Source organism: Chiloscyllium plagiosum, unplaced genomic scaffold, assembly GCF_037043375.1.
Source record: "Chiloscyllium plagiosum isolate Xiang-an unplaced genomic scaffold, Cpla_swu_hap1 HiC_scaffold_11, whole genome shotgun sequence".
Classification (NCBI taxonomy): domain Eukaryota; kingdom Metazoa; phylum Chordata; class Chondrichthyes; order Orectolobiformes; family Hemiscylliidae; genus Chiloscyllium; species Chiloscyllium plagiosum.
This window is the reverse complement of record NW_028270149.1, coordinates 77,258,362-77,330,450: the sequence shown is the minus strand read 5'-3', so window position 1 is coordinate 77,330,450 and position 72,089 is coordinate 77,258,362.

The window sequence follows — 72,089 nt, the reverse complement described above, 5'->3', positions numbered from 1 at the left end:
ATGACCAAAAATTGATAAAATAATAAAAAAGGAGAAATTCAATTTTGAGAGTAAACTTGCAAGTAGTATTAAAACAGACAGCAAAAGATTCTTTAAGTATATAAAATGGAGGAGAGAGTGAACACAGCCCCTTTGAGATCACGGCTGAAGAAATAATAATGGGGAGCAAAGAATTGGCAGAAGAATTGAATAAACATTTTGTTTCTATCTTCACTGTTGAAGACGTTAATAGCATTCCAAAAGACTAAATAATCAAGTGACTAAAGGGTGCAGAGGAAATAAGGCCAATAACTATCATGAGAAAAACTTCTTGGACAACTAATGGGACTAAAGACTGAAAAGCTCCTGGTTAGGGAAAAGGTTCTCAGCTCTTCATTTCAAATGTTTCTGCACTTGGCTATCTTTCTTTATTTAATTGGACTTAGCAACCTTTATGACCCTTTCCTGGATGTTTATTGAATCTTACCCGCTCATTTGTCTCTCTTTCCAATTAGCTGGCTCTGAAAGAGTTAATGTTTGATTGAGCTCAACAACATGTGCCCATTGTGATGAGGTCATGAGGACTTGGTGAGAAAGTAAAAGAGAATCTCCTGGGTGACAGACCTATGCTTAGGCTGTCTCATCAGTACCTGGAGTAATGTTGAGCCTTGCTTGCTATTTGGTCAGGGATGGAGATGTTTATTTCCTATCCCCTGTTGCCTGGAGGGCAGTTAAGAGTCGACCATGTTGTTCTGGAGTCATAGATAGGCCAGACTAGGTAAGAATTGCAAATTTTCTTCCTTAAATGAAGGACATTAGTGAGCCTGTTGGGCTTTTACAGCAACCAGTAATGTTTACGTGAACACGGTTAGGCTGGTTTTTAATTCCAGTTTTTTTTTATTCAATTCAGATTTTGCCCACTGCATTGATGGATTTTGAACACATTGAATTCTAGATTTTAGTCTGGATTACTTGCCTAATAGCATTGCCATGACCACTGCTTCCTCTCCTATTCTTATAATGTTGTAAACTTTTATTTAATCTTTAAAACTTTTGACATGAGACCAGAAAGTGGCTATCCTTTCACAAACTAGATGACCTAAGTCCCTAAGGAACCCACACACCTAGATTGCAGCATGCACAACAAAAAACAATTGAAATAAAACAAGTTACATGATGAGAGTGAACAAAAAAACAAGCTCATCCTGGATACATTTCAACATTTCAGCCACGACCTCACGTTGTCACAGTGGGGTCACTTGCCGCATTTTTAGGTTATTGACACCCCTTATGTGAAAGTAAGAACTGCAGATGCTGGAGATTAGAGTCAAGAATGTGGTGCTGGATAAGCACAGCAGGTCAGACAGCATCCGAGGAGCAGGAAAATCGACATTTCGGGCAAAAACCCTTCTTCAGGAATGAGACAGGGACCCTCAGGAACAGGGAGATAAATGGGAGGGGAGTGGGGTCAGGGAGAAGGTAGCTGAGAGTGCAATAGGTGGACAGAGGTGGGGTAATGGTGATAGGTCGAAGAGGAGGGTGGAACGGATAGGCAGAAAGGAAGATGGACAGGTAGGACAGGTCACGAGGATGGTGCTGAGCTTGAAGGTTGAAACTGGGGTAAGATGGGGGGCAGGTGAAGTGAGGAAACTGGTAAAATCCACATTGATGTCATGGGGTTGGAGGGTCCTGAGGTGGAAAATGAGACGTTTTTCCTCCAGGTGTTGGGTGGTGAGGGAGTGGTGGTGGAGGAAGCCCAGGACCTGCATGTTCTCAGCAGAGTGGGAGGGGGAGTTGAAATGTTTGGCCACGGGGTGGTGGAGTTGATTGGTGCAGGTGTCCCGGAGATGTTCCCTAAAGCACTCTGCAAGTAGGTGTCCTGTCTCCCCAGTGTAGAGTAGACTGCATAGGGAGTAACGGGTACAGTAAATTGTCACCTCTTGTCTAGAGAGAGTACCATAAACCAACCCCAGCTGTTGGTTAAAACAATTTCTGAATTGTCCATTTTAAACACCATATTTTGGTGACCTTTGAAGAATCAAAGTTATGAGTCAGTTGACTCAAGCCAGTGACTCCCAGTGTAAAGGATAGAATCTGGAAGATGTGGGAAAAATGTTGTAATGCTGTCAACCTGGGAGAAGGATCATTGTGTCATTTTTGTCTTTAGGTGTTGAAAACTATAAAATTGAAAATAAAACATGAAGCCTCCACATGTGACACTAATGAGAGCACAGCCATATCTTTGTGAGAATGTTACATTTTCTTTCAAGTCCTAGTCAGACATGATAGATAAGTGAATTATGACTTCTTTTATGTTTGCTTCTTGGCAATTTTCATTCATCATGTTAAAAATGTCTGGAAGAGAACTATTGATGTGTCTGTTAGTGTCAAAAAACTGTCAAAATTTAACATATCAGTTCTTAAATTTTTAATAAGCTAATATGTGTTTTGTGTTATTAAATTCTGCAAACTTCACATCAATAACAACCAAAACGTCTGTGTTCCAGTAAATTGTTCATCCTGCTGACATAGTAAAAAAAATCTAATGATTACTGTTACTGTTAAACTTTAACTTTTAATAAACTTATAAACTCTTCAGGCACTTGTACTTTAAAAGGGAGCAGAACTTGTCCTGGGGGCCAATATCTGTATGGTATAAAGCCTGAGCAAAGATTGGAAACCACAAATATTCTAAGTGGAAATAGATTAAATGGTACGTGACATTGAGACCTTAAAGTAATCACTTCCTGAGCTACAAAGGTGCCAAGATTAGAGAGAAAAACCAAAGATGAAAATATAGGGGAAGATGCATTGACTACAGGTAAAATGGAGAAAAGTTCTGTTCAGTTGTACATTGATGCAAAAATGCACAATAAACACTGTTCTGTTTAACTTCTGGGAAGGAGTCCTTCTTTAAAATCAAGGGGAATCTTCGGATAAAGGGGAATAGGTTAACCATAAAATGAGAATGCTAAACTGTCCCTTAGTTCGTAAATGTTGTGCAGAGTCTCTTTCTCTGCAGCCATGCACACAGGGAATCTATGATGGGCGAGTTGATGAGCAGTCAGCAGCGTGGAGAACTGATCAGCAATTTCACTACAATGACTCATGGAGCATTGGGAGACTTGTGTAAAATGCCTTCAGATTGGCTCTTCTGTGCAACAAATCGTGGCACATCATCAATCCCTTTTTTTTATTCCTGACTGAAAACGAAACGCAGCCATGCACCTCGTTGGCAGAAAGCCATACACACAAAGGCCACAGAGGCAGCTAAGGATTTGCACCATGAATTTTAATTCATCTTCCACCTATTCACATCCTGAGTTTAGCATTGACAGCAATGAAAACGGTACTTTAGGACTGGTGGCACCTGTGTCTAAATTGCAGGAATGAACTGATGATTTGTGTCTGTCTTTTGCCAAGATATCATGGTTTATTTTGTTAAAAGCAAAAATATTCCACCTTTCCATTTGATATCATTCGAGTTGTGTCCCACCGACTGGTTGTTGGGAGTAACCGTTGATGTTGACACAATCCAGAGGTCACCAGGTCAAGCTGTAAAGCTTTCCTGAATCACTGATCCATCAACATGACTTGTGATTGCTGAATTTCAATCCTTGACCACAATGCGGGGAATGAGCATGTTCGGACGCCTGAATCACAGTGGGGGTGGGTGGTTTGTGACGGAAAAGTGAACATTGACTGAGAAAGAAAGAGTCCGCATTTATATACAGCTTTGGGACATTACATAGCACTTTTCAGCCAACTGTCCATAGTATAGCCATTTTTCTGTGGTCAGAATTTGCGAATATTGCACACTGCAAATATGAATGTAAGATATCAATGGATCAGCTCCATTTTAGGCATTAATTGAGGATTAAACATTGTCTCAGGCATCAAATAGAAACACCCCACTTTTCTTTGTATGGTCTCGTGTCATCTTTTATATGTATCTGAGACAGCAGGTGGATCTCATTCTCCAGTCTCTGCTAGTTGATGAAACCTTCAATAGCATAGTACTCCCTCAGTACTGAACTAGGGCAGCAGTCTTATTTACAGGTTCAAATCTCTGGAGCTGAACTTCAGAGATGAGAGCACTGTTGACTGAGTCATACAATCATTGAATCAAGCAGCATGGAAATAGACCCTTCGATAGTCCATGCCAAACATAGGAACAGCAGCTCAGTTATTAGCACTGCTGCTTCACAGCGCCGGGGACCCGGGTCTGATTCCAGCCTCAGGCGACTGTCTGTGTGGCGTTTGCACATTCTCCCTGTGTCTGCGTGGGTTTCCTCTAGGTGCTCCAGTTTCCTCCCACAATCCAAAGCTGTGCAGGTTAAGTGAATTGGCCTTGCTAAATTGCCCATTGTATTCAGGGATATGTAGGCCAGGTGCATTAGTCAGAGGTAAATGTAGAATAAGAGGGGAGGGGAATAGTCTGGGTGGGTTGCTGTTCGGAGGGGTCAGTGTAGACTGATGGGGCCAAAAAGCCTGTTTCCACACTGTAGGGATTCTATAATTCTATGAATCCCAAATTAAACTTGTCTCGTCAGCCCAAATGAGTTCCTGGCTTATATCCCTCCAAACCTTTCCTAATCATCCCCTTATCCAAATGTCTCACTGCCAAAAGTGCAGCCTTTTGTTGGTCAGCCAGTCGAGAGGAATATTGACCTGTACTGAGAGATCAGTTATTTCATTGTATTGTGCTGCTTCCTTGTATTTAAAGAGAACTGTGAGTGGCGAGGTCAAAAAATTTGAATCTGGAGGGAAAAAAGTTATTAAATTAGTGCTTGGAAATAGCCACTGCATGAATGAAGTGAAAAATAAAGTGCAAAGAAAAATTACTAAGAGCAGATTTCATCATCAGCCTTTCCCTCAACTGCCCCATTGTGGGACCTCTGCCCCCTTTCAGAAATGAATCTCCGATCTTTCGGAACATCTAGCGAACTTAATTGGTCAGCAACCCCCAGAAGTGGCATCAGCACCACCAGTTCAGTAGAGGCTGCTGCTGGTACAGTAGGCAGGTCAACCATAGAAGGGCCCATTGATCATGTCATTAGTGGATGAATAATAAAATGCAACATTAAACAGCAGGGCAACAAATTTCAACAATATCATGAAGTGTCAGCCCACTAGCAACAGTGTCAGTATTTCGTATGTTTGTACCTTTACTTAAACATCATACATTGAGGTTAATTGAATCACTGAGGACAGAGAAAGACCATTTTGAAATGTTTTGTCCAATTAGTCCTACTGACCTGCTCTTCTCACGTAGCTCTGCAGATTGTTTCCTTTTCAAGTGTACATCCAATTCCCTTTTGAAATTTATTACTGTCAAAGTTTCCATGAGGCTTTCAGATGGTGAGTCTCAAATCCTAGGAACTCGCTGCATGAAGAGATTGCCCCACCTCTTGCTCTGTTGCCAATTATTTTAAATCTGTGCCCTCCTGCTAGTGGAAACAGTTTGTCCCAATGCATTCTTGAAATAATCTTTTATTTTGTATGCACGCTTTAAAATCAGTTCTTGTTGTTTAGGCAGTTGGAGTGACTCTAGCCCAGTTCTTGGCAGGCTGCAATTGGGGTGGGGAGTCTGTTGGTTAAGTTGGAGGTTTATTGTTGCCCATAGAAATGGGCAGAGATGATTTTAATTTGAGTGGTACTTTCTCCAGAATTTGAACAGTGCTATCTGGTTAAACCTTTTGTGTAACAGTGGTGCCCAGCTCAGGCATAAAAGCAAACAAGCACTCTGTGGGTTGGAGGATAAAAACATGAACTGATTTTCTCTCTCTCTCTCTCTCTGCTTCTAATGCTACACACTCAGGCATGGAAAACAGGACATACCTCTATGGACTGATGGTTTTCCTTATTAAAAACAAAGCAGTGGTCTCTCCCAGTAGGAGGTCAAGCCTAGAATGTGTGCGGTGCAGTCTGCAATTTCCTCTCTAGGACTTTTTCCAAGGTATTTTAGAGGACAGGTGGTGAGCATTCATTCTGAGCAGAGATTAAACGATAGACAAACTGCTTACTGCAGAGCACTCAGATATATTTTAGGTGAAAATTAAAATGCATACCAGAGATGGTTTGATGAATCTCATGTCCATCGAATGGTGCTAAGATCCAATATTATTCATCTGATTATTTATTGGCACCACATGAGTTGAGAAGTATTTTGCATTTTTGCAATGAGGCAATAAATATTTCTAAATCTTTGGTTTTCAGAGTTTTTTTCTAACATTGGGTAAAATCAAAGTGATTGTTGTTGTTGATGATTTAAGGCAATTTTTCATTTTAAAAAGTAGTTGCGGTATCCAATACTTCAAAATACACATTGCAAATATTTCAGAAAATAGGAATGTTATGCTTTAAATATTTTAGCTATTGATTAATTTGAATGAAGCAACTTTCGTAAACGGTAGGATGCATTTGAAAATGAGCTGTGAAAAGGGCTAATTTAGTTGTTATTTTGTTCAACGTCACCCTTCACTTTTATTTCCATTGGAGTTAATGGCAAGTGATGTAAAATGGGATGGTGACCCACTATCATATCATTATCCCTAAAAGCTAAGGTGCCCTGAAGTACAGCAGTCCTATTATCTTTTTGTCCTCTCTGTTTTGCCATATGAAGGAAAAGTAATTCTGAAAAATAACAGTTTACCTCATAATTGCAATAGTTCTACATAAAGGCTGGTTAAGCTAGAAGATAACATTCTGAAGGTCAATGCAGGCTTTTGCAGTGAGGCTACATTCTGGTAATTTATGTATCTCCAAAATATAAAAAGCAATGTGCTGGCAATTTCATTAACCTGACTTGTGCTTTCTAAACCCCGAAAACTGTATCTTTCTTAAGTGAAAGAAAGGGTCTGTGTTGATAAATCTGAACCACGCTATTTTATCGTCTGCTTAATTTTCATCTGACTTTTTGTAAATATGTGAAGAATTTCTTGTTGTTATTGTAAGGTCTGCAGCCGGGCAGACCAAACAGTATTGTGGATAATATATACATGTCTTCCACATTTTGTCATGCATAGTGATTTTTCTTGGGGCAGAATAGCGAAATGTAGAACAGGTTGGGTTTGGTCAGGAGTGCATGAAACAGGCTTCTGTGGATGCACAGACTGTATAGAAACACAGACTCTGTGGCCTTTTTTGCATATGAGTCCTGGATCTGTGCTTTTTGATATTAAACTACATCTTAATGTGTGTAAACATAATTCAGGAACCAGAAGAGCAGCCCAGAGCTTTTTGCAGAGCCTAATATTTTAAAAAATTCATTTGGGATGTGCGTATTTTTGGTTATATCAGCATTTATTGCCCAACCCTAATAATCCAGAGAGCAGTTAAGAGTCAACCACATTACTGTGGCTGTGGAGTACTATGTTGGCCAGACCAGGTAAGGTTGGCAGTTTACTCCCCTTAAGATCATTAGCAAAGTAAGTGGATTTTTCTGATAATCGACAATGGTTTCATCATCATCATTAAACTCTGAATTCCAAATTTTCTATAAACAAATTCAAATTTGACTGAAACCTCATTCCCTAGAAGATTTTCTGGGTCTCTGGATTGATGTTCTAGCAATTATACCACTAGGTCATTGCTTCCCAATGGTGGCTCATAGAAGTTGAGCCAGGCAGTGCCAATCTATTTAAGTACTTCATAGGCTCTTCAAAAAAAACCCTGGATAGAAGTGTGCACCTGTATTAGATAAAGCAGAATGAAAAATGTCCTTTACTCTCACCTGAGTAATACAAATAAGCAAGGTGCATAGTTCCATCCTAAGGCTTAATAAGGTTTATGCTGATTATTGGACATGACTGGTATTGCTCCCAATATGCTCTCTTTAATCAGGATTAATCTTTTGGTTTGATGGCAAGAGAAGATGTTATCTGGGACATTGGCTGTAAGGTATGATTTGCTTATGGTTAACTATGGCTGGTTATCACTTCATTATTCTGTGGGCTTTTTTTTCCAATTATGGCACAAATTCCCAGATATCAGTGAAAAAAGACCTTGCAGGTTTGACTGGGCAGGCTGCGCCACTGGTGTTTCTATTCTGTTCAGATGCTGTAAGGTTAATCTGGTTTTATTCATATTGAACCATTCTGTAGTGATTTGATAAATACCATTACTCTTGCAGCAAGTTCCAACCCAATATTTTCAGGATTTTGAAGCAACTATTTTCTTGTTCCAAGATGCAAAGGGAATTCAATTCCTCAATAGTTCATGTCTCTAAATGACACGTTCAGATTAAATTAACAATAAAATAATATGATGGATCCTACACGTGTTAAAAAGTAATTATATCTTTGCTAAATTGCTGTGACTTGAGTCCGCAATCTTTTGCACATCATATCCTCCATTAGTGATGGACAGTGGAGTATTTGAGTTAGCATCAATGTCCTATGACCCTTTCCATTACAAGGATAAATATTGCTGTCACTGTAAATGTATTTTCAATGTATAAAGAGTTGGAGGGCTTTCAGTATCTGACATGTAAAACATTTCTTCAGCTTCACCCATTTGAGTATTGTTTTTTTTTTCTTAAAATAACTGCATTGAGTAGATTGTTAAAAGTTTTGCTTGTGGTGAACTACTGCGAGAGTGAATCTGAAAATCACAGCTGGTGAACTGTAAGCCTTACCTTTATAAGGCCAAAACCTACCCTTACAGATACTGGACATACAATATACTGCATCAAATCTACTGTTACTGATTTTAGCAAAGGAACATTTGACATATTTGTATGATACTTCCTTGGCCACCATTGTAATCATAGAGTCATGGATGGTGCTACACTGATGGAAGCCATTCAGCCCCTTATATCTGTGCTTGATCTCTGCCAAAGCAAATTAATTTGTGTTCCCATGCTCTATCTCATAAAGTGGAATAAATTTATTTTCATTCAAACATTTAATCAATTCCCTTTTGAAAGTTTCTGTTGAATTTAGTGCCAGACAATGGATTTAAGATCACAATAGCTCACCAGGTAAAAAGTTAATTTTTAATACTAATTCAGTGGTCCGGTTCTTTGATCTATCGCTCGATGCCTTCTTCAGCTGCCATCTTGAATTGCTGCAGTCCATTTGTTGTAGGAACAGCCATGGCACTATTTAGGAGGAATTCCAGGATTTTGACCCAGTGACACTGAAGGAACAAATGGGATGGTGAATGGCTTACAGGTGGTGTTACTCCTCGCATCACCCTGATCATTTTGCCTAACATCTTTTAATCTACATTCTCTGGTCATCACCATTTCTGTGCATGAAAATAATTTCTCTTTGTTTGCTCCATCAAAATCGGCCCTCAGTCTCCTCTTTGCTCTGAAGAAGGTCAGAAGTGACGTGATACCAGGAGCAGTGCTCCGAAAGTTTGTGATTTCAAATAAACATGTTGGACTATAACCTGGTGTCGTGAAACTTCTGACCTTGTCCACCCCAGTTCAACAACGGCATCTTGACATCACGGCTACCTGAGGAGAAGAACATCAAATTCTGCAGTCTCTCCATGTGGTTAAAGTCCCTTGCCTTCAGTAAATGGCTGCATTCAATCTAATGCGTTTTGTGGCAATACTAAGGTTTGAGGAGGTGTATTTTGTCCTGTTTATTTTTTTGATGAGAGGTTTTAAGGCTGAGGTGTTGAGTTGTCTATTGAAATCCCTTAAAGTAAACAGTTTGTGAGGCTTTGGGTTTTTTTTAAAGTTGGAACAATAGAAGCAGCCTGAATGGGTGGAGCAAGCTTCCACAGAACCCGGATTTTTAGTTTTGGTTTCTCAGTAGAAGTTGTAACCAGATCTTGAAGCTGGGTTTGGAAGCTGCAGTATATCAGTCCCTGTTACTCTCTCTCTGAGTTTTCTCTTGATATTTTTTTCCTCCTAGACTGAAAAATTGCCTGTGAGACAACCTATTCTTCTGAACTTACCTTTTACCAAGAGTGTGTTTATAGAATGTTAGCACATTGGAACAGATACTTTTTAGTCATTTAACAATCTATTGTTCTGTTAAGTTTTCCAATAAGAGTTAATTATACCAATGTCTTCTTTCTATTGTTATATTTTAACTGTAGTATATAAATAAAGTGTGTTTGTTTCAAATCTGGTAATTTAACAAATCAAATTGCATCTGGAACCTAACACCTTCCATTTATCTTTAAAATAAGAAAATGTTAGCATCTAGGCTACCTCCTGAATATATTTTGAGAGGGTTTGGTCTGGTCGAGAACAAACTGAAACATTACCTCCCTTCTCTTGCATTCAATTCCTCACAACAAAACATCACATTCTATTAGCTAGCACGCCACAGTGCAAGCTCGAAGAACAACATCTTACTTTGCGCTTGGGGAGCCTGCAGCCTCTAGGACTCAACATCGAGTTCAATAACTCGACAGCCTGATTCCATCCTTCCATGTTTTCTTACCCATTCCACACCTAGTCCTGTTATGACATGAATTGCTTTTAGCACAGTCACCCATTCCGACATACTCTGAGACCCACTATTGCATCACGCACTCACCTATTTTCTCCTGCTCTTAACTATTATTATCACATATTCTGCTTTACTTCTGTCGATAATCTCCTTGTTTACCCACTTGTTCCATATCTCTCCCTGTATGAGCTCCATCTCCACCTATTCGCTCATCTCTCCCCTTGCCCAATACGTCCCTCCACCAACTTTGACTGTCAGCATAAATGTCAGCTGTTATTTGCTAACAGGTGAAAAGTCACTAGACACGAAATGTTAACTCTGCTCTCACCCAATAGATGCTGCCAGACCTGCTGAGTTTCTCCAGCAATTTTTAAACAAGTCTATTAGCTGTACTTGCACACTTCAGTGTTTCATGTAATATGGCTCCCAGATCTCTTTACATCTCCGAGATCTGGAACCTCATTGTTTCGGTAATGTGCTTCTTTTCTATTCTTTCTGCCAAAATAAGTCATTTTCATACTTTCCCACATTGTACTCTGTCTGCCAGATCATTATCCTCTTCCTCCTTTTGAGTGACGTAAGATTGCAGCTGGACATGGCAATCTCAATGGGACTACGATCAGGAGAAGGAGCAGGCAAGTCCAAAGAGATGGAGAAAGGGCCGATGGTCAAAGGCTGGAGGAAGGGAGGGGATTGAAGGTGTAAAGAGGGGATAGAAAACAGAAATAGAAGCTCATTAAAAGTAATGGGTGGGAAGTTATACAGAAAAGAGGTGAATAGTGGGTAAAAGAGAGAAAGCTAAGAGTTTATGGCACCACCTTGCTCCAAATTGTGTCCTAAATGAGGATTTAGGAGAATGTCCAGTGTAAAGGGTAGGAGCTCCATATCAATTTGCATGTGTTTTAGGCAGAGCCAGCCAAGACAAGGGGCAGGATATTCCGGGGACTGCCAATCTCTCTCAGATTGCCACTTTACACTTTTTCTTTTAATAAAAGGAAAGAGTTCTGCATTTCTGAGAGAATGCTCCATCCAGGGCTCTTTCTGACAGTCCATCTGAAAGAGGAGCAAGCAAACCTCAGTCCCTTTTCCACAGCACTCATCTGCTGTATTCTGAAAGTTAAAGATCCAAGCAGTCACTTTGTCATCTGCTGTCACTTAAAGTTTGGGTGCTGGGAGGGTCAGGTACCAAATGGGTAGGAGAAGCTGTAAGGTACCAGACAGTAGGATGCCAGGTGGGTAGCGGGAAAGGTGCAAGGTGGGTAGGATGCCTGGCTGACAGTGAAGTAGAAAACTGGCTACGTGAGGCACCAGCTATGTAGGGAGTAGGGAATATGGTGCCAGATGGGTTCAGTGCTAGGCAAATATGGTAGTTGCACCAGTTGGGTAGAAGGTGGGGAGTAAGGTATAGGATGCCAAGTGAGAATGTAGGTATGATGACAAGTAGGTGGGCAACAGGATGCAAGTTCTCAAGACGGCTAGGTTAGTGATCGAGTGTTTTGGGTCAGGAAGTGTGGATGTCAGGTCTGGGGCAGAATGAGGAATGGGATGGGGGAGATGTAGTTCAAGTCTGGAAATAGCATTGGAGAATGTGGGGGAAATGGGTTTCAGAGCGAGAGAGGGGTGTAGCATGTTCAGCAAATGGGGAAGAGGGGTTGGGTGTGAACCAGGGAATTGGCTGAGTTGTGGGGTATGTCAGATTCAGAGGTAGGTGAAGAGCAGACAGGTGCAATGTGGGAGAATGGAGTCAGGTGCGGAACAGCGGAGGGGGTCCGGCTGGGTCAGACAGAGATTGGATGCAGACTGGGGAAGGGAGAATCGTGTCCCAGGGTTTGGGGGAGTGGGTCAGGCCCACAAGACACAAGATCCAGAAAGGGGCAAAGCTGGTTGATTTCTGGGGATTGAAAGAGCATCAGGACAGGCAGATAGACTTGTGATTAGGTATGGAGCAGGGTGAGGGAGAATTGTATTCTGGGAGTGTTGGACCAGGGTCGGGAAATGTAAGTATTCTTAGAGAGGTGTAGTTTGAGCTGTATGTGGTAATTATGGAGTCAGGAGAATAGTTAGTAAGGATTTAGACTATGTATTTGATATCACCGATTTCCTAAGTAACTATTTTACTCAATTTCAATGAAAAGCTCCGAATTCTCTGATTTAAGTGGAAACTTTCGGAAGTATCCTGCTATAGTGGAATTGTCCAATGAAAAGTAAAGCTTGCTGCAGATTCTACTCCAATGGGAGTCTCCATGTGTAAGTGCCAATAATCTGGGCCAAGTTATTGAATCTAAAGTTGACAAGACCTATTGCACAGCCTCTAACAGCATGGATGTTAAACCATCCCTGCACATTAAGAATAATTAAAGTCTAAGATCTACAAACAAATACCTTCTGCTTCCAACCATTCATCGTTTCACAAGAAGCACAACTAAGATTCAAGGTGGAGGATTGAGGAAGGCAGGACAATTAATGTGCAAGCAATCACAAGACCGTGCGTAACTTGAGGATGAAACCATGATGCAGCCTAATTCTCCCAATATGTAATGATGGGCAGAGATTCATATTGCTTTGCATACTCACCGTGAAGTCAGAGAGCACAAACACCTTGCATGGATCAACATCAGGAAATGGAAGAACTAGTCAAGGGGCTTGTAGTTGCACTCCGCTGTGTACAGGCGGCTGTCGGGTGGGCTGTGAGTCAGGAGCAGCTGACAAAGCCCCAAAATTGCCATTGTGAATGCACAGCCTACCATTCCCTTCCTGTTCTTTCTTGATGAATCAGTAACTCCATGCCAGCTGTTGAAACCATCGGGCACAGCAATTGGCTTGAGATTGAGAAGATTAAGATGATGAAGACAAGGAAGAAAAGAAGAGCCCCAACAGCAGTTGAATCCTGGGAGGTTCAGGAGATTTGCAACTGTGGATGAGAAAACTGATAAAGAGGATTAAGAGGAGAGCCAGGTTCTTCAGTGACATTGAACAGTCTATAGGGAAAGGTGCACAGAAGATGCTGCAACTATTTCCGTTTGAGTGAAGGACAATGCAGGAGATGTCTGCGCATGACTAGGGAAGGTGTCACCTACGTCTGCGACCTATTGAGGGTATATCTGTCATTATTGAGCATGAGATGAAGAGTTGACGATCATAGCAGTTTTAAACTTCCTCACCACTTGTGGACTGCTAAGTGGGAGATTCCACACAAGTGTTCTTATGAGTTCACTAATAGCCTTTACAGAAAAGTAATTCAATATGTCCAGTTCACCAGAGAGTCAGGCTGTCTAAGCTGTGCAATTTGCAGTAAATGCTGAGTTTTCCCAGTTATAGGGTTCATCGACCACACGGATATGGCACTCGGAATTCCCTGGCAGGAATGCGGTTTCACTCTCTCAGCGTCCAGTTCATTTGCAACCACAGGCAACAATTCCTGCACTCACTATCCAAGGAGCTGTCACAATGCCTACATTCTGTACAACTCCTGGTTTCCCACATCCCACCTCCCGCATCATCTCAAGAATTAGCTGGTGGGTGACATGTGTATCCCCAGAAGATATGGCTAGTGACCCCAATGTAAGGCTATCCGCTGGATACTGATCAGCGCTATAACTTTGCCTATATATTCAATAATGTCACAATTTAATAGACAATTCAGTTCTAACCAACTGCTTCTGTTACTGAGATGCCTTCGGGGCTACACTCCAATGTCCCTGCCGAGCAGGGTCTCCAGAACAGCCATTGAGCTCAGTTGAGCAGGATGACGTGAACAATGACAGGGTGAGAACTTGGAGGGGGAGGGGTGTGGGAGTGGAGTGGAAGGTGGGTGGGAGCAGCACCATTTCCACAGATAAAGGAGGAGGGGATTCTAATAGAGATGCTGAGGGAGCCAAGATTGACAATGAGGAACCTGGAGCTTTGGTAACACAAGGAGACAAGCCTGAGAGAACTTGATAGCTGCTTGATTTCATCACTAATAGCCACAAGAGCATTTATGGACGTGCAGCAGTAAGAGCCAATTGTGAGGCATAAGTCTTACTGCCCTCAAGGGAATGCTTGTTTTATTGCAGTCGCACTTGCTGTTTCTCTGCTTGTCATACATTGGAGATTTCTTTGTTCCCTTTACACCAATACGCTCCTGTTCATTCTGATAGCTGGAGCATCAGTGTGGAGTCCTGTGGGTGTATATAGGGACTGCACTTGTAACACACAGGCCTTTGTCTGCAAGGGACATTTCTCAGGCTGATTGGTTCTTGCAACACAGCCATCCAGCTTACATTCCCACTTTTCAGAGGGCTAGTTCCTTCCGGATGAGAACTGTGCATCAAGGTATTCTAAATGTAATACAAAACTGTCAGAGGATACCTCGATTGCAGGAGAACCAAAAGAGTTTGCAAATTTATGGTGCACTTATTTACATGGAAAAGCTTTGCAAAATGTTTATTCCTGTGCACCAAAGTTCATTTAAATTCTTTTAGCTCTTGTTTCCTATTGGGTTCTCCCTTGGCAGCTGTGGTTGAGCCTGCTGTCTGCTTTGTGGCCTTACCACTGATGGCTTTGGTGGCTATTCTGTCGTGGTCATGATCCTAGGGGAGCCAGGGCTGATGGGGATCTCCTGCACAGATGCAGGTGTGAGTTCCTCTGCCTGAGATAACATTTGGGCATTTGGGTTCCCAGCAGAGTGCATTGCTGGGTACCTCTGGTGTGGGGATTTCCTGGGTGCCTGTCTGTCACATCTCCTCCCTGTCAGTACGCAATGGGACACCGCTCATTCCTTAAATGGAAGGGGCACTTGGAGGAAGCTCCCTTGACCCTCTCTCACGGTGCCAGTGAATGAAAGCCTCCGTGGCGGGAGCGGGAGCAATGGAGTGCTAGGGTCCAAGTGCAAATCTGGCAGACACTGATGTCTTCTGCTGGACATGGCTGTACATTATGGCTATCGCCTTATGCACAAATGCAGCCGAGTGTTTACATGAAGCCATGACATCAGACAGAACATGGGCAGGCTCCTCTGCCCTTTGCTCCAGTCTGTGAAAGGTCACCATCATCTCCTGCCAGACACTCCCTGCCTTGCCACTCCATTTACATCAGAGGTGCATCATGTGAACTGAGCTCAGGGCAGTGGCCCTATTCTCCAGCAGTCCTCTGAGTGTCAGGGACCTCAGTGGTTTCTCCCACATCTTGCTATGGGCCAATGCTGTGCTCACCAGAATGTGCTCCCAAATCTACTCTAGCTATACTCACCTTCCCTGAGGCGGGGTCATCTCTATGCTGGTGGAGGGTGGAGAGAAATATCTTAATGGCACTGTGTCTGAGGGTCCTGGCTGCATCTCCTGATTGATGTGCTGGGTAGGGTATAGAGAGAGAGAGAGAGAGAGATCTGTAGATCTATGGACATATCGCCTTCACTTTCAGCACAGGCCTGCTCTCATGCTCTTTTGCAGCACTTTAAGCTCATTGCCATTCAATTTTACCAAGCCCTTTAATATGTTTAAAACAGAATTTAATTTTGCAATGTGTTTTTTTTGCCATGAATGAAAAATAATCCCATTTCGGTCCTCCACCAACCTGAAATTAGGTTTCTGCTTGTTTCCGTGGCAACGTAAAAGCTGAAAAATATCTAGAAAATCCAACAATTTGCATACAGATGTTTGAAGTTAAGGAACAGTACACAGTTTTGGAATGGCCTGGACTCATCAAGTTTTCTCACATAGTGAAAATTCTGGCTCAAATAAGTCAAAATGTATCCTTCCTCAACTAGTAACTCTAGTAAAGATTCGAATCTGAGGAAGATCTTCATTGTTACTTTTCAAATTTGTATTTCAGTAGCAAATCTCATTTTGCAAACTGTTGTTATTCTCATTAATTAAAACATTTCAATGAGTGAAAAATCTGTTGAAATGTTTAGGGATTGAAGTAAATTAATACACCAGCTTTACTTTGGACTGAAACATTGCAAAAGGAACAGCACAATTATGAAAGGATTAATCCCAGGTTTGTTTCTGAGTTCAGATGCCCCTTTGCAACAAACAACGCATCATTATCATAACATTTCATGGGTGCACTTTAGAAAAAAGGAGAAAGTGAGGACTGCAGATGCTGGAGATCAGAGCTGAAAATGTGTTGCTGGAAAAGCGCAGCAGGTCAGGCAGCATCCAAGGAGCAGGAGGGGAAATGAGGAAACTGGAGAAATCTGAGTTCAACATGACGGCTGGAGGAAGAGCGCCTCATCTTCCACCTAGGAACCCTCCAACCACAAGGGATGAACTCAGATTTCTCCAGTTTCCTCATTTCCCCTCCCCCCACCTTGTCTCAGTCCCAACCCTCGAACTCAGCACCACCTTCCTAACCTGCAATCTTCTTCCTGACCTCTCTGCCCCCACCCCCACTCCGGCCTATCATCCTCACCTTAAGCTCCTTCCATCTATTACATTTCTAACGCCCCTCCCCCAAGTCCCTCCTCCCTACCTTTTATCTTAGCCTGCTTGGCACACCTTCCTCATTCCTGAAGAAGGGCTCATGCCCGAAACATCAATTCTCCTGCTCCTTGGATGCTGCCTGACCTGCTGCGCTTTTCCAGCAACACATTTTCAGCTCTGCATTTTAGAAAGACCTGCACACTTCAAAACAGAAGTGTTACCAGATCACTGGCGTGAGGGTGGGGGAAGGGATGAAGAGTGGCATTTCTTTGCAAATTCATCCTTGAAAGTAATTTCAAATTTGATAAGAGAAATGATAATCAAGTGTGTGATTTTGCTTATTTCTGTTCTATTCATGTTGTCAGTTATAATTTGTTTACAAGGTGGTCAATGAGCATGAATTAATCAAGCCCCTTTAACTCCCTTTCTTATTTGCCTGATTCAAGTCAAAATAAATCAGCAGCCAAATTTTGTTGAAAAGGGTGAAAGGTTATTTTACTATAAGTTATTACTGTTGATTTCTTAAGAATAAAGAGATAAAGTTATGAATTTAAACATTACAGATACCAAATGTAAAGCAAGTACAGATAAAACAAAAAAAGACTTGGAAGAAGAAGGTTTCTGTGGTAGATTTCTGGGGTGTCTTGCATGCTATTGAAGTAGGACAGCATGGTGGCACAGTGGTTAGCACTGCTGCCTCACAGCGCCAGAGACCCGAGTTCAATTCCCGCCTCGGCGACTGACTGTGTGGGGTTTGCACATTCTCCCCGTGTCTGCGTGGGTTTCCTCCGGGTGCTCCAGTTTCCTCCCACAGTCCAAATATGTGCAGGTCAGGTGAATTGGCCATGCTAAATTGCCCGTAGTGTTAGGTAAGGGGTAGATGTGTAGGGGTATGGGTGGGGTTGCGCTTCGGCAGGGCAGTGTGGACTTGTTGGGCCGAAGGGCCTGTTTCCACACTGTAAGTAATCTAATCTAGGGGTTAACACAGATCCAGCCTCTAAGATGATTTCTGTAGATCAATAGTTGGTGTTTGGACAGAGGACTTTGGCAGGGAGAGAAGATCCCTTGTGCTTCACTAGTTTTGTGGATTTGGCATTTTCATACTGCCTGACTTTCCTTAAATAGCACATTATTTGGCTACTGTATACCTTCCTCTTTGTTTATCTTCAGCCAAAACTGTCTCTAATGTATTTTTATCAAAAGTCTTCATCTTGGAGTTCTGTTCAGTAGTTCATTTGTCATTAAAGAGTTCGAAAGTCAAAATGACGGTCAGTTTTGAGGAAACAAAGGAGGCTGCAAAACAAAGAAGTCAATTTTGTTGAGGCACTTCTCACCTGCACCTCTCTCCAAAACCTGCTTTTTCAAGCTGCCCTTGTCTGATGGCACACTACTGGTGTTTCATGTGCCTTTACAAGTCTGGGCATATCTCTTTATAATTCATTACAAAGTTGGAGTTGAATAGTCAGGGGATTTGTAGTAGCTGAAAATGTGTTGCTGGAAAAGCGCAGCAGGTCAGGCAGCATCCAAGGAGCAGGAGAATCGACGTTTCGGGCATGAGCCCTTCTTCAGGAATCATTCCTGAAGAAGGGCTCATGCCCGAAACGTCGATTCTCCTGCTCCTTGGATGCTGCCTGACCTGCTGCGCTTTTCCAGCAACACATTTTCAGCTCTGATCTCCAGCATCTGCAGTCCTCACTTTCTCCTCAGGGATTTGTAGTAGCCATGTTTTGTTTGGTTTTGTGTGTCTGGTAGGAATCAGATTTTGTTTTACAAAAATCTGTATCTTGTGTGTTTTCTACAGCTTTAGCTTCCTTATTTAAGAAAAGCTGTAAAGGCAGTGGAAACAGTTCTCTTTTACTGGACTCATAACTGGAATGGGTGGGCTGTGTTATAAGGAAATTTTTGATAGGCTAAGCTCATAGCTGCTGGTGTTTAGGAGAACTAAGATGAAATAATTGACACCTATAAGATACAGAGGGTGGAGGTACTTGACAAGGTGGATATGGGAAAAGATAGAACTCTGAGTCACCTGTTTTACAATAAAGGATCACACAATAATACAGAGATAAAGATGATTTGGAGGTGCCGGTTTTGGATTCGGGTGTATAAAGTTAAATACCAGGTTACAGTCCAACAAGTTCACAACTACCTGATGAAAGAGCAGCGCTCTAAAAGCTAGTGCTACTAAACAAACCTGTTGGACTATAAACTGAGATAAAGATGATTTTTTTTTTCCCTACTGAGTGTTTGTGAGTCATAGAAACGCTCTTCCTCAAAAGGTGATGGAAACAGTCTTTAAATATCATTTAAGGCAGAGTTCCATAGATTTTTGCAAAGCAAGTGTGACGACACTATGGCTTTAAGAGGTGTTTTTCCTCCTGTGTTTTTTTTAAGTGAAGAAAGGTTGAGACAGAGACGTTGAGCGGTCTTCTCAAAGCCAATAGAGGGAACAGCTTGAGAGGTCTCAGGTGTTTTTTTTTTTAAATTTGCAACAATAGAAGCAACCTGCTCCCACAGAACTAGGATTTTTAGTTTTAGCTTTCTGAACATGCTAGGTCTTGAAGCTGGATGTGAAAGCTTTTATTCCTCTCTCTGTTAGGCCATGTTCAATTTATTTTGAGGTGATTTGGTCTGACCTCTATCACAAGGAAGATGCAAGGTTATTAGAGATATGTGGTAACATGGATTTGTAGACTGCAATCAAATCAGTCATGATTTATTAAATGATAGAATAGGCCTGAAGGGATGAATGGCCTACTCCTGCTTCAAACTAGTATATATGTTTGTCTAATGTCCTAACTCCTTTGATGGTAATTAGAATACAAAGATATGGCTGAGTATTTTTGAAATACAGCAATTGATATTATGCTGGAAATTAGGCAGTCAATTTTCACACAGCAAGTCCCACAAACATCAATGTAATGAATTCTGGACAGCCTGTGTTTCATGATATTTGAGAGATAAATATTGACCCAGCCACCAGAGACAATGCTCCCATCCTTCTTTATGATAGATCTATTAGATAATTTACATCAACCTGAGACCTCAAATAAAGTCTTACGTTGATATCTTTTCAGAAAGACAGCACATTTGACAGTGCAGCACTCCCTCAGCACAGCACTGAAGTGTCTGTCTGGATCTTATATTCAAACAGTAGGCATTGAAACTACAACATTATGATTCATAGACAATAGTGGCACCAATTGAGCCTGAGCTGACATTTCACTCAACAGTGAACAACAGCATGAAAAGGCCAACTAAGAATCTTCAGGAATGTAATTTCTCTGATCCTTTTGCTGCAAGATAAAGTGAGGGGCATGGATAGGGTAAATAGGCAAAGTCTTTTCCCTGGGGTCGGGGAGTCCAGAACTAGAGGGTATAGGTTTGGGGTGAGAGAGGAAAGATATAAAAAGAGACCTAAGGGGCAACTTTTTCACACAGAGAGTTGTACGTGAATGGAATGAGCTACCAGATGATGTGGTGGAGGCTGGTACAATTGCAACATTTAAGAGGCATTTGGATGGGTATATGAATAGGAAGGGTTTGGAGGAATATGGACCGGATGCTGGCAGCTGGGACTAGATTGAATTGGGATATCTGGTCGGCACGGGCGCGTTGGACCGAAGGGTCTGTTTCCATGCTGTACATCTCTATGACTCTATGGATCTAATAATCAGATTCAGTACAGTTAAGAAAAGCTCAGCTACATTCCAGCACTTGCATTGTACTGGTCAGTCCCTGTTATGCTATTCAATCTCTTCTCTAAGTGGAAACATAACAACCCAAATAATTTCCCTATTAATTTTCACTCTGTCTTCAAACTGAAAATGATTAAAACAAATGCAGATGCTCTGCAGGAATCACAGCTTGGTGATATTCTTTAATAACTGGCGATATAGGTCTGTAGAGAGAAAAAATGCAGTTTGTAGTTAAGACTCATTAGACAGTATGAAACATTCTGCGAGAGACTCGTATTTAATTACAGGCTGTACGTTTGGCTGGAAGATACAGATCCTGCACAGACTCCCAATCTTCCTCCCCCAAGGCTACGCACATCAGTTACTGGAAGAACCTTCATTAATCCTGCACACTTTACTGTGCAATGTGATTTGGCACCAAGTAATTAATAGGCTTGTGCATCTCCATATTCACTGATACTGTTAACTAGGTGTAAAACAGGGTCCCTTTGTTACACAGCAGGAGAAGTCACTGGACTGCTACATCACTGAGTATCGCATAGAGCCTGTTTGTGTTGAGTTTCTGGGCCTGTGCCATCATTTAATACAATTTACTATAACACCTTGTGAAAATTCAATCTTTAACTCATTGCACAAACATAAAAAGGGACTAAATAGTAAAGGTATGTAAATGAATTCTGTGAATACTGAGGTAGCTATCATGTAAACACAAGGAGTGTACCGGAGTAGATTAACAAGAGCGTTAAGTATTGAACATATAAGGTTTGTACATTTTAATTATATCTGTGTATTTTTAATACTTTGAAATCATAGTTCAAGCGATTCACATTTGTGTTAAATAAAAATTGGAAGAACTGTGGACGCTGTAAATCAGAAACAAAAACAGAAGTTGCTGGAAAAACTCAGCAGGTCTGTTAGCATCTGTGGAGAGAAATCAGAGTTAATGTTTCAGGTCTAGTGACCGTTCCTCAGAACAGCTCTCTTTCCAACAGCATTACAAAACACTGGCTCAGTATTGCACCACTCCCCAGTTCCACTTCATCCTCCACCTCATTCGACATGCCAATAAGAAACCTTTTCTTCTCCTTTCAGGTATCTAGGTACAGTTCTGAGGAAGGGTCACTGGACCCAAAATGTTAACTCTGAAAGCTCTCCATTGATGCTGCCAGACTTGCTGAGCTTTTTCAGCTTTCTCTGTTTTTGTTTCTCATTTATAATAAAGCTTGCCACATCTCTTAGAAACATCTCAAACTGTAATTCATTGATACTTTGCAATATTTATTAAAGCTGCTGAAAGTGTCAAGGTTGCTTGCAGATTAATGGGAGTAACAGCGTGCAGGAAAATCTTTTTTTTTCTTTCTGTCCTGTTTACTTTGCTTTTCGAAGCCAATGAGGTAACCATCCAGGGCAAGTAGCAACATAAATTATCTTGGATAACATAATGTTTCAAAATTGTTCCAACTAATGGGCTGCCCCTTTCATTGCAACCTCCAGCAGGAGGTAAGATGTAGGGAAGACTATTAAACTGCTTATTACTGCCATTGCTGCCACTGGACTGGCAAACACAATGGTATGACTTGCATAATGCAACACCATAAAATGTCATCTGTTTTGTTGCATGACGAGGGATAATCTCACAACAGTCTGCTGGCTCTGTCCAGTGATCCCACAGTCTGAGTGCAGTCAACTGACAAGAGTTAAGTAATAAGACATGACTGGAACTGAGCTTGGGAAGAATTGATTTGGAGATGCCGGTGTTAGACTGGGGTGTACAAAGTTAAAAATCACACAACACCAGGTTATAATCCAACAGGTTTAATTGGAAGCACTAGCTTTCGGAGCACCGCTCCTTCATCAGGTGGTTGATCAGGGAAGAATTGTGATTACTGAACCACTTTAATTTCCCACGGTGTTAATAGAGTATTTTACAGTATATGCTGACTTCCCATTCGTAACTTTTTTTCAGAAATTATTTCTTGTAGCCTGTTGAGTGTGCTGACATGATGCACCAAAATGGTACCGGGACGAGGGTCTCCATTTGCAGAAGCTGTAATTGTTATCCTCAGGAACAGAAAAGATTTAGATAAAACTTCTGACCTGTATCAAAACTTGATGTACACAGAAAACATCAAAAAAAACATTGAAACTAAGTGGAATCCGTGGGGTGGGGTGAACAACTATTTGCAGAGAAATGATGGAATTTGGAGCGAGACTTTAGGCAGTAAATTCTAGTGTCAGACATTAGAGGTGGGAATTTCTAGCCAAATACTAGATCATTTCTACATCTTATTAAAAAGAATGACGGCAAAAAAAGATGCTATTTCCTTTTTAACAACTATTGTACATCTGCATTTGATTTCTTCCCCTGCTTGTCCATTTTTAATTTATTTTCTGGCAAGTACTGAAGGGAACTATATTAGAGAAGAAAGGCAAATAGCTGTGCTGTCTGCCTGAAGGGCATCAGTGTGCTGGATTGGAAGGTGAGAAAATATGTAAGTCATCACATAATATTAGAAATAATCCTTGGCTCCGTGGATTATAGTTTGAACCTTTTTATTTGTTTTTGTGGCACTTTCAAGTCTTTGTTTTCATTATGTCGTGAATGGTGTCTGGTATCAAAAACCTCATTTACATGCTCAATAACCTCTGTGCAGCCTACAGTGAAATTATGACTGCCTAAAAGCCCTGAAGCAAATGGTTTTGGAGTGAATTGGCTGCAACATTAACACTGGCTTGAAAGTAATCTTTTGTGATTTGAAAGTGGAGGTCGCTGTCATAGCAGGTGGTCCTTCTCCTAAAGAAATTGTAATGCTTCTAACAGTGTGTTGCATAAAGCCACAGAGTTCTGTTCAAAGGAACTCCAGAAGTAAGTGTCAATTTTGCACATGGACAGGTTTTTAACCTTCAGTCATCTAACTCGATTTTCCCACTTTCAGTTTCATTGGCTTGAGCAGCTTGAAATAAATGACAGGATTTGAGGGCAGGAATTAATGGGAGTGCAGTTAGCTGAATGGATGCTTCATGTATTTGTGTCACATCGTTCTGTGATTTCAAAATCTTGAATGTAATCAAGTTAGTTTTAGTCCAAGGGAACGTCACACTATGCGTGTTAATTCTGTTGAGCAATCGTCCACTTGCATTTGCAACAATTTTGTTCTTTGAAAGGAGAGCTTTTCCTGACCTTAGTCCGTTATGTCCTTTGACATCCTGTGTTGATCATTGGGATAATGTCACTTGTTTCCCTGCACTTTGGGAATTTGCATTCTCAGCAAAGAATGGGCTGTCTACCGTTGAAAAACAGTTTAAAGAAAAGAAAGAGGTTGTATGTAGAATCACAGAGTCCCTACAATGTGGAAGCTGGCCATTCGGCCCATCGAAGCCACACTGACTCTCCGAAGATAAACCAACCCAGACCCATACCACCACCGTCCCCTCTCCGCTACCCTACAACCCGGCATTTCCCATGTCTAACCCACCTAGGCTGTACATCCTGGGCACTATGGGCAATTTAGCATGGCCAATCCACCTAACCTGCACATCATTGGACTGTTGGAGGAAACTGGAGCACCCAGAGGAAACCCAAGCAGAGACGGGGAGAATATCCAAACTCCACACAGACAGTTGCTTGAGAGTGAAATTGAACCTGTGTCCATGATGCTGTGAGGCACCGTACCCGTCAATAGAGAGAATGGCATTTCATACCTCTAGAGTAGATAGGACCGGTACCCCAGATCCTAGGTAAGAACACTACATCTGCACCACAAAATCAATTCGAGAGATTACATTTATATAGTGCCTTTTATGATTTTGCAACAGTGAAGTGCTGTTTTGAATTATCAGTACTGCTATAATGTAAGAAATACAGCAGCTACTTGATGCTCACCATAAAAGGCAATGTGATGATGACTGGAGTTTTTGTTTGCTTGATGTCATTTGTGGATAAATATTGGTCGACCATGAATGACAACCCTTCTATTCCTTCTTTGAATGGGATCTTTTATGTCCACATATGAGGGAAGATAATCCTTAGGTTTGAAAGCACATCTGAAAGACAGCATTCTGACAAGGTAGCACTCCATCAGAATGCCAGGCTTGACTATGGAGAGCATTTTAACTCGATGACATGTTGGAAGTTTAGGGAGAGGCCATGGTCCAGTGAACTAACTGTGATTCAGTGCATCTGTCAGTAACCTTTTAACCCTCCCATGACATTTTCAATTGAATTCTGGGACACTTGACCAGTCATGTTGAGCAAAGGTGATGACAGCTCAAACGAGTTGATTTCAAGTCCAGTGATAGAAGGGGCTTTGCAGAGTTGACAGAGGCAGGAGAGCCATTAAAAGGATTGCTCCAATGAAGATAGAGCATTTGAATTGTGCAACTTACTTTGCATGATGCTTTTGAGGAAGTGCTGCTGGAGACTGTAAGGCCCTGAAAAGTGATACACTTCTTGACTTCTGGGAGAAAGTAGCCTGGCAGCAAACAGCAAAAAGATAAAAAGTGGAAATAGTTTAGGAGATGACAGGAAGATTGTGGTGCCATGTTTGTAGATTCATTGCTGCAAGTGGTTTCCCAGGGTGGGGAAGATGTACCCATCCCTTTCTATCTATGTTCTTCCTGACCTTGCCATTGTACATCAACACTAGCTTCCTGTCTCATTCCAATGCATTATCATGCCTCTACTTCTCAGTCACCATCAATGAACAATCTCCAGCAATTTATCCAAAATGGGCTGTTACTCTTATTCATTAATTTCATCCTTGCATGAGATGAGAACAAAACATGAGGGAGAGGGAAGGAACTGGAGGTAGTCATCAAGTCATTGCCTAAATTAAGGTACATATAACGAGCAGAATGCTGAATTAACAGTTATTATGTGCTTTGAGTCATTAATTCAGTGCAAGAAAGCTGTATTTCCCATTTTGTGAAATGTTGAGCACTGCTTTATAAATGGTGTGTTATAGTCAGGATTTTGGTGCACACAGGGCGGAGATGGAAGGAAGCAGAGATTTTTAGAATTATATTTATTTTACCCCAGTAACTGGTCACTGTTTTACTTGTGTTTCCAAGATGGGCAATTACAAATTTTCTATCCCTGCCCTAAATTAGTAACTAATTAATTAACATCAAATAGACATAATTGAACTCTCTTACTGCATTATGTGAAGCATGGGGAGCATTGTGATCCTGGACATACATATTTGCAAATAAATCCTTGTAGCTCAATACGCTTGGTTTCAGAGCTGTTCTATTGGATCAGGAGTTGCAACCACTGTGGGCCATTGCAGAGCAGGAGAGTAAGCTGACACACAGGTGCATATAGTCACAAGGTAAACACAATGGCTAATTTTTATTCCAATCATTCTCTGTTTTTCAGAACATTCAGTAACAAATGTGTTATATTTCATTTGTATGTACTGCACATAAGTACATCACTGAATGGTAAGGCTTCAGAAAGTTTCACTCTAAGTTGTTACATTTAATTTTGCTGATACATATATTTGAAAGGGTATTCCAAACGCTGCATGAGGGACGAAGTCATTCAAAGAAAGCCAATAGTTCCAGATAGCTTTGCTTTATTGTAATTAACAGAGGGATTTTCAGAAGCCAGTAAAGTATTCTTAATTATCAAGGCAAGTAATGACATGCTAATATTCAAATCTGAAGACCTAAATTCAATTTAGTCATTGAGGTGGTGAGTAAAGGTCATGGTAATAAATCTGTTTGAACGACAAAATAACATTAAGTGAAGATGAGGAAGTTCCCTCAAACTAAGATTTTGTTTTTTGAATTATATATGTATGCTGTATCAGTTCAGTGGTTTGAACACAGTCTAGGCTGTCAGTTAAGTGCAATACTGCTATTTGTACAAAAAAAAAGCTCAGTGTGCTTGCTATCTTTAGAAACATTACAGTACATAGGAAAAGGTGTGGATCACTTAACACTAAATCTGTTATAACAATCAAAGAGACCATGGTTCATCAGTGACCTAAGTCGATACATCAGCTTTGTTCCATATCCCTTGAAATCTAAATTAGCAATTGACCTAACAGCAATTGTCATTTGTGAAGTGGATTTCAGATTCCTACATCTTTTGGGTGTAGACATTTATTGCAACTTCACTGTTGAAGGGTTTAGCTCTTAATTTTCAGACTGTGTCCTCCAGTTTTAGATTGTCCAACCAACAAAAGTGGTTTCTCTGTATCCACTTTCTCTGCTCCTTTTTTTATCCTGCAATATTTGATCCAAAGGTTCCTAATCTTCTAAATTTCTAGACCCTGTGTTTTAAATATTTGGAATCCATGTATCATTCTAATAATCTGCACTGCAGTCACCCAGCTCAATATATCCTTCCTAGGATGTGGCACTTGGTGCTCAGAAATAAATGAACTACTCCAGGTGTAATCTAATCAGTTTTGTATGGCTGAGGCATGACTTCTACCTCCTAGTCTTCCAATTTTAGTCCCTTAAATATAAAAGCCAGTATTCCATGAATCTTTTTGATTATTTTGCATATCTGTTCATGTCACTTTAATACTCTATTGCAATGTCCAAGTCTAGAAAGATGATTAAATTTCTCCCTTTTGGCTCCTGAGGTTGATGTAACAGAATTTGAATTTTGTAGAGAAGTGTATTTTCAATTAATTATTTACTTGAACGTTTGTAAAACTGAAGAAACAGATCTCTTGTTCATCAAAATTAGCAGTTAATTTTATTGTAATCTCACTGAGAAAAGTATCAACATTAAAAAGGTCCCAGTCCCCATGTCATTTGCAGAGGCTCTTGTATGAAAGCAAACAGAGCAAGGTATGGGATAACAGGAATTGAGAAAACACAGCTTTTAAGTGAAAGAGCTTTATGTTTTGATGTTGATCTTTAAGTTCTGGTAGGGGTTGAAAAGCTGGCTGTATTCTTGTGACAGTCTTTTGAAATTGCAAACACTCTTTTTACCCAGAGTAGTTGCCATGGAACTTTAAGTTCCAACTGTTTTTAAATTGCCGAACTTTGAGGTATTCCGCCATGAAACACAAAGCCCTAGTTTGAGAATTGCAAAGCGAGGGAGGTGATGTTGTGTTCTCCCAGGAGCTCTCCTTGGTGTTCCTGGCAGTTCCTTCTTTCTGTAGCAAAGCCACAAGTTTATAATCGTGGTTTCCTACAAGTGAAGGATTTCAGTGAGTGATTCATGGCTGTTGGCTACAAAGTGGACAGTCCATTTTAAACAAAGTGTTTCAGTGATCCCAATGTCAGAGTTCCCCAGTTCTCCTTTTGTGGGAGGTTTCAATATTACAATTTGCATAACAAGCTTTGGAGCATGTGCTTTGTTCTTGTTGTGCCTGTAGTCAACACATCTCATCCCAGAGATGATCTCTCCATGAGTTATTCAGTCCAGGTGATGAATTTCAATGCTTAGCTAATTATCATTAAATAACATTTCTGGTGTGTTTTGGGAAGTTGCAAGTGGAAGCCAATGTCATGTCACTTTGACATTCATTTGTAAATTCCCTTGAGCTTGGCTACTTTTAGGTCAGGTGATTACAGCAGCCATTTTCAAGTGCCTCAGCCATTGCTTTCTCTCACACCAAAATCCCAGGCTGGTAAATTAGTTGATGAGATTTAAAGATTAATGGTCCATATTTAGCATCATCATAATAGTACTTGGACATGTAAGTCTCTTTGGATCTCCACTTCTTCTAACTCTTGACCATTTAGAAAGTATTTTGTTCTCTCATTAATAGGTCAAAAAGTTTGTATGCCTCAGACTTCACCAATTTGAAATTCATTTCACACAGTTTTGACTCACCTAATCTTTAAGTATCCCTTTGTAACTTAGGTTGAGACCCACAGTGCTTAGAACACCACATGTCATTGTGACATCAGCAAATTTGGACATGTGCCTCCTTTTTCCATCATCTAAGTTCTTAATATATGCTATGAATAGTCAAGACTTCAACTGAGTTTCCTGTGGGATGCCACTCACATATTGCCAATTCAGATACTAACCATTATTCTAACAGTTCGAGTCCTACCATTTAACTAGTTACTGGTTAGCTCAGATATCTAGTTTGCAATGCAGTGTGATACCAATAGTATGGGTTCAATTCCCGCACTCGCTGAGGTTACCATAAAAGATTCTCCTTCTCAACCTCTCCCTTCACCTGAAGTGTAGTGACTCTCAGGTTAACCACTCACCAGTCGTCTCTCACTCTCTCTAATGAGAAAACAGCCCTATGGTCTGGTAGGACCATGCTGACTTTACCTTTACCTAATGATGGTCGGTAGAATCTTTAGCCATTGACACCTGTATACATGTTACCATATCCCCCAACCTTTTCTTAGAATGTCATGCAAGTTACAGCCCTTATCATCTAACTTAGTAGGAACGTAGGAATAACAGTAGGCCATTCAGCCCATTAAGCTGGCTCCATCATTAGTAAGATCATGACTGATCAAATTCTTCAATGCGTTTTACCCCCATTTTACACTATTGACAATTGAAAAAAAATCCATCAACCTCTACTTAAATATACTTAAAAGACTGCGATTCCATAGCACTCTGGATTAGAGAATTTCAAAGGTTCACAACCTTCTGTGTAAAATCATTTTTCCTCGTCTCGATCTTAAGTGATATCCTCCTCATTTTTAAATTGTGCCCTCTGTTTCTCGACTGGGGAAAGGTCCTACATATGTCTACCCTTTCCATCCCAGTGAGTATTTTATTGGTTTCAGTGAGATCATAAAATCATAGATCTCTCATTCTTTGAAACTCCAGAGAATACAGGCCATGTTTGCCCGATCTCTCTTCATAGCACTTCTGCCACCTCAGAAAAAGTTTAGTAAACCTTTGTTGCACTCCCTCTATGGCAATAATATCTCTCCTGAGAAAAGGAGGCCAAAACTGCAAACAGTACGCCAGGCGTGGTCTAACCAAGTTCCTATGCAATGAAAGACTTCTAACGCTAATATCCCTTGCCTTTCTAAAAGCTTTCTGCACTTGCATATCAGCCTTCTGTGACTTATTGTCAAGGGTACCCAGATCCCTTAGCACATCTACACTTTCTAAACTCTATCATTTAAATGATACTTTGCACATCTGTTCTTCCTATCAAATTGTTAATGATATGAAAATGGTAACAATCCTCACAGGAGTCTGGCTCCAAACATAAAACTGTCAACTCCTCAAAGATAGTGAGTTATTATTTCAAAGAAAAGAAGACTTTCATTCCTATAGTAACTTTTGGGACATCTCAAGATGTTTCCTAGCCAACCAAATACACTTGACTGCGGTATCATGATTGTAACACTAAAAATAACAGCCAAACCAGGCATAGCAAGATCTGACTACCAGCAATGTTACAGTGGCAAGCTAACATCCAATAGTAATGCTGTTTGAAGAATAAAGATTAGCCAAGCCTCCAGGGATAACACAATGGAGGAGCAAATTACTGCAGATGCTGGAATCAGAAATCAAAACAAAAAATGCTGGAGATCACAATGGGTCAGGGAGCATCCACAGAGAGAGAGAGAGAGAGCAAGCTAACATTTCAAATCTAGATGACATTAGAGCTGAATTGAAATGTGGAGGGGGCTGAATTTATGCAATAGTGCGAGGAGGGAGAAAACATGTTGATAGTTCAGATTAAGTAATTGGAATGTAAGAATGGCAGAATACTGGTGTCCACTGCCATCCACTACAAAGCCACTGACTCCCATAGCTACCTTCACTACAGCTCCTCCCACCCATGTACTGCAAGGATTCCATCCCATTCTCCCAGTTCCAGCACCTATGTCATATCTGTTCAGGTAATACCACCTTCCAAAACGGTGCTGCTGTCATGGCTTCCTTCTTCCATAACCGGGGTTTCCCACCCACAGTGGTTGACAGGGCACTCAACCATATTCGACCTATTACCCGTGATTCCATCCTTGCCCTTTCCCGTCACTCACAACACTGTGATCGGGTCCCCCTTGTCCTCATTTTTCATCCCACCAGCCACCACATTGAAAGGATCATTTTCTGCCATTTCAGACAACTCCAAAAGAACACCACCTCCAAACCCATTCATCCTCTCACTCCCCTGTTTGCATTTCGCAGAGATCATTCTCTCCAGGACACACTAGTCCATTCCTTGACCATCAATAGCACTGTCCCCTTCCCATAGCACCTTCCCATGTAACCACAGAAGCCCCTTGCCTTCCTCCCTGCTCACCAGCCAAGGGCCTAAACAGTCTTTCCAGGTGAAGCAGCATTTCACCTGTACCTCCTCCAACCTTGTGTATTATATTCACTGCACCCAATATGGCCTAATCCATACTGGAGAAACTAAATGTAGACTGGGTGACGGTTTGGAGAACACCTCCAGTCCATGCACAAGCATGACCCAACCTTCCCGTAGCCGATCATTTTAACAGAGCGTCCTGCTTGCATGCCCCATTGTCTGTCCTTGGCATGCTGCATTGCTCCAGCAAATCACAGTGGAAACTGAATGAGCAACATCTCATCTTCAAACTAATCACTTTGCAAACTTTTGAACTCAATATTGAGTTCAACACCTTCAAATTGTGAACCCATTCCTTCCCTTTCTTTTAGCATTATTTGTTACATTCTCTGTCACCCTCTCTTCCCCTCCCGCCACCCCAGTGGCACTGTCTGTTCTTTCCAATTTGGCAGATAGACACACCATTGTTCTGCCATTCTCACATTGCCATCACATAATCCCAACCATCAACATCCTTTCTCCCCCAGCACTCCAACCACCTCTCCCCCCAACTATTACATAAATGCTGCCCCCTCCATATTTCACTTCAGCTCTGATGGAGAGTCATCTGGACTCAAAACATTAGCTTGCTCTGTCTCAGGATGCTGCCTGACCCTCTGGAATCTCCAGTACCTTTTTGCTTTCAAACCAGGGATAATTCTGTGTTCTTCTTCAAAACAGAGTACTATCATATTGTTCGTATTGACCAGAGCAAGGAAACATGACCTCAGTTTTATGTCTCCTCAAAATAAAGCAACATAACAAATAGTAAGGAATGTTAGCCTGAATTTGGTACTCAAGCCTTTGGGGTGGGTCTTGAATGTGTAACCAAGTAACTGAGCTCATCACTAAAACAAGAAGAGTAAAAATAGCGAGGATACAAAACTATGGTGAAAAGTTTAATCATTCTCAACCAGTGGGACTGGATGTTGTACTAGTATTCCACCCTACCTGCTATTATGGTCCGTTGACTTCAACAAAATGTAAACCTAAGTAGGGAATTAACCCAGAGTTATACCCAATCTCCTCAATAGGTAGGTTAGGTTAATATGTTCCCCCATTTATAAGTCTGAATCCATTTAGAAAGAATTCTAATAATGCCACATGATAGCTGTGATGTGTTGTAATCACTGCTGTCTGCTTGTTGTAGGTTGTTATGCACAATGCCCCCAAACTTCTTTTTTCTAACCATTAGAAATCTTGAGAATTAAGTCAAGTAAATAATATTACATTTATTGAATTGCTCTGAATACTATACAGGTTACAAGAGTAGAGCTACATCTCTCCAGTGACTGTCTCGGATCGACTGTGTGCCCCGATGTGACATCAAGACTGTGGGTGATGCTGATCACATGCTTCCAGAGATAAACCCTGTCAAACTCATATACAACATCTCCCTCCAAGTCTTCATTCCAGTGATTATATTGCTACTAACATTTCTCTCTATCATATTTTTATTTATTTGCTTCCTTGCCTCCCCTTTTTATCTCTGACTTCATAGATTTAGCTTGTTTGGAAACATCATGACTCTGAAAGAATTATTTTTGTCTCACTTGGAAGAATGATAGTCTCTGTTGTGAGGGTTTGTTCTGATTTGGATTCATTCAGAAGGTGCGTAGTTTCCTGTTCTTGGATTCCAACATCCACATTTGGCTCATCTCAATATGTAGCTGCTACATCTCTCTGATGTATCAGAAAGAGATTCTATCGGTTCCACCTTATAGTACCTTCTACTGTAAATATTGCATAAATGTTTTGTTGCTCCAAACAATTTACCCGTCTGCTTTAATCATGCATTCTTTTTGACATGGGCACAACATTGGTAAATTCTCAATATGATATATTTTAATATAAAAAGTTTGCTGCTTTCTGTAGGACTTCTTTCTGTTTTGTCTGATAATCTTTGGATTGTAACCTTGGAAATAATTGCGTAGGTAAAGAGTTGAATTATGAATTTTCTTCCCATCAGCAATTCAAAAGGTGCTAGTTTCTTTTGTAATGAAATAGATCCGCAGTTTAAGACTGCTGATCGAAAATCTTAACTTTGTTTCAAAGGGGTTCCTCAGGGTAGTGTTCCAGCCATGATCATCTTCAGCTGCTTCATCAATGACCTTCCCTTCAACATAAGGTCAAAGGTGAGGATGATTGTCGATGGCTACAATGTTCTGCACCATTTGCAATTCTTCAGAAATTGAAACCATCCATATCCAAATACAGTAGCCCTGGACAATATTCAGGCTCGGGCTGACAAGTGGCAAGTAATAATTGTGCCTTAAAAGTGGCAGGTGAGGACCATTGTTAACAAGACAAAATCCAACCATCATCCTTTGGCATTCAATGGCATTACCATTGCTATATCACTCACGATCAACATCCAGGGGGTTGCCATTAACCAGAAACTCAACTGGACTCGCCATGTAAACACTATGGCTACAAGAACAGGTCACAAGCTAGGAATCTTGCAACAAGTAACTCACCTTCTGATTCCTGTGCACTATCTTCAAGGACACAAATTAGGAGTGTGATGGAAGTCTCGCCATTTGCCTGCAGCTCCAACAACACTCAAGAAGCTCGACATCATCGAGGTCAAAGTAGCTCCTTGATTGATGCCACATTCTTAAACATTCACTCCCTCCACCATTGATGCACAATAACAACAGTGCGTGCTATCTACAAGATGCACTGTAGACATTCAACAACAATCCTTTTTAAAATCCACAACAACTACATCTGGAAAGAGAAGGGAAACAGATACATAGGAACACCATCACCTACATATTCTCCACAAAGACCCTCAACATCCTGACTTGGCAATGTATATATCACTTTTCCTTCAGTCTTGCTCAGTTGAACCCTGGAACTCTCTGCTTAATATAATTAGTTGCAGAAGTCTATTTCAATACTTTAATGACTGTTTCTGTAATCACAGTTTAGTGTTTTTTTAACTTAAATCTGTCTTGAAAAGTAGTCAATGACAATCAAACATGACTTTTGTGAAGACAAAAAGATACATTTCCAATGTTTTTCTGTGGAAGAAAGTCAATGATCTTCAGCACTCCACAAAGGTAAGTGCCATTAGATTCTTTCTACCACTTTCCACTCACTCTTTGCTCTCCTATTACTACCAATGTGAATGTATTCTTAATATGACCAGGGTTCTATTGTATTTTGGTACTTGTGCCTTCTCCTGTCTTCTGTAGCACCAGCGACATCCACACAGTCTCTGCTTTGAAAAGAGCAACCCCTCCAGCCGACACCACCTCCAAACCTTTGTGGATAAGGTCAAAGATTCTTCAGAGGAAGAGCTGGCAGTGTTTCCTTTTGTGTTATCTATCAGCTGAGATACTGACAGCTCAGTGAACATGCTAACTAGCTTGGACTTGAATGTAAACTCATCAGTGTCACGTCTCCACAGCTGTCTGAGCCAGAAATGCCTGAGCACTGCTAAACACCAGGCACCTGCTCAGCCCTGGGTAGAAGAGGACCTCATCGTGTAAACCATTAATAAACTTGATTCAAACTCACAAGCAGATGTAGGATCAATGGGTAGGTTTGTTGGAGACACTTGGGAAACTGGATCACAGGTTGGAGGAATCCATCGAAACCATTTGTCTGGAAGTGGCTCCGGGATGCATGTGTCTGGCTGTCTCTGTGGAGGAAGTTGGTGACTGCTGTTGGAGAGTTAAGTTGAGCGCATTCAATAATGATTACACATAGCTGTATTCCACTGCTGGAGCCACAACACTGAACAGCAAGATGATAGGTTCAAGTGACCTTGACCTCACTGCATGTACCCCACTCTCACAAGGAGACATGGTGGTTCCAGTAGGCACACAGCAGGAGGCAGAACCATATCTAGGCTCTCCCCCTCCTTCCCCCTCAAGAAGTCTCCTCCCACAATTTTCCTGTGGTACTCATGAATTCACAGCATCTAGTTTCTATCTGATGGATGGAGAATGTGAAACTGCATACTAATGGGGCAAGACTAGGTAATAAAAAGGGTGCTAATGAGAGTGATAGTCAATGATAATAGATCCCTCACTATACATGAGTGAGACTCTTGGTCGTGCTTTCCAACAGTTGGTTTGAAAATGCGACTTTTAGATTTCAACATCGGGGCACCTCACCTGATTTTCCCAAATTTCTTGTCACATTGCCCACGTGCTGGGATGATATTTTTGGGAGTTCTTGTGATTTTCCTTTTATCAAGTAAAAAAAAAACTGGCAGAAGTTTGTGATTTTTAAAAAAACAGTGTGCGGTGAGCATCTTTGGTGGTGACTGATGCTCCAGACCCAACACTCAGAAATCTCATCCAGTTACACATGAACCACCTCACAATGAGCTGACAGGCCTCGATATTGGTAATCGCCCGCTTTGATACTGGCTTCTGGGTCAGGAGAAGCTAATTAGAAGCCAAAGCTTCCAGGGCCCAAATTTTGCTGGCACAGGTCTATTTCTCAGGGGACCGGCAGCAAGGTGAATTTTTCATCTACCTTTCCTGTGGACTAGGGGTTGTGGATGGAGGGGAGGGCAGGGGAATTGGGGGTATGCCTCTGAATATCTCCCAGATTGGTCAAGTTCCTGCCCTCACCCTAGCAGACACACCACCCTGGCTTTCAAATTGTGAATATTTCTTACCTGCAGGAGAGACTTGTGATGGATGAGTTGATGCCCTTCAGTGGGTATTAATTGATCACTTAAGGACCTTAATTGGTGGCAGGTCTAACACTGTTTTATATGGACCTTCTCACGCAGAGTTTAATTAATCAGGTTTCAAAAAGAGGAATGTGCTTCTCTCCAGGACCACTCACCCTGTTATTTTCCCTTCTGGGTGCTTCTCTTGCCACCTCTAGGCTGGGAAATGACACACCGTTGTGGTTTGTTGTCTGTATCGATAACCACTTTCTGACCAGTGAGGCTGCCTGAGAATTTATCTGCAGCTCATGTATCTTCTGTAATATAATGTGTACCTCACCTTTTGTGTCTGACATTGCTTGAGGTGCATAATACAGTGGCCTTCAGCAATAATCTGGCTGTTCCTTAAAACGTAGTGCTTCGAAGTCTGTAGCAGAAACGTCCGCTATTCTGATCAATGGGGAAGGATGATAGTGTATACCAGCATCTGTGGAAGGAAGCATCTTTTTAAGCTCGTAAAATGATTGACCCTGATGAGGATTGCAACACTATGCTTGCACTTGACCATTGCAAGAAATCCTTGAAAATCTTGATCCAACTTTGGAATTGAAAATGCTGTAGTGGTTTCTTTTCTTTTGCAGATGTGTCATTTATACATTGACAAAATGTGCCATACTGAATGATCAATTGGTCAATTCACACTTCTCATTAACTTTCAGGCCATCTTCATGTGAATGATCCAAAACTGTTCAAGATCTTCAGCTGACCCTCCATGGATTATAAAATTGTACACATGACGAATGATTCCACTAAGTTCTTGAAGCATATGCAACATTGTTTATTGGAAAATCTCTGGTGTTGATAGTCTGTTGAATATATCTTCCAAGTGAAGTGATGAAAGTTGTTAGCAGCTTTGATTTGTCATCCAATGGAACTTGCCAAAAAGCTACTATTTACATCAAGCTTTGCTCTTGAGTAACTTTGCTCACCTTTCATCTATAAATAAGTATGATGCCTTAGCCATTCTGACAGCTGAAGAAGGGTCACCGGACTCGAAATGTTAACTCTGTTTTCTCTCTATAGAAGCAGCTAAATCTGCTGAGTTTCTCCAGCAATTTCTGTTTTCATTTTTGTTTCTGATTTCCAGCATCTGTAGTTCTTATCTTTGGTATATGTATGAATGGGAAGGTTGCCATGATGTAAACACTGGAGTCCCATAAGGGCCTCAACATTTTACAATTTATTTCAATGACTTTAGCTCGAGAAGCGAAGACTTGGTGGTTAAATTTGCAGAAGACACAGAGATAGATAGGAAAATATGTTGAGAAGATGACATGCCGTGTTTGTAGATGGATATACATAGGTGTATGAGTGGAAAAAGATCTGGCAGGTGGCATATAATGTGGGAAAATATGAAGTGGTTCACAATGGCAGGAAAAATGAAAACACAGAATATTAATTAAATGATGAATGATTGTGGAATTCTAAGATACAGAATTTGTGTTACAGCTGGCAGAGTCACAAAATGTTAGAATGCAAGTACAGCATGTAATTGAGAAATTAAATCGGATGCTATCCTTTTATGAAAGAAGTTGAGCACAAATTAAGATCATGCTTAAATCATTCAGGGATTGGTGAGATCACATTTTGAATTCAGTATACAATTTCGATGTCTTTATTTAAGGAAGGGTACAAATACTTTGGAGTCAGTGCAGAGGCGGTTTAGTAGATTGATACCTGGAATGCGCAGGTTGTTTTATAAGGAAAGATCGGACAGATTGATTTTGTTTATATTTAAATTTAGATGAATGAGGAGTGACTTAATTTACTGATATAAAGTTCTTGAGAATGTTGATTGGAAAGTTGTTTTTTCTTGTGGGTAAATCCAGAGCTAGAAGGCACCATTTTAAAACTAGGGGTCACCATTTTAGGATCAAAATGATGGCAATGTTTTCTTTCAGAGAGTCATGTGACTTTGCAACTCTTTTCTTGGGAGAGGTGAGGTCATTGCATTTGTTTAAGGCAGATGTGGGTGACATCTGATTCCATTGCCTCACAAGAATATTTCAGGGGTGGGTGGGAATGTGGAATTTGGAAAACAAATAGATCAACCACAATCTTATTGAAAGGCTCCTTTTTCATACATTGTACTGTGGACTTTGGAGAGCTTCTCTTGACATAGCCACCCTATTGATTTATGTTAAGTCAATGCAAATACGAATGGTACCATTAGGTTTGTGGCTAGAATCATGCCAGAACCCCAGTCTATTGGTTTCATGAAAGAAGAAATTACTCTTCTTCTTGTCATCACTTCCAGTTGACCTTCAACTTTCTTTATTAATGGCAATGATATTTTTCATGGCATACAAAGACATTTAGGCTCAGCATCTTTTCTCAAGGTAATACTATATCCTGTCTACTGCCTTCGTAATCCATTAAATAATTCAGGGTAGTCATTTTCAAAGTAACTCTTGATCTTCTTTTGATTAACTTCTTTGACTTTCTGAATGAGATTAAGATCAATGCAGAATCTTCAGCTCAAGGGTAAAAATTATTGGTTATGTAATTCAAAGAATTTTTCCATTTTCTGGTTTACCTGATATTTCTTGAAGCAAGCCTTTGCCTTTTAACTCAATGCCTCCTTCACTATGATATCTGAATTGTTGCAGGCAGTAATCTCAGATCTAAGATTCTCTGAAATCAAGGCTTTTTTTAATGCATTCATGGGACGAGGGCAGCTCTGGCCAGGTCAGCATGTATTGCCTAGAGGGCAGTTAAGAGTCAACCACATTGTTTTGAGTCTGGAGTCACTTGTAGGCCAGACTGGGTAAGGGTGGTAGATTCCTTCCCTAAAGGACATTAGTGAACCAGATTGGTTTTTCCAACAATCAACAATGGATTCACACTCATCATTAGATTCTTAATTCCAGATTTTACTGAGTTCAAGTTACCCCATCTGCCATGGTGGGATTCAAACCCAGGTCCCCAGAACATTACTTGGGTCTCTGGATTAAGAGTCTCACAATAACATCACTAGGCCCATGCCTTCTCTTAAGCATTACACTTCAGCATCTGACTTGAATTGATAAGATGCCTGTTGACACAAATATCTGCCAAAATGTCTATCAGAATCCACGATCTTATCGAGGACGACCTGTGGTTTACTTTCAAATCAAGATTGTTGCAACTTGTAAATAACATTGAGTGTGAAGATATTGGGCTGAATGTTCCCAGCCTCTGAACATAGTGGGCAGTGTTGGGTCAGTTGGGAAAACATGGTGTGAATAGAAAAATTAGATTCTAGATGATGAGGAAAAAGAAATGGGCAACTTTGCAACCAAGGGCTGAACCTTACATTTTTTTTTGGTTAAGTCTGTGTTGTGTATTTTTTTTACAGGGTTTGTCACTACAAGGATTTGCGAGTTCTATCACAATCTTACCAAAATCACCTCATTAATACCTATCCCATCTGTATGGCTTTCCTCACATCTGATTTTTACCCACCTTACCAGGCACTGTTCCGAGAACAACTTGTCACTCAGCAGATATCCCAGAATTTATTAGCATTCCATGCAGCCACGCCATCTTTAAATGCCCTTCATGTACCTGGACCAGTACTGTTAGTCCAGAGCTGCCCTGCCTCGTTCCGTACATGTCTCCAGACATGAGAGACAGCCAAGGTCAGTGTCTTGCTTTCTATACATGCTCCTGGAGATCCTGCTGGGTAGCGTGGAGTAATTGTGGAACTTCTTCCTGCCTGAGGACCAACAATAAAAGCTACAACATCACATCATGCTAGTCTGCTCCAAGGTTGTCACCCAGGTCAGTGCAGTTTCAGCTGTCTGGAAGAAAACCCAGTGCTATATGAAACAGTTCAATGTCCTTCTCCACTCCGAGTGTAAGTACCACCATTTTCCCTCCGAGACTTCAAACTCTTTTATCTCTCAAATTCCACCAGGCCGCACTCTGTACCATTCACACTTCCACCTGCAAATGTCTTTTCTTGCTCACTCAAACCCCAACTCCGACACCATTAACCCTGCATACCGTCTCTACTGCCCACTCAGTCACTCACTCGGGACACCTCATAACCTGCACCAACAGTAATAGCCATGCCACCCACTTCAATTGCCCTTAATACCTGCCTTTCTCTTTTTCCAGAAAGAAAACAGCCTCTGCTAAGGCAGAAAACCTCAACACGGGTGGTGTGCTGTCCAACAATTGTTTCCTGACTCTATATGAGGAGAGGATTCTAAGTCTGACTGCACAATGTGGCAGATTGACCATTTGCAAGCCCCTGGACTGGTATCAGTGGCTGCCCTTGACTTATTCTGCCAAGACCCCCTAAGGGAAGGCTGTGCCCCTTGACTTGACTGAAGCCTGCTGACACCTATGACAGCTTCTCACCTTTGTGTCTGCACTAAACAGAGCTCACACCTGATTCCTCTTAGCTTTAACTGTAGGTATTTGCCAGTGTGATTGAATAAACAACACTGTTTTCCTTGACCTTCTTACCAGTGTCCTCCATGTGTTACAGTTGTAATAAAACATTCTGTCTAAGTGGCTGGGTAATATTCATGTATTTGACATTTTCTTGGCATCACAATATTTTTCGGGTGCATCCCACATCTTGTGTTTGAACTCCTTACTATGTCATCTTGTCATTTTGTATTGGCTGTCTTGTTCTTCAGATAATAAATTGACTCTGTAGATCTCCTACAAAGAGGTTTCTTTCCTCTCTTTTGAAATCCAATTTTTCCTTTATTTTTCTGTCCTTGTCTTATTAACCAAATGGTGTTCTTGCTTGGGTTTTCTTTAATTCTAATAAGTCTGACACTGACACATCAGCAACACCCTTTGTTCAGTTTCATCATCAACTCTCCCTATTCACATTTTCCAACTAATCTGTAGAGATAATAAAAATCATCTGCTGATCGCTTGGGATTCTGGACTTATTGTTTGCATCTTGCTCTTTTTAGAATTAAATTAGCCCTCCGATCAAAACGTTTTAAAACTTCATTAAGTTTTTCTAATGCTCATTCACTACTTGTTTAACAGTTACATCATCTGCATTACTCCCAATGCCTTGTTCTGCTTCACCCTCACTGTCCACATTTTAAGTCATTCTATCTTTTCATTACTACCTCCTCCATGATAGTCCATAGATGTGCAGGTCAGGTGAATTGGCTGTGCTAAATTGCCCATAGTGTTAGGTGCATCAGTCAGAGGGAAATGGGTCTGGGTGGGTTACTCTTCGAAGGGTCGGTGTGGACTTGTTGGGCCGAAGGGCCTGTTTCCACACTGTAGGGAATCTAATCTAACCTAATCTAATCTAATCCAGTTCCGCGCCTTGATTTGGTCTCTCTGATTATATCTTCCTGACAACTACAATCCACATGCCATGTCTTTCTACACTTGCTAGCCATTCTTATTAACTAGTCTTGACTTTACATTCAGCAATAAAAATTTACTAGAAATTTACTTCTTTTTTTCTATAAATATTTGCTGTATGGGAGGCTAACCCACACTTCGAGCCTCACTATGAATCCAGTGTAGTCTATCTTCCCCTTGGAAAAAATTTCTCTGCCAGACCAGAATTTTACTTCTTAAACCTACACAAATGCAGAAAGCAACTTTTCTAATTCCTTTTTGAGAATATCCCTTTTCTGTGTTTCTGTTTCTAATGAGTGGCTCTGTATTTAATGACAGTGAAGCTACAATTTGTTTTAACCGCTTTAACTTTTAGCTTCAGTTCTGTGAACCATTATTTGGGTTTTTCAATCTACTCTGTTTTCTTCTAACCCAATCCATTGCCTGTTGGTCAGTCATCTGCTCAATACCAGACTCAAGACCATCTTGTGGACCACTGCTTCATGCCATGATGCTTATACCTGTGTCTCGGGACTCTCTGGGCTGTGTTTTGTGTCTGACACTCTCATTTCATTCTATTGCAAGTTTCCATCATGGGATTTGCTGTTCAATATATTTCAAACGCGTTGGCTTTCAGTGAAGACCCGATTACTGCCACTTTGTTGTAGCCATTGTGAACAAAGGTGAAGCCAAATGACCAGCCTCAAGGACTCAAAGCAAAGAGTCCTTTGCACCTACTTAACATGGGAAAGCAGCTTGTTGTGAATTAACGTTTTTAATCTAACAGATAGAGATCCAGCTAGTTGAGTAGATAATGCATTGCTGTAAACTGTATGCAGGCTACAAGAGTACATCTACATTACTTCATAGGATCATAGAATCCCCACAGTGTAGAAACAGGCCCTTCGGCCCAACAAGTCCACATTGACCCTCCAAAGGGTAACCCACCCGGACCCATTCCCCTACCCTATTATCCTATATTTACCCCTGACTAATGCACCGAACATACACATCCCTGATCACTCTGGGCAATTTAGCATGGCCGATTTGCCTAAATTGCATATCTTTGGATTGAGAGAGGAAACTGGAGCACCCGGAGGAAACCCACGCAGACATGGAGAGAACATGCAAACTCCACAAAGACAATTGTCTGAGGCTGGAAAAACACTTGGGTTCTTGGTGCTGTGACGCAGCAGGGCTAACCACTGAGCCACTGTGTTCGTGGTGGAGCTCAACCTGCTAATTGAGTAGACAATGCACTGATGTAAACTGCATGCAAGCTGCAAGAGTGCATCGACATTACTTCAGAGACCATATATCAGGCTGAATATGTGACTGTGTTTTACATCATCACAGTAGGAGGCCCTAATAACATACTTCCAGTTTTTAACCCTTTCAGATCTCTGTACAACAGAATCATCACCCGTTTCCCCACCCTCTACCCCAATTTTATGATTCCCCATTTATAAACCATTGCTATAATGATACATTGTAGAGCTTCATCTCACCTTTTGCAGCTCTTGCCTTCGCTAAGTACAAAAACCACCATATGAGGCCCTAAGTTCACTCCAATTCCAGTACCATCAAATCTGTAACAAGTATTCATTCCATTTATCAAGGGCATTGAACTAGATTCTGCTTGAGTTGATGAGCGTCCATGTAAGTGAATACATTATTAAGGAGGTTATATCTAATTCTCTAACATGACTTAAACAATGCTCACTTCCTGTTTCTTCATGACCTAAGAGTATACAATGAGAAAATATTCACATCTGCCACAATGAAGGATGCTTTGAATGAAGCTACAAAGGAGCAGTATTGGAAATTCATACTTAGTGTAGAAACCGATAAATACAAGATACTGCAGAAAGAGCCATCAATGTGTAACAATTGTGGATGTTTTCCTTCTAACCAATTTGTTCAAAACCTTCACTCACTGCCAGAGCTGACTTTGATGTAGCTTTTTCTTCCTGTGAGGGGAAGAAATGAAACCAAGCACAGTTCTCCACAACTCTAGACAGTCTGGCTTCAATCAATCACTGGGCTCCCAAGTGCTACTTAAAAAGACTGTAGCTTAAAAAGCTACACTACACGCAGACATCTTACTTATGCACCACAGTCAGATTCATATTTAGCTGCATGACTTAAACTTGCATGGACATTTGTTTTACCTCTTGAAAGCTTCAGCATTCTGCTCTGGCCAAAATGATATTGGTCACCTCCTCTTTGTACAATATTTATATTGTAATTGTATTTATATTTCAGTCTCTGTTTAATGCATATGCCAAGTGTAGTCATGTACATATTTGGGTGAGGCATCCAATACAGGAATATTCAATTTACGATATCTATCAAGAGAATGTCACAGATTCCTGTAATAAACCAGAAATTAATGGTTGTAACTAGGTATTATGATAACTAGCTATCTGTCAAAAACATCTTGGGGTCTGACAACTTAATCACCCAGTGGCCATATCTGAGCCAGGTGAATTTGAAATAATATGCATTCTATCCTATAACATTACAATCTTTAATTGAGAATAAGACTAGACTGCTTAAATAGATTATGGAGACAAGTTTTGGTGCAACTTTGTCCTTATCCTGCCACAAATAATGAATTAATTCGTGCTGCCTTCTGGTAGTTACACTGGATTTTATAATCCTGTGTTCATTGTATTACATAGGTTATTACATCTTTTGATAATAAAACTTACAAAAGCCAATGACAGATTTTTATTCAACATTTTAAGATGTTGTGCGAGAGATAAGGCAATTCTTGAGTGACTGTTACTGCCAAAAGATTGTGGAGATAAAACTGTGATAATTGTGCAGATCCTTCACTAAGAGATGTTATCCTTGGATCGGATATGTGCTTTCATAATTTTGAAAAGTGGTTGATCTAAATATGCACTTTGCAAATCTTTAGTTTGTTTGGTCAGTCATTCAACAAATTCAATCTCAAGAAACACCAGAAAAATCTCTTAAAGTGCAAAGTCTTTATTCAAAAATATAATCAGCCAATTTCTTTAGTAGAATTAAAAGTATAACAATGCAATTTGCATCAACATACCACATAAAAATGTCCCTTTCTTTCTGGCACAGTGACTAAAATGATGACGAGTATTAGTCATTTCTTTCTCTGCAAATGCGCACGTACTGCCTTTTTAATGAAGGCATATAATTTATTTGAAATATCGTCATTTAAAATGTAACACTTCAGTATGAACATTGAACAGAATATTGGCAATATTTACTGTGTTATATTGGACATCTTGGATCCATTATCATGCCTTGAGAGCCTCCTGTTTGTGAGGGCTGACACTGGCTCTCAAATACAGCATTGTCTCCAATGTGTCTTTGGTTGGTTAAAAAAAGGAGTGTTTGGTGGCAAAGACCTCTGACTCGGCATCAATGTTACAGTCTCCAGGGCAGCAATGTGACTATCTTTCTTGTATATGCCAGAGATATAGACAATACACAGAAGACATCTCGGATCTTTTGAGAAATATGACCAGCAACATCTCCCCAAAATCCTGCAAACTCCAGTGGCAGCTTATGGACTCCAACATCTGTGTTCTTCCATGCGCTAAAGTCCTCAGCATTGAAGCTCTGGTTATGGTCATTCAGAGCATGGTATGGTCTATGTCATCTGCATGCCTGATTCTGGGACTTCTGATCAAGCTTTCAATTCTGAGCTTCCTTGTGGAAATCCTTTAAAGCTTCCTTAAAAAAAATTGCAATAGCCCTGCTGAGTCATGGTAACTTCTAGCCAATATTTCCCAAATTGGAGAAGAAGCATCTGCAAAGGAGCCAAGCACAAACAGTGGAAGGAGTGTGTGAAAACAAACCCACATCATCTCAACAGTGCCTGTTCAATCGCCACCAGCCACACCTGCAGCCACATGTGTCAATCCACCATGAATCACTGTTCAATCACCCCAGGACCCCCAACTCCAGACAGGAAGGAAGTCATCCTCAATCCTGAGGGACTGCCCAAGAGAAAAACTTTAATTATTGTTCTCTCAACAATACAGATAATTATAAAATGCTGCAGACTTTGATTCCTTACTTTGTGTTTGTTGTACTTGCATTAGAAATTTGTATTTTTATGATGGGCTGCAGATTGGTGCAACATCCACGCCAAAGGACCTGTTCTGCGCTTTAATGTTCTTTGCACTATGTTCTAAATTATGCAAAAAGGGAGTAAAATTAGATGTTTTGCATCCCAGTATTAAAACCAAGTTTATATCTGGGGCAATAATCTGATTCTAACTATTTTTGATTTCGATCAGGTTAATCTGGGCTTGTTTTCACTTGAGTACAGAAGAGTGGGGGCAAGTTGATTAAAGTGTACAAGACCTGAATGGTCTTGACACGGTGAACATGGAAATGATAGGCAGGATGTTCCCTCACCTTGGTGTGGCAACGGCAATGACAGAAAAGTTGGAAAATGACAGCAAGAATGAAAGAAATCACAATCTCGATGTTGAAAAATAGTTCTCTGACTTTTTTTCCCTTTGGTTTGAAAAGGTGACTTCGGAAACTGGCTATTGAGTGATGATTAACTTATTTTTATGAATTTGTCAATAATAACCCAACTCACCTTATGTATACATCACTTCCAATTCTCCTCCTCTTCCCTGAAAAACTACACCGTGCAAATTCCTGACAAGCAAATCCAAGAAAGTATGTGACTGCTCCTACTTATCAATTTGTATATCTGAACCATAATCCAAATGTGTCTTGTAGTTTCCATGGTCAGCCCCTTCTTTGCCCCATCGTATCGGCAAATCGCCACATCATCGTGCCTGCCTTCAGATCAGCTCTCACACTATGTTAATTCTTCAACACAATACTTTGGAGTCCGGGGCCTTGATTTTTCAAAATTCCCTCGATTTGGGAAATGTTCTATTAGATTGGAAAGTTAAGACTGAAACTTCTTTTACCAAAAAGTTGGGGGTGGGGTGGGGTGGGTGCGGTGGAGAGACAGATAGAGAGAGAGAGAGAAACAGGAAATTATATGTCAGTCAGCTTAACATCTATCACAGAAAAATATTAAAAGCTATTATTAGAAACATTATGGTACAGCGCTTAAAAATATTTTAATGTAACAGAGACAGAGTCAACTTGAATTTGCAAAAGGCAAATCATGTTTAACCAATTTAATGGAGTACTTTAAAGAAATAACACATGCTATGGATAAAGGAGAGCCAGTGGATGTAGTGCACTTGAATTCACAGCAGGCATTTGTTAAGGTGCCATGTGAAAAGTTTTTGCTGAAAATAAAAGCTTGCAGTACTAAGATAACACATTGTCAAGAAGATTGGCTTTAGCTAACAGAAAACAGAGTAAAGGTACAAATGAGTATTTTCTGGTTGACAACATGTAATGAGTTCTGTGCTACAGGGATCAGTGTTGGGGCATGAATGTTTGGAAAATTATGGAAATGACTTTGATGAATGGACAGAAGGCATGGTTGCTAAATTTGCTGATGGCAAGAAGTTAGGCAGGAGAATGAGTGGTGAAGAGAAGGCTACTAAGGGATATATATTAAATGATTACACAACACCAGGTTATAGTCCAACAGGTTTAATTGGAAGCAAACTAGCTTTCGGAGTGACGCTGCGTCATCAGGTGATTGTCTGATGAATCACCTGATGAAGGAGCATCGCTCCGGAAGCTAGTGCTTCCAATTAAACCTGTTGGACTATAACCTGGTGTTGTGTGATTTTTAACTTTGTACACCCCAGTCCAACACCGGCATCTCCGAATCATGTATATTAAATGAGTGTGCAAAGATCTTACAAATGGATTATGATATGGGAAAATGTAAAATTGTTTATTTTGGCAGAAAGAATAACAAGAAAAGCATATTATCTGAATGGTGGGAGAATGCAGAGCTCTGAATTACAGTGAGATCTGGATATTCTAGTGCATGAATCACCCAAAGTTTAATATACAGCTCTAGCAAGTAAGTAGTAAAGCTAATAGAAGGTTACATTTATTGTGAGGGGAATTGAATACAAAAATAAATAAGTTGTACTTCAGCAATGATGCCATCTAGAATAATACTGGACTCTGAATTTAAGAGAAGATACAAATGCATTGGAAGCAGTTCAGAGAAGGCCATACAAAACCAATACCTGGAATGGGTTGGTTGGCTCATGAGGAAAGTTTGGGCAGGCTAGGCTTGTGACTGCTTGAGTTTCTCAGAGTAATAAATCACTTGATTGAAGCATAAGATCCTGAGGAATCTTGACATGAATGTAGGGAGGATGTTTTCTCTTATGGGAAAATCTGGAACTTGGAGTAATTGTTTGAAAAGATGATTGCCTATTTATGACAGAAATAATGCGTTTTTTTAATATTGGAGAAACTTGAGAGTCTTTGGAAGTCTCTGTCTTAAAAGGCAATGGAAGCAGAGCCTATGAATATTCAATAGATTATTGATATATAAAGTGACAAAAAATTAGTTGGGATTATGAAGTAATCAGGTTAGCTACGATCTTATTGGGAGGCTGAGGTCCAGTCTAAGGATATGAAGCAGGCCATTTAAAACTGTGATGAGGAAAGATTTCTTCACTCAGAAAGTGGTGAGCCTGTGGAATTCTCTGCCATAAAAAGCAGTTGAAGCCAAAACATTTCAAGATGCGCTAAAGGCATCAAAGGTTATATGGAGAAAGAAGGAACAGGGTACTGAGCTGGATGATTAGCCATGATCATATTGAACAGCACAGCAGGCTTGAAGGACTGAATGTTTTTTTTGAGATTCTCTACAGTGTGGAAATAGGCCCTTCGGCCCAACAAGCCTCTGAAAGGTAACTCCCGATACAGATCTATTTCCCTCTAATTAACGCACCCAAAGTTATTGGCAATTTAGCCTAGCTAACTCACCTGACCTACACATCTTTGGACGGTGGGAGGAAACCAGAGCACCCAGAGGAAACCCACATAAACACGGGGAGAATGTGCAAACTCCAAACAAGCACTCACCCAAGGCTAGAATTGAACCCAGGTTCCAGGTGCTGTGAGGCAGCAATGCTAACCACTAAGCCACCGTGTTGCCCCTGTTTACTCAGGCACCTATTTTCTACATTTCAGTGACTTACTTCTGCTCCCAGTTTGTGTGTGTGTACAATATAACAAGTGTTTTGCACTCTTGAAAAGTATTCCAGTAAACGTGTTGGAGAGAGAGGTTTCCTGAAGTGCTCAGAAGGAGAGAATGGTGAAGAATTATCAGAATGTAGAGTTAGTGTTGGTAAAATCTCTCGCAGTAATAACAAGGCAGGGTGAAGGGGAAACAACTGGTGCCTTCATAGTAGAGGCCACAAAGTAAAACATGTATCTGAGCCATTTGCCAGGAGGGACATTAAGGAATTTCTCAAAGATTAAAAACTCTGAAACCAATGAACCTCTAATTGATCTCCGGGCAGCTTGATCATGCATTAATGGAATAGGTCACTTTACACTCCACTGCACATAAACAGCAGAGTCATTTGCATTACCTAGCAAATCCTCTGACTTACTACCTGCAATGCCACAAAACATTTGCTGGTATGCAATTAATTTTAGGATGAGAAATGGCTATTGAGTCCATTCTTTGCAACACTCACATTAATTTTACACTGCCACAGGCAGTTCACATCTCCTAATGGGGGTGACTCGCCACAAGGAGCAATGTGGAAACTTTCAAATTAAGTCATATAACTTTATACTCATGTTTTGCTTCAGAGAGTTGATATTGAGATTGTGAAGCTAAATCAGGAAGTGTGTGTTTGCTTCTTGCATTCGATATCCTGCGTTCTTATTTTAATAACTGTCCTCTCTTCTTGCTAAATTTCCTCTCTCTGCCTTTATACATATGCCTGTCTTTCTCACTCAGTCATTAACATTTACAGGTGTTAGAGTGTCAAAGCACCCTATGTGTGATCCAAACATTGAAGGGTGGCTGTCTGTCTTACTAGCAGGCATCTAAACTCATGTAATTTCTGAGCCTTCTCTCAGAGAGCCTTTGTGAGCCAGAATTACCAACCCTCACCTTCCAATAAGTGCAGCACACTGGGTACAGAACATTGGTTGGGGCATTATGTATCAACAGAGTGAAAAGGAACAAAAATATTCTTTCATTGCACAAACAGATACATGTCTCATGGCAGCCAAATAAAACACAGCAATGTTTGCAACAAATGAAAAAATAAATAGGGGACTGCACATCTTTCTTGACGATGAAAGGAACTCATTCCTTTGTACGTCCCCAAGGTCTCTGTGTGAAATAATAGGGTCTTTGTAAGTAATGCTGCATCCATTTCTCAGCTTGAATGTTTTAAGGAGGATAAGCCATTAATATGTAATTTGACCTGCAGAGAAAATTTTCATAAAACCACATGTTTATTTAAATAATTCAACAAGAATCAAGTCTCTCCTTTTTCAAGTCTTGTATGATATTCTTTAGAAGATGGATTTTCTTTTCTGTTGGTTTCTATACTCTCTGACACAGTTGTGGTGCAAATACCTTCACAGTCCCTTTAGTTCTGTCATTTCCTTAGAAACAGAATGCTGAATGAGGGTAGAAGGATTTTAGCAGACTATTTTCACTGTCATCTTTTATATTAATGTCTATGTTTCATTTTAAATGCATTATGCGTTAAGTTCACATTTTCATGCTGTCACCTTTACAATCATAGAATCCCACCAGTGTGGAAACAGGCCATTTGGCCCATTGAGTCCATACTGACACTCCAAAGGGCATACAGCCCAGACCCAACCCCCTACCCTATCCCTGCGTTCCTCACAGTCAATCCCCCTAACCTGCACATTTTTGGACTATGGGAGGGCACCAACACTGACATGGAGAGAATGTGCAAATTCGACACACAGTTGCCTGAGGGTGGAATTGAACCCAGGTCCCTGGCACTGTGAAGCAGCAGTGCTCACTACCTGAACCACCATGCCACCTTTTTGCTCAGTAGACCATAACCAAATATTGTAGATTCAAGTCACACTTTAAGTATTGAGCACATAAAAATGTAGACTGTCATTGCAATCCACTACTGAAGGCATGCTACAGTGTTGGCAGTATGGTTGTTTGGATGAGGCACGAAGACAGGACAAATGTTCATCTTCACAGTTTGACACACAAGAATTTGCAATTCTCTTTTGAAGAACCTCAAGTGTATTACTTCCAGTTTCATAGTCCATATTTTTCCTGAAACTGGTCATTATCGTACACTGTTATTGGGAACTTGGCACATGCAAATAGACTGCCCTCTTTCGTACTTTGCAACAGTATTGAGAAAATGTTGCAAACATAGACCAGACTACTAAATTTATGTTACAATCTTGCCAGGGATCAGTAACCTATAATTTGTCTAATTTAAAAATAAATGATTCGGGTGGAGTCATAGCGTCATACAGCACAGAAACAGACTCTTTGGTCCATCCAATCCAAGTCAATCATGTTCTCAAATTAAACTAATCCCACTTCCCTGCATTTGGCTCGTATCCCTTCAAATCTTTACTATTCGTGTACTTGTCCAAAAGTTTTTTAGACATTGTAACTGTCCCTGCATCCACCACTTCCTCTGTCAAGTCATTTCACACACGAACCAGGCTCTACGTAAAACAAAATTGCCCCTCATGTCCTTTTAAATCTTTCTCCTCTCACCTTACAAATATGCACCCTAGATATTAATTCTTCCACATTTGGGAAAATACCATTGTCATTCATGTTATCTTTGCCTCTCATAATTTTACAAACCTCAATAAGGTCTCCTCTCAACCTCCCATGCTCCAAAGAAAAAAATCCCAGCCTGTCCAGATTCTCCTTATAACGCAAACCCTCCATTCCTGACAACATCCTGGTAAATCTTTACTGAACCCTCTGCAGTTTAATAATATTCTTCCTATAACAGGGGGACCAGAACTGGACACAGTTTTCCAGAAGACGCCTCAACAAGATGTCCCAACTTTTATACTCAAAGTTCTGGGCAATGAAGGCAAGCATGCTAAATGCCTTCTTAACCAGCCTGTCTGCCTGTTACGCAAATTTCAAAGAATTATGTACCCGAATGAACAAGCTTCCACAGTTCTGGACAAACAGCAATAAGCTTAACTTGTGTTACCATCATCCTATCAGACCAACCGGCTGCTCTCTCATTGGAGAAAGAGAAATGGGGGTGATTTAACCCATGGATCACCTTACTTCAAGAAAGAGGAGAGGTTGAGAAAGAAAGCTGGTGATGGGAATTCAACCAACACTTTTGGTCTCATAATGGCTTAAAAAAGCCAATTGCCTAGCCGATTGAGCTAGATAGGCATCCAATAAGTGCTGTCAATAAATATGGAGCTAGAGAAGCACAGCAGTCTGGACAGCTTCTCCAACTCCACATGTATTGACTGTGCTTCCAGCATCTGCAGTCCTTACTATCCCCAAAAGGCTTAACTAAACAATGTTGCAACAGTAATGCAATTGATACCAGGTGTCAACCTGGTGAAGCTGCAAAACAGGACGACTTGCATACTAAACAGTATAAAGAGCAAGTGACAGACGGGGCTAAATGATCCCTCAAATAACAGATCAGGCCACGACTCTGCAGTCCTATCACATCCAGTCAAGAATGGTGGTAGACAATTGAACAACTCTCTGGAGGAAGATCCCCATCCTCAATGATGGAAGAGCCCAGCACATCAGTGCAAAAGATAAGGCTGATGCATTCACAGCAATCTTCAGTCAGAGTGCTGAGTAAATGATCCACCTCAGCTGCTTCCAGTGGTTCCCAGCATTACAAATACCAGTCTTCAGCCAATTCAATTCACTCCGCATCATATAAAGAAATGGTTGGAGGTACTGGAAACTGCAAAGGCTATGGGCCCTGACAACATTCCGACAATAGCACTGAAAGCGTGTGCTCCAGAACTTGGTACTCTCTTAGCCAAGCTGTTCCAGTACCGTTACAATATAGGTATGTACCTGACAATGTAGAAATTGTCCAAGTATATGCTGTGCACAAAAAGCAGAACAAATCCAACCCAGCCAATTACCATCCCATCAGTCTACTCTTGATCATCAGTAAAGTGATGGAAGTTGTCGTCAACAGTGATGCCCGGTTTGGGTTCCACCAGGGCCACTCAGCTCCAGACCTCATTACAGCCTTGGTTCAAACATGGACTAAAGAGCTGAATTCCACAGGGGAGGTGAGAGTGACAGCCCTTGACAATAATGTTATATTTGACTGTGTGATATCAAGGAGTCCTAGCAAAAATCAGGATCAATGGGTATCGGGGGCAAACTCCCGGCTGGTTGGAGTCATACTTGATGCATTGGAAGATGGTTGTGGTTGTTGGAGGTCAGTCATCTCAGATCCAGGATGTCTCTGCAGGAGTTCCTCAGGGTAGTGTCCTCAGCCCAAACATCTTCAGCTGCTTCACCAATGACCTTCCCTTCATCATAAGGTCAGAAGATGGGATATTTGCCAATAATTGTGCAATGTTCAGCACCATTTGTGACTCTTCAGATACTGGTCTATGATCAAATGCAACAATAGCTGGACAATACCTAGGCTTGGGCTGACCAGTGGCAAATAACATTAGTGTCATGCAAATGCCCAGGTATGATAATCTCCAATAAGAGACAATCTAAGTACTGCCCCTTGACATTTAATGGTGTTACCATTACTGAATACACACTATCGACATCTTGGGATTACTTTTGACCAGAAACTCAACTGGACTTGCCACATAAACACAGTGGCTACAAAAGCAGGTCAGAGGCTAGGAATACTGTGGCAAGTAATTCACTTCCTAACTCCCCTAAGTTTGTTTATCATCAACATGGCACAAGCCAGGTGTGTGATGGATTATTCCCCATTTGCCTGGATGAGTACAGCTCCAAAGCACACAAAAGGCTTGACACTATCCAGAAAAATTGAAGCCTGCCTGATTGGTCCACAAGTATCCAATCCCTCCATCTCAGTTGCAACAGTTGTACTATTTACAAGATGCACTACAGAGATTTGTCTAAGGCTTCTTAGACAGCACCTTCTAAATCCATGACCACTTCCATCTCAAAGGACCAGGCCAGCAGATACATGGGAACACTACCAGCTTCAAGTTCCCATCCAAGCCACTCACTATCTTGAATTGGAAATATATTGCCATTCCTTCACTGTCACTGGGGGTCAAAATCCTGGAATTCCCTCCCTAAGCACATTCTGAGCCTCCCTACAGCACATGGACTGCACTAATTCAAGAAGATAGCTCTCACTACCATCTTCTAAATGGCACCGAGGAATAGATTTTAAAATGCTGGCCCAGTGAATGCCACCCATTCTCCCATGAGTGATTATTTATTTATTATTTTTGACACCCTGAATTAACCTGCAGTATGCATGGGTAATAGGCTCTGAGTCCACACCACATATATTGTAAATATGATTAAGACAGATCCCACAGATTTCTCATTAATCTCTCCTATACATAAATGACACAGTGGTTCATCAAATCTCATTAAGCTTCAACAGAGATCAAATTTCTTCACTTTTGGTGATCTGACCTAGAAACTCCCACTCAAAACCCTCACTGTCATGGACTATCTCAATAACTGCTATAATTCTGATCAAACGCCCTCTTTTCCTGCGGCTAAGTTCCCCTGGACTCTTAAACTCCACCTAGGTGCTCAATCACAAGAATAACTCTTCACTAACAACTAACTTCACTGAAACAGTCCTGCCTGGGATTGTCACTTTGATCTTGTTCCATTGCATTAAGCAAATACTACTTGTAGCATTTCTAACTCTCACTTTCTTAGCTGCACTTTAGTATTTAGGAATGAAGGCTTCCTAGAAACATAGAATGTAGGATCAGGAATAGGCCATTTGATCCTTCATTCAATGTGATTATGCCTGATCATCCAACTCTCTGTTTCCAGTTTTTCCCCATATCCTTTGATTTATCCTTTTATTCCTCTAAGTCCTTCATCATTTCTCTCAACATAATCAATGACTTTTCTACTTTTCAAGCTCTCCAGAACTTTTTTCTGAGCTGCTGACTAACTCTGAGAACTTCATCCAAAGTTTTAACAGCACGGAACGACCAAACTACTTGTGCTTCCTTACTGAGGCACCGACATGGAATCTGTCTTCCCTGTTACACAGCTAACCGCAAGATGTGGAGTCTGCTTCTCTCACATCCTTACTCCCTGCCTGCAATCTTTGAAGTCTTCTTCAGCAATGCTTGAACTGTTCTAAATTATTGACTGAAACCCTTGCAAAATGTCCTTCCCCTATTGCTACGAAGCATTGGATGTTGCCAGTGAGGCTGTCCATAGGGGTTGCGGATGCCAGGCCAAATTACATTGTGCGGGTTCCCCTCTCCATCCTTCCCTCTCCTGGGACAAATTGAACTATGACCTCTGGCTTAAGCCCTCCCTCTCTTCCTCCCAGCTTCAACTTCTGGTTCCAGCTTTGGTTGCAGTCATGGCTCCAGTTCTGAGCAGACTGGCTCACAGCCATTATCCAAATTCTCACTGTTTGTCTACTCATAGGTTGCTTGTCTCAGAGTGTATCTATCAGCACGAAGCCAGCGAAAGAAGCCTCCTCTGACTACATGATCAGCTTCTTGCCGATGCTGACAGTTCTGTCTATCAGGGGCATCTTTTCCCAATTGGCTGCCCCCCAGGAGGGACTTTTCGAAGGGGAATTTCAGACTTTGCAATGTGAGTTTCGGCCCCATCTCCATGGATTGAGCATTGGAGTTTATGGTCCCTTAGGATCCCAATGCTGCCAAAATGCAGTACCCAGGCCAGTTGCCCTGATTCTTTCTACGTTGGAATGGTACTTTTTTTTGTTATTCATCCACAAGATGCAGGTGTTGCTGTCTAGGCCAGCATTTATTGCCCATCCTGCAGTTCAGAGTCGATCACATTGCTGTGGGCCTGGAGTCACATGTAGTCCAGATCAAGCTTCCTTTCCTCAAGGGCATTAGTCAACCAGATGGGTTTTCCCATCAATTGACAATGGATTTGTGGTCATCAGATTTTATTATCCAGATTTCTTTTATATTGGAATTAAATTCCAACATCTGCCATGGTGGGACTTGAACTTTTATCACCAGGAGAGTAGCTGGATATCTGAATTAAAGATCCAGTGATAATACCACTAGGCCATCACCTCCCCCTTGTTGCTATATAGTAACTCTTTCAAACGTCTGCTCTTTGACCATTAGCAAGCCATATCAAGACTGGTTTACTCAGTGCTAAGTAAATAGATTTGAACAGAAGATTTGATCACATCAGCATGAGTACTTCCTTGCTTGAAAAGTTCTTTGGGAGATTGCTGTGGTTGTGAAATGTACTTTATAAATGTTTCATTTTCAATCACACATAAATATACTTTTTTTTAATCACAGTTTTAAGTTTCACTTTTATGATTCATAAAATATTACTTGAATATCTATGCATGCCTTGTTGAATAAAATGTACAACATAGCTCATTTGTTGAGATAAAATACATTGAACAATGTATATATATGTAAGACCATTATATAATTGAATTGATTAAATTGTTGAGAGTTACATCATTTCTATTAATTGTGTTAAGACCACTTCCACTTGAAACAACACTGCAGTCAGTAATAAATAACTGCTGTCTACAGTTCATGTTTAGTTATATTTTGAGGCCGTGATATTTACTTTGGATTTAATGATTTGAAATGTTATAAAATATGATATCTTAACAATTATAAGTTTTGAGTATAGAGCATTAAATTTATGATTGGTTCATTACACACCATAATAAAAGAAAATGTCCAATGCACATTTTTCTCACTGAGCTAAATAAGCATTTTAACTGGACCGACTGAGACGCAAATCAGCAAAGATTCCACAGCAACAGCCGCTTGAATGGCAGTAACAGCACACCCTTTATGCTTTTACCTCAAAGTGGTTCCAGTCACCATTTTATTATTTCTGAGGCAGTTAAATATATAGCCATATCAAATGACATTTACAATGCTACAAGCCATAAACAACATTACAATTTTGAGGGAAAACACACACTTACATTTGATCAGGAAATGAGACGTTGTATGTTATAAGTAATTCCAAGAGATTTCACTGTCCTGAGACTACCCTGAATTTGAAGCCTGGTATAGAGACTTGCATTCTCTTCTAAGCTAATCCTGAAAGAAGGGGTTCTACCAAATATTGAAAAGTGCAGAATTCGGTATCAGATTTTTAAGATGTGAAAGGGTCAATGCTAAAGAGTTCATTAAGCATTGCCAAATATGACAATGTTAAGCAGGAATCAAGCGGGAGAGCAGTTTAGATCTCATAAGGTGTAGTATCAAAGTCTCTTCATGGTCTCAGTAATGACGGCTATCACTACTAATTAGAGCTTGTTTATTGTTGCAATAACCGACATCTTGTTTAAAACAAGAGCCTTTTCCTATCTGAAAGGTAATTTCATTGTGGTTGCATTGGTCAACAAAGATTTGACAACACTAATCCCATTTTCCAGCTTTTGGCTCATAGCCCTGGAGGTTATGACAACACGTGTATATCTAAATACTGCATAAGTGTTGCAAGAGTTCAGTCAAACAAGCTCTGTAAATTAATCTTTTAAAGACGATGGTGGCAGTAACTTGCATCATGTACAGCAGGTGACACAGCATAATAGTTTGACTGACTATACAACACGGTGAGCAGTGGAGCAACTGTGACTGTCTATATAGTTGAGAACAAATTTTGCATAAAACGCAGAAGTTTTCAAGCAATCTTCTGATTATATTAGTTCATTATGTGATTGAAAATGAAACATTTGTATAGTACCTTTCACAACTACAAGAATCTCCCAAAGAACTTTACAAACAAGGAAGTACTCATGCTGATGAGATCAAATCTTGTATTCAAATCTATTTACTTAGTACTGAGTGAATCTCAAATTAGTATGTGATCCCATTTTGCATTTCCAGTGTGTCCAAAACAAGTTCTAGGTGGACCCTGATCAAAACATGTGCAGCATGTCTTAAATCTGAATGGACACATATCTCATGTGATCTTACAGTATGTGTTGTTCATCTGAACAATAGTCTATTCACATCCAAATAGATAGGAACTTATATTTTTACAGCAAACTGTTAAATAACCATTGGGCAAGAGGAAACTTGAATACTGCTGAAATGCATCTTTTTTTTTTAGCAATTATCAAAGTGTTAAATCCTTCATGCATCTTGTGTACTAACATTTCAGCAGATTTTAGCTTAAGAGTTGATATTCAAAATATTTTTCACAATGCAATTTTTATTGCCAGTGTGATCTTTTAAAATTGTGATTTTTTTTACTTCTCTGGATATGCATCCATAAGGATGCTCCCAAATTCAACAGCATTTATTTCAAATCTGTACTGTGTCTCATCCCTTCCAAAATTCATATTGCAGTGATTATTTTTTGTTTTAATGCAATTTAACTGTTAACTCCTTTGAAATTTTGGAGAGGGTAAATGCCATAATAAATATATTGCCCCGAATTATAAAAAGTACAATTTCCATTTTGTCAACATGATGAAATTATTAACCTATCCAATAGAATCAATTTTTTATCTCGATATCATATACTTGCGTGATCATGTTTGTATTACATGAATATTGTGTAATTGTCCTAAGATGGTCCTTTTGTGTGACTGTTGTGCTACTACATTCTTGTCGCTCAAAATGTTCACACAGACTCATGGACATTTACAGCACAGAAGAAGGCCATTCAAGCCATTGTGGTTGCATTGGTCAACAAAGATTTGACTACACTAATCCCATTTTCCAGCTTTTGGCTCATAGCCCTGGAGGTTATGACAACACGTGTATATCTAAATACTGCATAAGTGTTGCAAGAGTTCCTGACTTAGCTACCCTTTCAGTCAATGAGTTTCAGACCCCTGTCTGGGTGAAAAGGATTCTCCTCAACTGCCCTTTGGCCCTTTCCCTTTAAATCTATGGCCCCTGGTTATCCTTCCATAGTTTATGGTTATCTTCTCACTACTGACCACCCCATCAAGCTTTGTATCATCCCTGAACTCCTTGATCATAACTTTTGTATTTAATTCCAAGTCATTAAACAGAACCACAAATAGAAAAAAACACCATCACCAAGGCCTGTGGAATCCCAAAGGAAATGGTTTTCCAGTCACAGAATTATCTCTCTACAATCACTCTCTGCTTCTTGTCTCTCAGCCAATGTTGGATCCAATGTTCAACTTTGCCTTGGACTACATGTGTTCTTACCTTCTTAATCTATCTGCCATGAGGGATTTGATCAAATGCCTTGCAACGCCCGTATAGAACATACCAAATGCATTACCATCATCAATACTCCTAGTTACCTCCTCAGAAATTTAAATCTCACTGTTCCATTATGAATCCATGCTGTCTATACCTGAATAATCTCTGAGTTGCCAAGAATTATTCTAATAACTTCCTTATCAGTGAGATTAGACTGACTGGCCTGCAATTTCCTGGTCTCTTCTTTCCTCAAATTTTTAATAATTTGACAACATCAGTAGTTATCCAGTCCTCTGGCTCTTCACCAGTGGCCAGAGGGGACTTTAAATTGCTTCCAATAATTCCTCCCTAGCTGCCCTCAACATTCTGGGATGTATCTCATCAAGGTCTGTGTATTTATCCACTTTTTATCTATTTTTAAGGTGAACTTTCTAATACCTCCGCTCCCTCTCTGTTGATTCTTTCTAATATTTCACAGGTCCTCAGCCAGATGTCTATACCTACCTCATCCTTTTCCATTGAAAAGACTGACATAAAATATTTAGTTCGATTGTGTCCACCTCTTCTAGGTCTGTGCACAACTCACTTTTATGGTCCCTAAAATAGATCTATTCTATCCCTAGTTATTCCCTTGCTCTTTGCACATTCAGTAAAGAGACCACTCGAGTTTCCCTTTTTACTACCTGATGATATTTACTCATACACACGGTTTGGTTTTTTAATTTCATGTTTCAGTTCTGCACTGGATTCTTTATACTCCTCATGCCGTATTGAGCAGCTCAGTATCTATGATAAGATTCTCTAATTCTCTAACTCCTAACTTTTATGTCCATAGAGACTGGGAATCTCCAGTCCTAGTCCCACAATTGTCTTTACAGTAACATATTTGCTCTGTACTCCTGTTATTTCCTTCTTGAATACATTCACTGCTCTTGCAATTTTATCAACCAGTAGCTGTTCTCATTCCACTTGGGCTACACTGTATCCTATCTTAGTAAAACTAGCCTTTCCCAGTTTTGAACTTTGATTCCCGACAAATTTTCATCCTTTCCCACAGCATTTTCTTTGTAAAGCAAACTGTGTGTCCAAAATGCTCCACCACTGATATACCTTCCACCTTCCTGGGGTACTTTCCTGATATTATGTTCAGAACAAAGCTCTTATTGAGCTTTCTAAAGTGGTTCACATTGACACAATCTAAGAATTTTGATCCCTCCTTGCCTTGCACAATAAAAGTATCCCAATTAATGTTTGGGTGATGTCACAAAGCTAGTCCCTTTTTTCCTAAAAGCTGTTCCTTGGCTCAAGGAGATTCTGTCCTTGATTTGTTTCAGAGGGGTGATAAACCAGGCGGGGCTCCGATCAGTCTGGTTTAGTACAGAGATGAAAGGGTATTGAGAGGCCTTTATATTTATATGTAAACAGATGAGAGTTCAGGCCAGAGTGGCCATGTTTTAGAAGTGACCTGTATAAAGAAAGAGGAATGGTCGGCTCTCTAGCTGAGCTGAGCTGAGCAGTTTAGTTCAGTCCAGAACTGGTTGGGAGTTCAACAGTGAGCTGTGTGGAAACTCTCTCTTCTGCCCTCCTAACTTCAACTTGTAAGCATCTGTCTCTTTTTTGTACTGTGTTTTAAAGTGGGTTTGCTTATTGGGACTGTTGTGTCTATTCAGAACAACATACTTAAGTCTTGTTTGGATAGACTGAGTTCTGCAGGGGTTCTTTATTCTGTTCTTCATGTTTCATTGTGTAATTTTGTGAATAAATTTTTTTGTCTGTTTTAAACCAGGTAGTCAAATTCGCTAACTTAATCTGGATAATTTTCACTGTATACTTATCGAAACAAATTGCAAAGTTATGGTCTGCACTGCCTGCTTAAGAATGTTTTGAGTGGTGTGGCCTAGTCCATAATAGTGGTTAAAATTGCCAACTATTACTGCCTTATTTTTCTTACCTTTCTCTGTAATTTGATGACACATTTGATCTTCCATGTCTCCCTATCCACACACACTCAACAGCCCGTTGGCCCCCCTTTGGGATTTTCACTTCTGCTCATCTCACTCCATTTGATGATCCTTTTCAAATATCATCGCTCTTCACTGATATAATTGAGTCCTTGATCAATATTGCAACCACTCCCCTCTTCATGGGCAACTTGCAGATGATGGTATTCTTATATATCTGCTGCCCTTGTCATTCAAGATGGTAATGCTCGTGAATTTGGAAGCTGCTGTTTAAGGGGCTTTGGTGAACTTTTGCAGTGCATCTTGTAGATGGTACACACTGCTGCTACCATTTGTCAGTGGTGAAAGGGCTGGAGTTTTTGGTGCTTATCAAGTGGGCTGCTTTGTCCTGGATGACGTCAAGCTTCTTGAATGTTGTTGGAGCTGCATCCTATCTAGGCAAGTGGGGAGTGTTCCATCACACTCCTGACTTGTACCTGTAGATGTTGGACAAGATCTGGAGAGTCTAGAAGTGAGTTACTTGCTGCAGTACTCTTAGCTTCTAACCTGATCTTGTAGCTACAGTATTTGTGTAGCTAGAGCAGTTCAGTTTTTGGTTAATAGTAAGACCCAGGATGTTGATGGTGGGGGATTCAGTGATGGTATTGCCATTGGATCTCATAGGATGATGATTACATTCTGTCTTGTTAGATATGATCATTGCCTGGCACTTCTATTACTTGTCACTTGTCTGCCCAAACCTGGAAAATGTCCAGATCTTTCTGGATCTGGACATGGATAGTTTCAGTATCTGAGCAGTCACAAATGGTGCTGAATAGTGTGCAATCATTAGTGAACATCCCTACTTCTGATCTTATGATGGAGGGCAAGTCATTCTTGAAGCAGCTAAATTCATTTCTTTCTTAACTAGCCTATGTTTCATCTGCTTTCCAGATTCACTGTTTGAACTTCTAATTCCATCTCAGTTTGTCTCCCCTCTGAACCACCTGTCAGGATCCCATACACCTGTCAATCCAGTTTGAATCTACCCCAACAGCATTAGGAAAACTCCCCACATGGATATTAGTCCCATTCTTTTCAGATGTCATCTGTCCAAATTATATAATTTTCCTCTACCCCCAGAAATCATCCCAAAGGCCTTGGGAATCTAAAGCAGCTCCTGCACCTCTCTCCAGCCATTATTCATTTGCTCTATTCTTCTACTCCTGTACTCACTACAGTGTGGAACTGAGTGTAATTCATAGACTACCACCTTTGAAATCCTACTTCTCAATTTCCTAACCAACCTCCTAAAGTCTGCTCATTTCTCTTCCTTCCCAGGCTACCAGTCCCAAAATGGGCTTCTGGCTGTTCACTTACCCCTTAAGATTGTCATGCCGTCATTCCATTACATCACAACTGGCACCCAGGAAGTAACGCACCATCCTTGAGGCATGTCTACTGCCACTGAAGCACCTGTTTACTCTACTCACTAATGAATCCCTGACCACTATTGCCCTTCCACACTTCTTCTTCACCCCCATCTCCCTAGCAGCTGAATCCTTATCTTGCCCGCTCCACACAGTGAAGTTGACTATCTGTCTCAGAACATGTCTTTTGATAATTCTATCCACAGTGGAATTGGGACCAGCTGAATGAGTTTGTAATTCAACATAGTGTAAGGACTCAAATATACCTCATAATGTTTGCCTCTGAGAACAATAGCTGCTATAAATTTTTGTGAGGATAATGGTTCAAATTTTTCTGTAACATTTTAAAATCTTTAAATACCTTACATGGCAAGTTGTTGAAGTGTGAGTTGATAATATCATAGCATGGGCAAAATAAACATTTGTGACCTAAGTGAACAGGTCAAATAACTGTAGCATTCCTTAACTAATTCAATTGATGGACAATCAAATACACAGCATACGGAAATATACTTTCGAAGGAGCGAAGCCAATGTCAAATCCATTGCAAAAAAGACACTGGCCAGAGTATGAAGCCTCCATTCATGTCAGAGTGGAGGTGGAAAGGATTTGATAATGGTGAGTGAGATAGATCACTGTCTGCATTATGGCTTGGTGGAACTTTTTTATAGTTCTCGTGAACCATTGGGAATGCCTATTATAGCTGAACAGATAGCCATTTAGCACACTCGGTGACTGACTCCTTTGATTGTCAAATCAGTCACCTGTTCCGGCTGCTTCAAAAATTTGTGTGCAATTTTTTTTTGAACCAATGGGAACACAGCTGGACAACTGAGTCCCATTACGAATGCTTGCCTGAGCTCAAAATGCATTAATGGATTTGACTCTGCAGGGGAATGTTCAAGGAGACTGTTAGCATTGTGTGGTTGACGACTTATGACCTTCTTATGACTTCATCTTTCTTTCAAGTGGTTTTTCAATGTCTATATGTTTATTTGTAGGAAATTAAGAAATTTTAATAGAATAACAGCTTTTCTTAAGGTAAGTATGAATCGTTATATTTCATTGAGAGTTTTGTGATGCAGAGAGAATCATATTTCTTTGAATGTGTGTGTATTTATTTTAATAGCACAATTAGATTTTAAAAGACTTTCCAGTGTTATAATAAAGCTCACTGATTCTTTACAGAGTGAATACTGGAAGAATAGGCATGGTTAATACATGTGAATCGACTTGGACGAAGCATAGATATATGTAGGAGAATATAATGTGGGTGAGGATGAAAGGAGTATGGGAACTAACAACCTGTTGAGAATTGTGCTGATGTCCCAGCGGGTAGAACCAGATCTTCTAATCTGCCTCAGCATTCATCTGTTTCTGTTGCCACCATGAGCAGGTCCATTTCCAGACCTTTTCCACATCTTTGGAATGAAATTGGCAGGCAATGCACTGAAACAGGACCAATTCACACATTGTGCCGAGAACTAAGGCTCATGGGGAGGGAAACAACTCCTTGATTTAAAGTCCATAAAGAAACATAAATTGAATTTAGAAAAAGACATCCTTAAAATTTCACATGGTAAGTAAAATCTGATGGAATGAAAGTCCACACTTGTATTTACAGTATTTCGGTGCAAAAAGGTTGCTAGGTAGTAATAAATACGCCATGTTGTTAAATAGATATTCACGATGAAATGACATATGTTTCTGTACTGAATTTAGTTGGTGTCTATTATGAAATACAACAATTTCACATTCTTCAAAACCTGTCAATAATGAGATAGGTTGCAGGATGCAATTCCTGTGAAGTTAAGTGCAGAGAGGGACAAATCAAGCAACAACCTTTGGATATTGTCACTCTACCATGCTTCTTGGTTGAGGTTGTTGCATCATTTATCCAATAAATTAAAGCGAGTGCTATAAACCTCGAGCAGAATCTGGCCAATATTCTAACAGACTACCGCTAGCCTCCGGCTTGCCTCAGTCATTGATCAAATTGAACAAATAGAGTCAAAGAGTCTGAGAGATGTACAGCATAGAAACAGACCCTTCAGTCCAACTCATCCATGCCAACCAGAAATCCCAACCTAATCTACTCCCACTTGCCAGCACCCAGCCCATATCCCTCCAGACCCTTTCTATTTATATATCCATCCAGATGCCTTTTAAATGCTGCAATTGAACCAGTCTCCACCACTTCCTCTGGCAGCTCATTCCATATACCCTCTGCATGAAAAAGTTGCCCCTTAGGTCCTTTTTATATCTTTCTCCTCTCATCCTAAACCCATGGCCTCTAGTTCTGGACTCCCCCACCCCAGGGAAAAGACCTTGTCTATTTATCCTGTCCACGCCCCTCATGATTTTATAAACCTCTATGAGGTCACCCCTCAGCCTCTGACGCTCCAGGGAAAACAGTCCCAGCCTGTTCAGCCTCTCCAAATAGCTCAAATCCTCCAACCCTGATAACTTACTTGTAAATCTTTTCTGAACCTTTTCAAGTTTCCCAATATCCTTCCAATAGGAAGGAGACCAGGATTGCATGCAATATTCCAAAAGTGGCCTAACCAACATCCTGTACAGCTGCAACATGACCTCCCAACTCCTATACTCAATACTCTGACCAATAAAGGAAAGCATACCAAATGCCTTCTTCACTATCCTATCTACCTGTGACTCTACTTTCAATGAGCTATGAACTGCACTCCAAGGTCTCTTTGCTCAGCAACACTCCCTAGGACCTTACCATTAAGTGTATAAGTCCTGCTCTAATTTGCTTTCCCAAAAAGCAGCACCTTGCATTTAACTAAATTCACTCCATCTGCCACTCCTCAGCCTATTGGCCCATCTGATCAAGATCCTGGTATAATCTGAGGTACCCTTCTTCAATGTCCACTACACCTCCAATTTTGGTGTCATCTGCAAACTTACTAACTATACCTCTTATGCTCACATCCGAATTATTTATATAAATTGCGAAACGTAGTGGACCCAGCACCGATCCTTGTGGCACTCCACTGTCACAGGCCTCCAGTCTGAAAAACAACCCTCCACCACCACCCTCTGTCTTCTACCTTTGAGCCAGTTCTGTATCTAAATGGCTGGTTCTCCCTATATTCCATGAGATCTAACCTTGCTAACCTGTCTCCCATGGGGAACCTTGTTGAACGCCTTACTGAAATCCATATAGATCACGTCCACCGCTCTGCCCATCAATCCTCTTTGTTACTTCTTCAAAAAACTCAATCAAGTTTATGAGGCATGATTTCCTGTGCATAAAGCCATGTTGACTATCCCTAATCAGTCCTTACCTTTCCAAACACGTGTAAATCCTGTCCCTCAGGATTCCCTCCAACAACTTGCTCACCACCAAAGTCAGGCTCACCTGGCTTGTCCTTACCACCTTTCTTAAATAGTGGTACCACATTAGCCAACCTCCAGTTTTCCGACCATCGATGGTACAATATCTCAGCAAGGGAGCCAGCGATCACTTCCCTAGCTTCCCACAGAGTTGTAGGTTCTGGGGAATTATCCACCGTTATGCGTTTCAAGATATCTAGTACTTCCTCCTCTGTAATATGGACATCTTTCAGAATGTCACCATCTAGTTACCTACATACTATATCTTCCACGTTCTTCTCCACATTAAACATTGATGCAAAATATTCAGTTAGTATCTCCGCCATCTCCTGCAGCTCCACACAAAGATCGCCTTGTTGATCTTTGAGAGGCCCTGTTCTCTCCCTAGTTACCCATTTATCCTTAATGCATTTGTAAAAACCCTTTGGTTTCTCTTTAACCCTATTTGCCAATGCTATCTTATGTCCCCTTTTTGCCCTCCTGATTTCCTTCTTCAGTGTATTCCTACTGCCTAATACACTTCTAAGGATTCACTCGATCTATCTTGATTATGCCTGACACATGTTTCCTTCTTATTCTTGACCAAATCCTCAATTTCTCTTGTCAGCCAGCATTCCCTACACCTACCAGCCTTTCCTTTCACCCTAAAGGAATATACTGTATCTGGACTATGATTATCTCATTTCTAAAGGCTTCCCATTTTCCAGCTGTACCTTGGCTTCTTTAACACATATAGTACAACAGGAGGTTCTGCATCTGTGCTGGCTTTTAGCTGGAATGATTCAAAATTATTCCTACAACCCTGTCTCTCCTTATAGACTTAAAGTATTTTACTATCTACTCTTCCTTTAATAGATACAATGATCTCCATTTCAATTGTTTCCTGAACCAATGTATTCCAACAATTGTTTGTACATGAATATTGAGACCTGATTTTGGCTTTGGTTAGAAATCGTCGTGTACAGGTATTTCTCCGATTTGAGGTTTGCCATTAGCATGACGAGGTGAACTCTAAAATTACTTGATGCCTTCCATTGGTACCTGGACCAAACAAATAAATCATTAAAGGTGAGTTGTTAGCCCATGCACCAAAAAACCATTTCCATTTGTTTTTCCGATATCTATTTTAGTGATAGTTTGCTGATTGTGATTGAGTTATCAATAATAACTCAGATGGCAGTTTTGATGCCAGAAGACATTAGCCCAGAAATCATTATAAGAGAAATTTTGTTTGAAGAGTGCTTTTCAATGGCCCTAGGTTTCATCCGCTTAGAATATTGCCTGTCTTCCTATTATAAACAAGAGCTGGAAACTTGGTTTAACATATGATCTGAAAGACAGCACCTGGAACAATGTAGCACTCTATCAGTGTTCCAGTGCAGTGGCAGTTTGGTTAATGTGCTCAGGTCTGAGTGAGGGGAACTTGATTCGGTAACCTTCTGATCCAGAGGTGACAGTGCTGCCAACTGATCCAAGCGGGTTCAATGATTTATTCACTATCTGATGCTTTATCAGTGAACATTCTCTATGCAAAATAATATTGGAGAAACTGATGAGATGCAAAAGCATTCTCCAACTGAAGGACTATAGGAAATGAATTTATTTTAAATGGGTGAGTGCCTTTAGAGTTATAAAAGAGGGAGGAGAAATTTAAGCATTCACGCGCTTTTAGCCCGGTGCAATTTCAAGACCCAAGCCTCATATTTCTCACTGCTCACCATTTTCCTCAACAAAATGGAGATGAGGAAATATTGGTGGAAGCACTAATGCACTGTGTGTATTACTGATCTGTTCTTGCTCTGTAAAAGTGTTCATAAAACTGAAATGCAAGTCCTTTTTAAAGACCAATCTTGTAAAAAATATGGATCGGATGTTGTATTGATAGGAAGGTGGGAGTAAGGTGATAATTGAAAAGGAGGATTTAATTTCACATCAGACCTGGTGTAAAAGACCAAAATCTCAAAGGATGGCAGCAGTGACAGTCATAAATAACACAGAGAAGGTTTTAGCTTCACATATTAGTTGCAGCTGTCATTCACTGCTGCTGGTATCTTTTCATGCAGCAGGAAGAGAAGCAAATAGCCAAGGAAGAGATAGACATAAAGATGCACATGACAGGAGGACAGTGCTACACTTACTTGGCTAAAAGCAACAGAATTGATGACAAGAGATATGGCTGTGGAGCACTGCTTGTCCAGGAATCAAAAGCAATTGGCATCAATTGAATGAGGATGATACGACTGATGAATATTTACCTTTTGCGGTCATTTAATTTGTTGCTTAGTTTTGTAGAGGGATTTTGTAGTACTTACTCTCTGGCTAAATCATTTCAATATTTATCAGTATAAAGCAATGAGCACTTCCATTTCTCTCCACACACCATCCTGAATCTATATTGCCATTCCTTCAATGCTGTTGCAAAATCCTGTAGCTCCCAATTCCTAATGATATTGTGGGTTTATTTCTAGCACGTTGAGTGCAGTGGTTCTAGAAGGCACCAGGAGAACAAGTGCTGGCCCTATCAGCAACACCCACATCCTGTGAATCAATAGATGAAAGAATGTCTCTCCCATGTTGCTACCTTACAGTAAGCCTTTGCTTAGTGCCAAGTAACTTCAAAGTGCTCCCTTGCTAACAGTCAGAGCATTGAGCATAAAACCTAACATCGTCTATCCCATTTGGCCATAATTTTTCACTTCCTTGCTGTCTTTGAAGACCATTTCCTTGCATCTGCTGATCCTTCGCAATGCAGTTTTCACAATGTGGAGGGCTTCAGTCAACTTGCGCTTTGACATTTTATGCACACATCGTCTGCTCCCCAGCTGAAAACATTTTATCATGAAAGAGTGCGAAAGAATTCCAACTAACTTCAACACAGCCTGAGCAGAATTAAACTTTAGTTGCCCCAAAGTAACTTTGTAGCCTATGCAGCTGTATTCTTAAACCTCAGAGCACAGAAAACACATAATTACGTTACATATAAAGGGTCACTACAGACGGCAATCAGAACATTGTTTCTCTCTTTCTATACCTTATTCATGAAAAATGAGGAATCACAGAAGTTAGTGTCTTAGAATGACCCAGTTCAAAGCCAATAAAATAATTTTGAACTGAACACATTTCAGGTCTGCGATCTTGTTCATCAATTTGAAGTGTTGGACTGGATTTTCATGGAGTTGGGCCAATAGAAGCCTTCAAAATGGTGGACAGTGTAAGATTTTGAAATTCCCGCCTTCACTCCCATCATCAGCACAACTTGCCAACAGGGGATGCAAGCAGCAGTCTTGCTCCTGTCCCTTGCCTCATTCCCGACACCCCAAACATGTCCAATTCCCCAATGGGGTAGGTACCCTGCCCTTATTATTTTTGTGGAGTAAGGCCAAATTCTTGAGAACAAATAGTTCTCTGCCTCTCACCGGAGTTTCAAACCAAAATTTGCATTTAGGAACTTTTTGAAAGGTATATTAAAAGATCTTACCAATGTGTCTTGCCATGCTTGCCCACATTGTCCCGTATCTTTTCCATTCCTCCTGCCCACTTCATGCTGTGTGAACTAAGTTGACAGAAACAGATGGCCTCATGATAAATTCTTGGCTGAGCTCCAAGTTACATTGAGTCATAGAGACGTGCAGCACGGAAACAGACCCTTCACTCCAACTTGTCCATGTCGATCAAATATCCTAACCTAATTTAGTCCCATTTGCCAGCACTTGGCCCATATCCCTTTAAATCCTTCCAATTCACATACCCGTACAGATGCCTTTCAAATGTTGTAATTGTACCAGCCTCCACCACTTCCTCTGGAAGGAGACCAGGATTGCATGCAATATTCCAAAAGTGGCCTAACCAACATCCTGTACAGCTGCAACATGACCTCCCAACTCCTATACTCAATACTCTGACCAATAAAGGAAAGCACACCAAACACCTTCTACGCTATCCTAACTACCTGCGACTCCACTTTTAAGGAACTGTGAACATGAATGGATTGGCTCAGGATGATCCATATTTCATGAATGGAAGTGGAGTCTTTGTTTTGATCGGGCATCTTTATGAGTTGTAATAATCTATGCTTTATTGAGTTGTTTCTTTCAACATCTGCAAGCTTATTTGAACAATATTAGGAGATGTAAATTGAGGTAAAACTTTTTATTAATACTTTAATGGCTCTGTCTGTTTGTAGTGTTTTAGAGCATTGGATATTGGTAACAAAAGCAGAAATTACTGGAAAAACTCAGCAGATCTGGCAGCATTTGTGAAGAGAAATCTGAAAGCCATGTTGAGTTTTCAATATCCCTACTTCGCATTGCCTTTCCTTGCCTTTTTAATCTTTACTCAGCCAGAGATACTATGCTCCTATTAGTTGTGGCTGTGCTGTTTAGCACTGGAAGCTTGTCATGTGCAGGCCTCAATAAAGCCTAGAGGAATAGTTTTCAGGCAAGAGACCCCTGCATGATAGGTCAAGGGCAGCGTCCAACACGAGTCAGAGTGGTCAGAGTGAGGATCTGTCTCTCATCGAGGGCAACGATCCAAATTAATGGTAGCTCACAATACAATTTGACTCTTTTTGCCCTGTACGGAGCTGCCTTCCTCATTAAATGAGAGAGAAGCATGTATTACATAAGACAAAGTGGGTGGCACAGCAATAACTGCTGGTGGAGGTGGGGGAGATATCCTCAGCAAGTGAGTGGGCAGTACTGAGAGCATGCAGGCTTAGTGATGGCGGGGACTGGGGTGGATGATAGAGTGTGAGGGAAGATGTTGCAGGCCATAGCAGGGGTATCACAGAATGAACCTTGGTGGGAGGTGGGTACAGTCACTGAGATAGATTGAGGGTGAAGTATCAGAGCAAAGGAGGTGGCACTTACACTGGCAGAGTGGAGAAGGTCATTAACCTGCATCCCAAAGCGCTGGGTGTTCCTCTAGCTGGCTGAGATTACATTGACCTGGGTGAGAACCTTGTGCTGGGCTGGTATGATCTGATGTAAAAGCATCCATTGCTGCTACTGGGGGAAGAGGAAGTCCCATCTGTTGCACCTTCCCCATTCAGCAGGACCTCCAGACCCCTGCCCAGAAAACTGGACTCCAATTTCCCCCGTTGCCATTTCAGATCAAATGTCAGGAACTGTGCAGGGTGGTTCTGCACTATGGTCATTGTCTGATGCACAATAGGCTTTCAAAGATGGTGCAGACGCAAAGGAAGCTGGTGGTTTCTGGGGCATCCTGGCAGTGATGAGTTGTCCTGAAAATGGCACACAGTAAGATAGGGTGGAAATTAGCCAAGAGGGTTACCAAAGGGTGGTGGTAGGTAATGAAGGAGGCAAGTTTAGCAAGTTAGGGTGAGAAAACCCATTTGGCCTGTGGCAGGAGGCCTTCCATAAAAACTCAGTGTAACTCAGACATAGCCAAGGATCTGGCCCTAGTCTTTGCATTCATTGAACGGCAAGTCATACTGGAACTCTAATTGAAGTATACATGATGGGTCAGAAAAATATACCTTATACACTAGTTTTATTGGTCTTTCCTTCTGTACAAACATTTCAATTTTGCATCTCCCACTCTTCTCCAAGTTTAAAGACAATGGAGACATTAGAGCTAGTCTGAGAATGGGCTCCAATTCATTCAATAGTGGAAGAGAATTCAATAGAGTGGGGAGATACCCAATCCCATGAAGCAAAGAATAGGAGGGCTGATCTAGCCAATACCCTACATGGTCAAACCTCACAAAGAATTCAAAACATCCGAGAGAATAGCCTGTGGGATTGTGGGTTAGAAAAACTCACAATAATCCACAATCCCTCATGATCACAAAACCAGCAAACTATAGTTAAACCCAAAAGATTCAGTTAGTTCCAAAAGCTTATGTGCTTAACTTCTGTTTATTGTAAGTTTCATTCAGAAAGTATAACATTCAATGCAATGGACTCTCTCCTTGAAGTGGGTTTGAGTTATAGGGAGAGGCTGAATAGACTGGGGGCTGTTTTTCCCGGAGCGTCGGAGGCTGAGAGGTGACCTCATAGAGGATTATAAAAATCATGAGGGGCATAGGTAACATAAACAGACAAGGTATTTTCACTGGGGTGGAGGAGTCCAGAACTAGCAGGCATTGGTTTAGGGTGAGAGGGTAAACATTTAAAAGGGACTTAAGGGGTAATTTTTTCACTCAGGGTGGTGCGTGTATGGAATGAGCTGCCAGAGGAAATGGTGGAGGCTGGTACAATTCCAATATTTTAAACGCATCTGGATGAATATATGAATAAGAAGGGTTTAGAGGGATATGGGCCAAGTGCTAGCAATTGGGACTAGATTCGGTTGGGATATCTGGTCAGCATTGACGAGTTGGACCGAAAGGTCTGTTTCCATGCTATACATTTCTATGTCTCTATGACTCTATAATTGCTCATGTCTCTTATCCTCATCTGAATCACAAGTGGAATAGAATAAAAATGGCTGCCACCATTACCGGATAAGGCAGGATAAGTGTTTCATTCTCTGACAGGGGTGGGGAAGGGGTCCACGTTTGCACAAAGTGGCACCCTTCAAAGGGCAATAATATTAGAGACACCCCTACGCAGTGCAGCTGAAAGACATCTGCATGTGCACCTCACACATTGACTGACCATGCCAACTAAAAATCATGGCTACATGCTCTCTTGACCACATCATTCAAATGGCTGTGTACCACAAGCAATGCCTTATAGGCTCAAAGGATTCATACGAGTTGCCAAAGCTGCAATCAGGATGCAGGAATTGATCATTTCAAACCTTGACGTAAGCAAAACATCAAACCCTAGTCTGCGATATGTAATGCTACCTTTCTTGGGTACTGTGGAGGAATGTCATGGGAAACATCCTCATTGATGCTGCCACATGTCCAATCTGCTACTGATGACTGTGTTCCAACAGCTTGAGCAACAACCACGTAGAGAAATCCTGGGGCCTCCATGTCCCACTGTTTGGAGGAGGCTGGTCAAATATTTTTTGTATTGTTGGGATTGCTTGCTGATCACATGACTGAGGAGCTGCTTTGTTCCTGATATTCCCCATGTATGTTCATTGGAACTTTCTCCAGTGGATCCAGGCACCATTTCCTCTGGCAGCTCATATCCTCTCTGTGGCCACAATCGCTCATCTTCTGTGGACTGCTGTGATGATGAGAGACGGGTAAGCATGCTCTAATTATCCAGAGGTGCAGGGTAGGATACCATGTCACGGTGACCAGTGTATCAGCAATGCAACACTTTCTCCAGTGGGGCCGCTGGGAACCAGAGGATGATCCCTAACATCAGGTTTCCATGCAGCTCATGTCTGGATCTTAATGCTGGTAGTGTCCAGA